The sequence below is a fragment of the Schistocerca serialis genome, chromosome 4 (assembly GCF_023864345.2).
Source record: "Schistocerca serialis cubense isolate TAMUIC-IGC-003099 chromosome 4, iqSchSeri2.2, whole genome shotgun sequence".
Taxonomy (NCBI): Eukaryota; Metazoa; Arthropoda; class Insecta; order Orthoptera; family Acrididae; genus Schistocerca; species Schistocerca serialis.
The window spans coordinates 484,145,282-484,217,370 of NC_064641.1; the positions used below are offsets into that span (position 1 = coordinate 484,145,282).

The 72,089-nt window shown below is 43.2% G+C and overlaps 1 protein-coding gene and 1 non-coding gene across 2 annotated transcripts; one reads left to right on the forward strand and one right to left on the reverse strand.

Annotated features, from left to right (window-relative positions):
- Nucleotides 1-32,556: 32,556 nt before the first annotated feature.
- Nucleotides 32,557-46,898, reverse strand: LOC126474561 (cuticle protein 16.5-like). Its single transcript, XM_050102037.1, has 5 exons — nt 46,862-46,898; nt 37,579-37,748; nt 34,878-35,093; nt 34,485-34,640; nt 32,557-32,957 (listed from the first exon to the last, which is right to left on the reverse strand). The coding sequence occupies exons 1-5, from the start codon at nt 46,896-46,898 to the stop codon at nt 32,703-32,705; spliced, it is 834 nt and encodes a 277-aa protein (XP_049957994.1). The 3' UTR covers nt 32,557-32,702.
- Nucleotides 46,899-53,366: 6,468 nt separating this feature from the next.
- Trnat-ugu (transfer RNA threonine (anticodon UGU)) lies at nt 53,367-53,440 on the forward strand. Its single transcript has one exon. It is a non-coding gene; the product is annotated as a tRNA-Thr (tRNA).
- The last annotated feature ends 18,649 nt before the right edge of the window (nt 53,441-72,089 follow it).

Below are 72,089 nucleotides of genomic sequence, written 5' to 3' on the forward strand. Positions count from 1 at the left end.
AGGGAGTGGCCGTGCGGCGCTGTTTTGGACCTGGAGGCCGGCGGTCAGCGCTGCCGACCTTGTGCTCTGGGCGCGGCTGAGGCTGCGGCGGCGACCGCGGGCTGTCCAAATCTGACGAGGGGAGCTGCCGGGTCACGCCCAGGCCAGCAGCGTGTGAGGGGAAACCCGACTCGCCCGGCGACGTGGACATCGATCAGCAGCATCACGCACATCTAGAGCAGATAAGCAATTACTAGCATCCCACTTAGTAAATGAATCGACTTCATTTACTTCCGGTACGATGGACGTGGAAGAATTACGGGCAAATTTTAAACACATTGTAAATCACGCATTGGACAAGTATGTGCCGAAAAAGTGGGTTAAGGACGGAAAAGACCCACCGTCGGTTTAACGGAGCAATTCGGAGGCTGCTCAGGAAGCAAAGACAGTTGCACTCGCGGCACAAGAAAGGTCGGGAGAATGAGGACAGGCAAAAGTTAGTAGAGATTCGTGCTGCTGTGAAAAGAGCGATGCGCGAAGCATACAACCACTACCACCGTCATACCTTAGCAAAAGATCTTGCTGAAAACCCCAGGAAATTCTGGTCTTACGTAAAATCGGTAAGCGGGTCGAAGGCTTCCATCCAGTCACTCACTGATCAGTCTGGCCTGGCAACGGAAGACAGCAAAACGAAAGCTGAAAATTTAAATTTAGCATTTGAGAAATCTTTCACGCAGGAGGATCGTACAAACATACCGCGTTTAAATCTCGTACAGATTCCAGTATGGAGGACATACTGATAGACATCCCTGGGGTTATGAAGCAGCTGAATGGGTTGAAAATAAATACATTGCCAGGTCCTGATGGGATTCCAATTCGGTTTTACAGAGAGTACTCTACTGCATTGGCTCCTTACTTAGCTTGCAGTTATCGCGAATCTCTTGCCCAACGTAAAGTCCCGAGCGACTGGAAAAAAGTGCAGGTGACGCCTGTATATAAGAACGGTAGACGGACGGATCCTCAAAATTACAGACCAATATCCTTAACATCGGTTTGTTGCAGTATTCTCGAACATATTCTCAATTTGAATATAATGAATTTCCTTGAGACAGAGAAGTTGCTGTCCATGGATCAGCACGGCTTTAGAAAACATCGCTCCTGCGAAACGCAACTCGCCCTTTTTTCACATGATATCTTGCGAACCATGGATGAAGGGTATCAGACGGATGCCATATTCCTTGACTTCCGGAAAGCGTTTGACTCGGTGCCCCACTGCAGACTCCTAACTAAGGTACGAGCATATGGGATTGGTTCCCAAATATGTGAGTGGCTCGAAGACTTCTTAAGTAATAGAACCCAGTATGTTGTCCTCGATGGCGAGCTTTCATCGGAGGTGAGGGTATCATCTGGAGTGCCCCAGGGAAGTATGGCAGGTCCGCTGTTGTTTTCTATCTACATAAATGATCTTTTGGATAGGTGGATAGCAATGTTCGGCTGTTTGCTGATGATGCTGTGATGTACGGGAAGGTGTCGTCGTTGAGTTACTGTAGGAGGATACAAAATGACATGGACAGGATTTGTGATTGGTGTAAAGAATGGCAGCTAACTCTAAATATAGGTAAATGTAAATTAATGCAGATGAATAGGAAAAAGAATTCCTTAATTTTTGAATATTCCATTAGTAGTGTAGCGCTTGACACAGTCACGTCGATTAAATATTTGGGCGTAACATTGCAGAGCGATATGAAGTGGGATAAGCATGTAATGGCAGTTGTGGGGAAGGTGGATAGTCGTCTTCGTTTCATTGGTAGAATTTTGGGAAGATGTGGTTCATCTGTAAAAAAATGGTTCAAATGGCTCTGAGCACTATGGGACTCAACTGCTGAGGTCATTAGTCCCCTAGAACTTAGAACTAGTTAAACCTAACTAACCTAAGGACATCACAAACATCCATGCCCGAGGCAGGATTCGAACCTGCGACCGTAGCGGTCTTGCGGTTCCAGACTGCAGCGCCTTTAACCGCACGGCCACTTCGGCCGGCTCATCTGTAAAGGAGACCGCTTATAAAACACTAATACGACCTATTCTTGAGTACTGCTCGAGCGTTTCGGATCTCTATCAGGCCGGATTGAGGGAGGACATAGAAGCAATTCAGAGGCGGGCTGCTAGATTTGTTACTGGTAGGTTTGATCATCACGCGAGTGTTACGGAAGTGCTTCAGGAACTCGGGTGGGTGTCTCTAGAGGAAAGGAGGAGTTCTTTTCGTGAATCGCTCCTGATGAAATTTAGAGAACCCGCATTTGAGGCTGACTGCAGTACAATTTTACTGCCGCCAACTTATGTTTCGCAGAAAGACCTCAAAGATAAGATAAGAGAAATTAGGGCTCGTACAGAGGCATATAGGCAGTCATTTTTCCCTCGTTCTGTTTGGTAGTGGAACAGGGAGAGAAGATGCTACTTGTGGTACGAGGTATCCTCCGCCACGCACCGTATGGTGGATTGCGGAGTATGTATGTAGATGTAGATGTAGATGTAGTAATCACCCGCTTCAGCAGATAGAAGCATTGTTACATCGGGAGCTCAACCGACAAAATTCTGGAGGTGATTCAAGGAGTCTGTTGAGTATTTTGATACCAGGGACCCGTGGTCTCCGCCGGCTCGTTACACAGCCATTACATTTCCTTTGATTTCTTACCCTCATTTATTTTTATATCTGTATCGCACTCAGGACACCTGATCAACAATGTAAATGTCAACGACGCACACTTAACTTTTGTCGTTTCAGAGCAGACTTGTTCCATTCACCCATAGAACCTGCTGTTTAGAACAGTAATTCCCTCAACAGTTCAGTTCTATTGTGTTCTGTTTCGGGTTTCATTTACCCAGCAGTGTTAGTTGTATACTGAAATGAAATGATCGTATGGCATTCCCACCAGGGAAGCCCCATGTGGGGGAGTTCGGTCACCGTATTGCAAGTCCTTTTTAGTTGACGCCACATCGGCGACATGCGAGTCAATGATGATGAAATGATGATGAATGACACACAACATCCAGTTGTCTCGAGGCAGAGAAAATCCCTGACGCCGCCGAGAATCTAACCCGGGACCCCACGCGTGGGTAGCGAGAATGCTACTGCAAGACGTTGAGGTGACAATAGTCATGAGACACCTCCTAATACAGCGTCGGACTTCCTTTAGTCCGGTGTAGTACAGCAGCTTGATGTGGCACAGACTCAACAACTCGTTGGAAGTACCCTGCAGAAATACTGAGCCATGCTGCAAAAAATGGTTCAAATGGCTCTGAGCACTATGGGACTTAACAGCTGAGGTCATCAGTCCCCTAGAACTTAGAACTACTTAAACCTAACTAACCTAAGGACATCACACACATCCATTCCCGAGGCAGGATTCGAAACTGCGACCGTAGCGGTCGCGCAGTTCCAGACTGTAGAGCTAAGCTGCCTGTACGGCCGTCCATAATTGGGAAATGGTTGCCGGTTCAGGTCTTTGCGCACGAACTGACCTCTCGATTATGTCCCATAAATGTTCGATGAGATTCAAGTGGGGCGACTTACGTGACGGAATCATTCGCTCGAACTGTCCAGTACCAATTGCGAGCAATTGTGGCCCGGTGACATGGCGCATTGTCATCCATAAAAATTCCATCGTTGTTTGAGAACATTAAGACCACGAATTGCTACAAATGGTCTTCAAGTAGCCAAACATAAACATTTCCAATAAATGATCACTTCAGTTAGACTAGAGGACCGACGTCATTCCATGAAAAGATAGCGCACACCGTTATGGAGCCACCACCACCTTTCAGGCTGCCTCATTGGCTACCTCAGTCCATGGCTTCTTGAGGTCTGCACCACATTCGAACGCTAACACCAGATCTCACCAACTGACATCGGGACTCATCTGACCAGGCCACGGTTTTCGAATTGTCTAGCGTCCAATCGAAATGCTCACGAGCCCAGGAGAGGCGCTGCAGGCGATGTCGTGCTGTTAGCAAAGGCACTCGCGTTGGTTGTCTGTTGCCATAGTCCATTAACGCCTAATTTCGCCTTACTGTCCTAACAGATACGTTAGTCGTGCGTCCCCCCTTGATTTCTGCGGTTATTTCACAAAGTGTTGCTTGCCTGTTAGCACTGAAAACTATACGCGATCACCGCTGCTCTCGGTCGTTAAGTGAGGCCTTTGGCCACTGCGCTGTCCGTGGTGAGAGGTAATGCCTGAAATTTGGTACTCTCGGCACACTCTTGACTCTGTGGATTTCGGAATATTGAATTCTCTAACGATTTCCGTAATGGAATACTTCATGGGTCTAGATCCAACTAACATTCCGCGTTCAAAGTCTACTAATTCCAGTCGTGCACCCATAAGAGAGTTGGAAAGCTTTTCATCTACATCTAAATCTACATTGATACTCCGCAAGCCACCCAGCGGTGTGTGGCGGAGGGCACTTTACGTGCCACTGTCATTACCTCCCAGTCGCGTATGGTTCGCGGGAAGAACGACTGTCTGAAAGCCTCCGTGCGCGCTCTAATCTCTCTAATTTTACATTCGTGATCTCCTCGGGAGGTATAAGTAGGGGGAAGCAATATATTCGATACCTCATCAAGAAACGCACCCTCTCGAAACCTGGCGAGCAAGCTACACCGCGATGCAGAGCGCCTCTCTTGCAGAGTCTGCCACTTGAGTTTATTAAACATCTCCGTAACGCTACCACGGTTACCAAATAACCCTGTGACGAAACGCGCCGCTCTTCTTTGGATCTTCTCTATCTCCTCCGTCAGACCGATCTGGTACGGATCCCACATTGATGAGCAATACTCAAGTATAGGTCGAACGAGTGTTTTGTAAGCCACCTCCTTTGTTGATGGACTACATTTTCTAAGCACTCTCCCAATGAATCTCAACCTGGTACCCGCCTTACCAACAATTAATTTTATATGATCATTCCACTTCAAATCGTTCCGCACGCATACTCACAGATATTTTACAGAAGTAACTGCTACCAGTGTTTGTTCCGCTATCATATAATCATACAATAAAGGATCCTTCTTTCTATGTATTCGCAATACATTACATTTGTCTATGTTAAGGGTCAGTTGCCACTCCCTGCACCAAGTGCCTATCCGCTGCAGATCTTCTTGCATTTCGCTACAATTTTCTAATGCTGCAACTTCTCTGTATACTACAGTATCATCCGCGAAAAGCCGCATGGAACTTCCGACACTATCTACTAGGTCATTTATATATATTGTGAAAATCAATGGTCCCATAACACTCCCCTGTGGCACGCCAGAGGTTACTTTAACGTCTGTAGACGTCTCTCCATTGATAACAACATGCTGTGTTCTGTTTGCTAAAAACTCTTCAATCCAGCCACACAGCTGGTCTGATATTCCGTAGGCTCTTACTTTGTTTATCAGGCGACAGTGCGGAACTGTATCGAACGCCTTCCGGAAGTCAAGAAAAATAGCATGTACCTGGGAGCCTGTATCTAATATTTTCTGGGTCTCATGAACAAATAAAGCGAGTTGGGTCTCACACGATCGCTGTTTCCGGAATCCATGTTGATTCCTACATAGTAGATTCTGGGTTTCCAGAAATGACATGATACGCGAGCAAAAAACATGTTCTAAAATTCTACAAGAGATCGACGTCAGAGATATAGGTCTATAGTTTTGCGCATCTGCTCGACGACCCTTCTTGAAGACTGGGACTACCTGTGCTCTTTTCCAATCATTTGGAACCCTCCGTTCCTCTAGAGACTTGCGGTACACGGCTGTTAGAAGGGGGACAAGTTCTTTCGCGTACTCTGTGTAGAATCGAATTGGTATCCCATCAGGTCCAGTGGACTTTCCTCTATTGAGTGATTCCAGTTGCTTTTCTATTCCTTGGACACTTATTTCGATGTCAGCCATTTTTTCGTTTGTGCGAGGATTTAGAGAAGGAACTGCAGTGCGGTCTTCCTCTGTGAAACAGCTTTGGAAAAAGGTGTTTAGTATTTCAGCTTTACGCGTGTCATCCTCTGTTTCAATGCCATCATCATCCCGTAGTGTCTGGATATGCTGTTTCGAGCCACTTACTGATTTAACGTAAGACCAGAACTTCCTAGGATTTTCTGTCAAGTCGGTACATAGAATTTTACTTTCGAATTCAATGAACGCTTCACGCATAGCCCTCCTTACGCTAACTTTGACATCGTTTAGCGTCTGTTTGTCTGAGAGGTTTTGGCTGCGTTTAAACTTGGAGTGGAGCTCTCTTTGCTTTCGGAGTAGTTTCCTAACTTTTGTTGTTGTACCACGGTGGGTTTTTCCCGTCCCTCACAGTTTTACTCGGCACGTACCTGTCTAAAACGCATTTTACGATTGCCTTGAACTTTTTCCATAAGCACTCAACATTGTCAGTGTCGGAACAGAAATTTTCGTTTTGATCTGTTAGGTAGTCTGAAATCTGCCTTCTATTACTATTGCTAAACAGATAAACCTTCCTCCCTTTTTTTTATATTCCTATTAACTTCCATATTCAGGGATGCTGCAACGGCCTTATGATCACTGATTCCCTGTTCTGTACATACAGAGTCGAAAAGTTCGGGTCTGTTTGTTATCAGTAGGTCCAAGATGTTATCTCCACGAGTCGGTTCTCTGTTTAATTGCTCGAGGTAATTTTCGGATAGTGCACTCAGTATAATGTCACTCGATGCTCTGTCCCTACCACCCGTCCTAAACATCTGAGTGTCCCAGTCTATATCTGGTAAATTGAAATCTCCACCTAAGACTATAACATGCTGAGAAAATTTATGTGAAATGTATTCCAAATTTTCTCTCAGTTGTTCTGCCACTAATGCTGCTGAGTCGGGAGGTCGGTAAAAGGAGCCAATTATTAACCTAGTTCGGTTGTTTAGTGTAACCTCCACCCATAATAATTCACAGGAACTATCCACTTCTACTTCACTACAGGATAAACTACTACTAACAGCGACGAACACTCCACCACCGGTTGCATGCAATCTATCCTTTCTAAACACCGTCTGTACCTTTGTAAAAATTTCGGCAGAATTTATCTCTGGCTTAAGCCAGCTTTCTGTACCTATAACGATTTCAGCTTCGGTGCTTTCTATCAGCGCTTGAAGTTCCGGTACTTTACCAACGCAGCTTCGACAGTTGACAATTACCATACCGATTGCTGCTTGGTCCCCGCATGTCCTGACTTTGCCCCGCACCCGTTGAGGCTGTTGCCCTTTCTGTACTTTTCGCACGAATCACCTGAGTCCAAATGACAACTCCGCTAATCAATGCCCTTTTATGTGTTATCTACACGGTGCTACCGCCGTCTGTATATATGCATATCGCTATTCCGTGAGTTTTGTCACCTCAGCGCACGTTAACAGTGATAAGAAGCAGCTTGGGTAGGTTTGCTGGTGAAGAGTTGGCTGATGTGCATCTTGTGTGTGGATTCACTGAATGAAATGGAAGAGGGTCTCAAAGACACTACGGTGGGCTGTTCTCGCAGTGTCGACAGCCATATCACCGCCCTTTAGTAACTGTACGCCGCCCCTTTCTTTTTGTTTTCTGTTGAAACTTTTGCTGAATGTACATTACTGTGTGGTTCACTGTTGCGAAGGTATTTTCATAGGGACAAAGGCAGGTGACGCAACAAACCGAATAAATCATTATAACGTTATCTGTATTACTAAACGGGTAAAACCCGATCCACAGCGCACGGTGCCAGTGGAATTGTTGAGACACAGAGGTGAGGCCGGTAGTTGTGGCCGAGTAATTCTAGGCGCTTCAGTCTGGAACCACGCAACCGCTACGGTCGCAGCTTCGAATCCTGCCTCGGGCATGGATGTGTGTAGTAGTTCTGAGTTCTAGGGGACTGATGACCTCGGATGTTAAGTTCCATAGTGCTCAGAGCCATTTGAACCACAGAGGTGAATAGATCAACCAAGATGAGAAGGTGGGTCAACGCATGAAAAGAGCTGTAAGACTAGTGATCAAAGTTTAGCTGTTAGACATATCTCGTTTATAAAAAGCTATCTGATAACAGAAAGCAGAACATTAAAATTATTTTTGAGAGAATACCCAAAAGAACTTGGGAACACAACCTACCAGATGCAGTTATGGGGTTTACTTTACTGTGAACGCGCTGCATCTTTCCACATTGTATCCATTTCACACCGATGGCTACGGATTCTACAGCTAATTAGGATAAAAACGTGTTTCTCTTAATTATGATGCTACTGTTTCCGAACTTTGATGCCTCACGTTGTCTTAATTATTTTTCTGTGGACAAGGATTACCTCGTCAGAAATGAACGGTTCGACGTCCTGTACGATATTCTATACGCTGATAGTGTCTTCTGCACAAATTCTGGATATATATATAATGTGGAAAGCCGACGGAATATAGCAAACATTTCGTCATCGACAAACAACAACAAATGCCCAATAGAAAGCAGATGAACTCAATCATTCTGTCCACAGCATGTCGATTTCATAACAAGTCTCAGATGGAAGTCTTGAATGACTGTGTTTCTTGCACCAATAAAGAAAATACTGGATCTTAGGAATTATTACGAAAGAAAGATCAGATATTCTGAGCACTGTGAGGGTTTTGATATAAATTAAATTTAGTTTTAATCGTTGGAAATATTGTGCAATAAGATAAATCAAACTCAAATTTTATGAATGGAACAATATTGTTAATATACGTTATGGATGCTGAACACCTGTGTATGGTTCGTTTAGAATGAATTAAATATGATTACTGTGCCATCAGAAACTTTTTTCATCTTGAGCATTAATTAATCGCTTTAGCTGTATTTAGTTCTTTATTTTTAGATCACTACCGGTTTCGCGGCACTAAAAGCCACATCTTCAGGTGAACTTATAACTGAAACATTAGAAGTAATTGTAGTATATTAGTTATATATTCACCAGAAGATGTGGCTTTTAATGCCGCGAAACCGGTAGTACTCTAAGAATAAAGGACTAAATACAGCTGAAGAGGTTTGTAAATACCCAAGATGATTACTCATAGCTGTGGTTGCTCTACCTCGATGTTGCCTGCAGAAACTTTCTTGTTTTGTACGGCCAGTCGCCACTAGAGGCCAATGTTGGCGAATGTTTATAAGGAAACCTCTTTCAACTGCGAATAATGCACAGAGGAATTCAAAAGTTCCTTGGCCTTTGTCGTGGAGGACGTCTCAAAATTGCTACTATAGGCAGAAACATCGAAAAAGGGTACAATGTGTTATTGGGTTATAAAGAATACACATATACGAAACAGCTGTCGCCATAGGCGTATCAGAAGAAAGTGTTTTGCATGAATGATTAGCTATGAGAAAGCTTTGTCAAAAATGGTGCAACATTTCTTGAATGCTGACCAAAAGCTAGAGTGCAAGCGAATTTATAAGCAGTTTCCTGTCCTTAGAGAAAAATGTCGACATTATTTTTTTATTATTGTAGATGAGACATGAGGTCACCTCTTCATACCAGAAACAAACGAGGAACGCTCTAGTGGACTGTATGTAATAGCTCCGCAGAGAAAAAGAAAATTTTTTTCACTTTGAAGAATATGGCCATTAATTCCCAGAAAGAAAAACGGGTTCTTGTATTTGATTATTTGATTCATCGTGGCTTTTCCTGTCTGGTTTGAGATTATCGGAGAACATACAAATACACTATGTGATAAAAAGTTTCCGGACACCTGGCTAAAAATGACTTACAACTTCGTGGCGCCTTCCATCGATAATGCTGGAATTCAATACTGTGTTGGTCCACCATTAGCGTTGATGACAACATCCACTCTCGTAGGCATACGTTCAATCAGGCGCTGGAAGGTTTCTTGGGGAATGGCAGCTCATTCTTCACGGAGTACTGCATTGAGAAGGGGTATCGATATCGGTCGGTGAGGCTTGCCACGAAGTCGGCTTTCCAAAACATCCAGAAGGTGTTCTGTAGGATTCAGGTCCGGACTCTGTGCAGGCCAGTCCATTACCGTGATGTTACTGCCGTGTAACCACTCTGCCACAGGCCGTGCATTATGAGCAAGTGCTCGATCGTGTTGAAACATGCAGTCACCATCCCCCAACTGCTCTTCAACAGTGGGAAGCAAGAGGGTGCTTAAAATATCAATGTAGACCTATGCTGTGATAGTGCCACGCAAAACAACAAGGGGTGCAAGCCCCCTCCATGAAAAACACATTCACACCTTAACACCACCGCCTCCGAATTTTACTGTTCGCACTGCACACAATGGCAGATGACATTCACCGGCCACCTGCCATACCCACACTCTACCATCGGATCGCTACATTGAGTACCGTGATTCGTCACTCCACACAAAGTTCTTCCACTGTTCAATCGTCCAATGTTTATACTCCTTACACCAAGTGAGGCGTCGCTTGGCATTTATCGCCCTGATGTGTAATTTATGAGCAGCCGCTCGACCATGAAATCCAAGTTTCCTCACCTCCCGCCTGTCATAGTACTTGCAGTGGATCCTGATGCAGTTTGGAATTCCTATGTCATTGTCTGGATAGATGTCTGCCTATTACATATTACGACCCTCTTCAACTGTCGGCGGTCACTGTCAGACAGCCGGCCTCTGTGGTCGAGCGGTTCTAGGCGCTTCGGTCCGGAACCGCACTGCTGCTACGGTCGCGGGTTAAATCCTGCCTCGGCATGGATGTGTGTGATGTCCTTAGGTTACTTAAGTTTAAGTAGTTCTAAGTCTAGGGGACTGATGACCTCAGATGTTAAGTCCCATAGTGCTTAGAGCCATTACTTATGTGTCAGTCAACAGACGAGGTCGGCCTGTCGCTTTTGTGCTGTACGTGTCCCTTCACGTTTCCACTTGACTATCACATCGGAAACAGTGGACCTAGGGATGTTTAGGAGTATGAAAATCTCGCGTACAGACGTATAATATAAGTGATACCCAATCACCTGACCCCGTTCGAAGTCCGTGAGTTCCGCCGAGTCCCCCATTCTGCTTTCTCACGATGTCTAATGACTACTGAGGTCGCTGATATGGAGTACATCTACATCTATATCTACATTTATACTCCGCAAGCCACACAACGATGTGTGGCGGAGGGCACTATACGTGCCACTGTCACTACCTCTCTTTCCTGTTCCAGTCGCGAATGGTTCGCGGGAAGAACGACTGCCGGAAAGCCTCCGTGCGCGCTCGAATCTCTCTAATTTTACATTCGTGATCTCCTAGGGAGGTATAAGTAGGGGGAAGCAATATATTCGATACCTCATCCAGAACCGCACCCTCTCGAAACCTGGACAGCAAGGTACACCGCGATGCAGAGCGCCTCTCTTGCAGAGTCTGCCACTTGAGTTTGCTAAACATCTCCGTAACGCTATCATGCTTACCAAATAACCCTGTGACGAAACGCGCCGCTCTTCTTTGGATCTTCTCTATCTCCTCCGTCAACCCGATCTGGTACGGATCCCACACTGATACCTCAAGTATAGGTCGAACGAGTGTTTTGTAAGCCACCTCCTTTGTTGATGTACTACATTTTCTAAGGACTCTCCCAGTGAATCTCAACCTGGTACCCGTCTTACCAACAATTAATTTTATATGATAATTCCACTTCAAATTGTTCCGCACGCATACTCCCAGATATTTTACAGAAGTAACTGCTGTCATATAATCATACAATAAAGGATCCTTCTTTCTATGTATTCGCAATACATTACATTTGTCTATGTTAAGGGTCAGTTGCCACTCCCTGCACCAAGTGCCTATCCACTGCAGATCTTCCTGCATTTTCTAATGCTGCAACTGTATACTACAGCATCATCCGCGAAAAGCCGCATGGAACCTCCGACACTATCTACTAGGTCATTTATATATGTTGTGAAAAGCAATGGTCCCATAACACTCCCCTGTGGCACGCCAAAGCTTACTTTAACGTCTGTAGACGTCTCTCCATTGAGAACAACATGCTGTGTTCTGTTTGCTAAAAACTCTTCAATCCAGCCACACAGCTGGTCTGATATTTCGTAGGCTCTTTCTTTGTTTATCAGGCGACAGTGTGGAACTGTATCGAACGCCTTTCGGAAGTCAAGGAAAATAGCATCTACCAGGGAGCCTGTATCTAATATTTTCTGGGTCTCATGAACAAATAAGCGAGTTGGGTCTCACACTATCGCTGTTTCCGGAATCCATGTTGATTCCTACAGAGTAGATTCTGGGTTTCCAGAAACGACATGATACGCGAGCAAAAAACATGTTCTAAAATTCTACCTGGTAGTAGGTGTCAGCACAATGTACCTAATATGAAAAGTGTATGTTTTTAGCAGTGGCCGGATACTTTTGATCACATAGTGTAATAATAAGTATTGATAATAGTATGTGATCAGTTTATACAAACTTTGCGCGCTTGACAATGGCTTTTTTCGAAAGGTCCGTTCATTATGAGTTTTTTCGTGAATGATTTTTCTGAAAATATTTCTTTATCGGACTTCTACATTGAATAATTCCAAAGCTTTGGTTCATATTGGATCTTTGATGTAATTTGTAACACGGAACCTTTAGTTTTGCCAAGGCCGTTTAATTGGAACAATAGCCTGCAACATTAATGAAACACAAGATTAAATAATATCACAGTATTCACAAAATATTATACTAAATTAAATTGCTTAGACACTTATATTGATCCTGTTGCTGTGCAAAACTATGAGTACGCCTAATGAGATTACGTCCCATAGAATAATGGGAGTGTGCCAAATAATTATCTGCAACAATGACAGATATGCGTCCGGTCAGGACGGCTTCCGGAACAAAATGGGTGCCGTCTTCTCTGCAAGACAACTGAATTGCGTAATTATTCTAATGTTTCAGCGGTTGCATGCCATAATCGATACAACCGCTTATACTGATAAATTTCTTAAGTAATTCTTTATTTATATTCTTAACTTATATCTACGTTTTTGCTATATATCCACACTCATCCGGCAAATGTGCCTTAAATTGCTCCCTGAGCTGCGAGGCGAAAGGACAAACTGCAGGCGATCAATTCACCCTAAAGCACATTCAGTACAATATTTACATACATATTCAAATACAGTTCATGGTGTATAATATTTGAATGAGGCGCAAGCGCCCAGAAGATTTCAATGTCGGTGTTGCGGTTGCCGCTCATGCGCAGTTGCGTGTATTTCAGTCTGGTGGTAGCCGTTTGTTGAGCTCCCGACACGGTGATCACAGTTTATATACAGTTCGTAAGTGCGTGTGCACAAGACATCACTGTGACAGGACATTTCAAGAAGTTTTTACAAAAAATATGCACTAACGTTTAAAACAGGTACAATGTTCTTAAGACTACTACATATGTTAAAGTAAAATGTATTTTATTACTGGTCATTGTCTCTCATGGAAAGCATAGCATTTAAAATGTCTTTCTGTTTCAGATTAGCTGTCCTTGTACGATGTGCCGTCCTTTGCAGTTCATATATGTAATACATACAACAATACCGCAAAGTCGAGCATTGTTTTCGTAGTTTGCCTAACGTAAATGTTATTGCATATGAACGTCACTGTCCACAGATTTGACAACCGATATGTGGGCATGTTCACTCGTTGCAATGTTTATTTTCGCTGATAACTTCCTACATCATGCGTCGCGTGATTGAAGACCAGTGGATTTCCATTCCGCAACATAAGGTATCGTGAAGGCATGGATGCAAGACTTTTTATAAAAAAAAAAAAAAATAATTCTTTATTCAAATTATTTCATACATTGTAACCCACCACCTTATACATTAGTGGGTCTTAGATCTACATTACATTTTATTGATATTAGCAGCATTGTTGACTTCTATTTCTAGTGTTAGTAAACTTACTTGCTACAGGAAATGAGGAGTTAGCTTCTTAATGGGTAAGATCTAGTTCTACACTTAGCTAACTAATCTAGGGGCTACTTCCTGCAGCGTTACAGGCGTGCCAGTTGTTAAATATAAACCTACCGTGTGGCCGTGCCCACTGAGCTAACCCCAGTGAGCATGCCCCTGGCACTAGGCTGGCCTTAAAGAAAATCGCTGCAGGTTCTGTTAGGGGTCTTCTGTCTGCTATCTACTTAATGGTTAAATTATTACTAAGTCACAATCGGTGCGCAGTTGTCAAATTCAGGTATTGGCGCTCCCTCCACCTTGTTCCAGGGCGTGGCGGATTCCTACCGTCACGGCGATTGGCCAATCCACGCCCCGGCGGAATGGGATGGGTCGCCTTCAATTATGTCATGTCTGGTGGTTCCTATATTTTCCCTGAGGTATTCTTGCAGGACTTTTGCCGATACCTCTCTGGCAAGGCGGTTTAATATGGTAAATGTAGTAGGGTCTCTAATTAACTGGTACGTGTTGTTGTGAGGCAGCTGGTTTCTTAGGTCACCGGCTACGTCATCAAAGACACTTTACATGCACAGTTCCAGCGCGCTCATAGTTTATCTGGTGACGTACAAAGAATGTTTGTTATTGAGTTTTTACATAAATATTTCATCGCGATAGTTCTCATAGTGATATACGAAGAATAGTTTTAACAATTTTGCACACATACGTCATAGCGGTTTCAGGCATTGCGATGTATGTAGAATGTCTTTGAAGCAGTCTCTTTCACATAAATATCGTGGTATTACACATTTTGATACACATTACAAATTCTGATCACATTTACATACCAACATATTATATTTTGCTTTACATCAATATAGATAATTACACATAAATACATATATGACATTTTGGCTTTATATGGAATACAAGTATTTACATAATTTTACAGACATTACAGATTTATAAACCAAATTTTGTATTCGCGCAATGATGTCACTTGAAATTGGAAAGATTAGAGACAACGTCTTGATACATCAGCAGACAAGCCCAAGCGCACATATTCTAGGAATGTAGTTACGTGAGAATCGTCTGATGGCTGCTTTAGCAGTTGCAGATTTTACGGCGTACTCCTTAACACGTTCAGAAAATTTGTCATAAAATGCTAAAATATACTTGTAAGCCCAACTGCTAGTATAAATTTCCTGGATATTAGCTTAAAGACAGAAGACAGCAATCATAAATTTAAAAGCCGGCCGGTGTGGCCGTGCGGTTAAAGGCGCTTCAGTCTGGAACCGCGTGACCGCTACGGTCGCAGGTTCGAATCCTGCCTCGGGCGTGGATGTGTGTGTTGTCCTTATGTTAGTTAGGTTTAATTAGTTCTAAGTTCTAGGCGACTGATGACCTCAGAAGTTAAGTCGCATAGTGCTCAGAGCCATTTGAACCATAAATTTAAAATTTATCGCAAAGACTCCTTCACTGTCATTCACCCCGGCATCCTCCCAACATCCTACAGCCTATAAACATGCGGCATTTAACTACTTGACCCACCATCCCCTTTCTATCCCATGTCCAAAGAAGACTTTGACCAGGAACTTAATACAAAAAAACAATTACCATAAGTAATAAATTGCCCCAAACATCATTGACGAAATTCGCAACAAAAAGATGAGGCAAGCCAGGTGCCTACTGTCTCCAACGTACAAACCGGAAAAGAAATGATGCAGATTATCTTTTATAGGGGAAACTTCAAACAGGGTAAGTAACATTTTGAAGGCAAAGGGTTTCTTTGTTCATTTCTACGTCCCTCAGAGTTGCTTGTTCAACGCAAAAGGCAAACAACCACACGTCACAAAAGAGTGAGACTTGTAAGATCGTATATCGGGAGTGTCAATCTTGCTAGACTGGATGGACTGGGAGGTCAGTCTGCACATCTTAGAAGCTGGTGGTTGAAGAAGCCTGATTCAGCCTTTGCGGAGCACTACAAGAAACCACATATACATAACAGATGTAGAAATATTACACGGAGAGGTGTTAGAAATTCTATTACTAAACGAAAAAACACAATCCAATTACTCACCTCTTTTAGATGATTTCACAACTACTGAACAGAAGAAAAACTTTGGGCTGCAGCTCATGAGCAGATAAAACGTTCAAGGGTGACCCATAACTTTATTCCAAGGTGTGTTTAGTCGTGTTAAAGTAATTGCTGAATTGCGTAATTCCACACGTAATTTATCAAAAATAATCATTGAAGTTATTTTATATTAAGTCAAGAATCGATAAATTAAGAAACTGAGATATTTATATTTGCCTTATCATCATATTTATCTTTGATTTATCATCTTTGGAATTAATTGCAAAGAATACACTGTCACTGAACATGTAAAAGAACTAACAAGGGGCCATGTCATCAGACCCGTAAATCATGCAGTTTGATGAGTCTTAAGTACGTTGTAAAGAGACCTATCCTGAGTACATGGCTAGAGGCTTTTCGTGCGACGGCCCCTAGTTTCCGAGAAAATCGATGTTGAAGTTTTATGCGTACTTCGTATACAGTTAACTTTAGCCCGTTTCTAGTAAGTAACCGTAGCGCAGCAGGAGAAGTCTCGGCCACCCTGTTTGCGGCACGGGTTCGAACACTTTTTTTTCTCTATTTCGTAGTACAGAATAGGGTATGTGACGAAAAATTATTCATTAATAGTAATTTCCTTTGTGGTAATCTTATTAATAAATCAATCGATACAGTAAACTTTCTTCAGTAGAGTATTTCGTTTGTTACAGAATGCATTACAAAATCGTCTTACTCGTTCTCGCTTAAATCGTCTGCTGTGTTAGAGCAGAACTGCGGTTGGTACTTTTCGTATAAGCAACCGAAACAGCCGGCCAGGGTGGCCGAGCGGTTCTAGGCGCTACAGTCTGGAACCGCGCGACCGCTACAGTCGCAGGTTCGAATCCTGTCTCGGGCATGGATGTGTGTGATGTCCTTAGGTTAGTTAGGTTCAAGTTGTTCTAAGTTCTAGGGGACTGATGACCTTAGAAGTTAAGTCCCATAGTGCTCAGAGCCAACCGAAACACAGATTCGCCGGGCATCACGCACTTATATTCAAAGGTATTGCCTTGCAGACAAGCGGATTTTTTACAGGTGATACCGGAAAATACAGCTCATTTAAGTCCAAAGGATGGCCGGTTCTTCCTTCAACTTCATTGGCAACGTGTGCTTCATCATTTCTGTGAATGTTGTACACTAAGTTTGTGCAGTGAATTGTGTATTAACTTCTAGTAAGTTGGGAGCGTCTTGAATTTTTATCATGAAAATTTCAATCTGCCTGTAAAAATGAACACAGGGTTGGGAAAATAGAATACATTTGGGAAGGATAATCTTTACGGTGCAGGTGGATGTTTTCTTTCATCTACAAAAATTTGATCCTAAGGTGTCTGACCATTCTCCGCTCTCCAAGAGTCAATAAAGCGTAGAAATTTTTCTTGTTCCGCGTACGAAACAATGACAGATTTTAAAAACCCTTCGCAGAGCGCTTAAGTGAACTTCCCTGATTTCGTGTTGGTCACAATTATGTTTTATAATTTATGAGTTAATTCATCAACTCTTTTTTGAACAGTCCGATCAGATTTCCCGGATGGTTCTTGCATACACACGAAGTCATGAGGAAATATATGATTTTCTTATGTTTTCTTATGGATGCAAGAACCATGTGGGAAATTTGATCGGATTTTTCTTTTCCACAAAGTACCTACTGTACCTCGATTGGAACTTGCAGCTGGTTTGATCGGTATTAACATATTCGAAGTCAAAATTGGGGATTAGTATTTTGTCTGTATCTGGAATCTTTCCGTAGCTGCTAACACTTCTTCCGTCGTTGTGAACTTTTCTGAGCTGGACAAGAATTGGGAATTTTAATTACGAACCACAAGCGGAATACAAATTTTTAAGGAAGTTCACTATGTTGATTAATTTATTAATGAAATTACTGCGGCAAAAATGACTGCTTTTGAAGGATTTTGCATAAGATTTACTATTTAATAATATTCTGTACGGTGAAATTGAGAAAAAAAGGGGGAGGGGGAAAGTGATTAACGATACAGATGCAGCAGGTGAGCATAAATCTTCAACATTGATTTTTCTCGGAAACTAGGAACCGTCGCATGAAAAGCTGCTAGCCAGGTACTCAGGACACGTCCCTCTACAGCGTACCGACGAGTCATCAAAACCCGTGATTAACGGGTCTGATGGTCCCCTCGTAAGTGTTGTAGTCTTCTTTTGGAAAACCAAGATCACTGTATCCTCCTTTGCAACTCTTTCCTAAAGAAGACTACAACCTATTTTAAAGATCGTCTTCTAAAAGACTGACAATGTCAGGTAATTATAGAAGAACTTAAGTAATCTACCTAGTGGTTTTCGTCGTATATTGTTAATAAAATTGCAAACGAGATGTGTTAAACTTGCTACAATTATGTACAATACAAAAGATCCACTGCCAGTGGTTACACAAGGCTCTCTGAGGCTGATACTGCCATACGACTTATTATACAGTCGATTATGAAGTAATTACATGCAGTATAACAGAACCAGTAATTGTCATTATACAAAATGATCATCACTATACAATAAAAGCAGTTACACTAAACAAGTGTTGTCATTGAAGAAATGAAAGAATAAAAAATAACTGCACAATGTAGTTCTTGTCGTTTGTTGCTAACAAATTAAACTCTGTCGAAATTACTACATATGTTCCAGATAACATCTTATATATATATATATATATATATATATATATATATATATATATATATATATATATATATATATATAAGATGTTATCTGGAATTGGATTTTCACGTAAGATCTAAGAGATAATGTGGTATGTTTGCCTTCAGTTCCGGTGAGAGATTCAGTCCCCGTTGCCACCAAGCAGAGCCGCAGAGTCATATACATTGGCAAGCGTCGCACATAGAGATGATTCATTTTGTTAAGGTTGTTTCAGTTGGACTCACTGCAGTGTATTCTTTATTCTGTCGAATTTTTAAAATCTGTTAAATCGAAGGTCTATGTGTATGTTGAGATGGGGACGATTAAGGCTACATAGCGCAAGAGAGAGAGAGAAAACCATGTGCACTGACGTGTCCTGGGTTCAAGAACTCTCCTGTACACGTCGTATAACTTATTTTGAACCTACACAGGCGCTCCACTTTTGCACAGGTTACATTTCTTTGTTGGTACTGTAACACACTTGAGATTATTTGTAATATTCATTCGTTTGAGATAAGGTTTTGCCTGTACTTCACGTATATTCTGTCATTATTTATACTTATTTCCGATTTTTTTTTACCAAATATGAACCATTTCCATACATATAATGCGTGAAAATGTACTAGAAGTTACTGATCTGTATATAAGGTCGATGGAATTGTAGTGGTAGAGAAGCTGCAAGGAGGTCCCCCAGTGTTGAGGAAGCAAAGGCGCGACAGTAGAAAATGTGGAGAGTGCGCAGAAGAGACCACGAGTCAGGAGTCAGCCATTATAGTTAGGCTTACCATGTTTTTTAGATCGAACCCACGACAAATCGCCATTTTTCTTGGTTTCAACCCAGAATATTATTGTGAAATTACTGTAGGGTCTTAACAGTTTATAGAAATACTAAAGATTATTTATTCAGTTGTATTTTTCACTAGACACACATTTTTTGGAAATGGTATGTTTGATGTAATTACATCACAAAATCCACAACAAGAAAGTTCTGAACTAATTTTAACATTTAGTAGATGTTTAATAGTAATAATGAATTTCTGTCCCATTATGCAGGCCAAATATTACCCATAACTGAAAAAATTCCATAAATTGGTGCCGATGTCCCAAGCAGACATCGCAAGCTCACCCATTTTAGAAATACTGCGAGATGAAATGACAGCCTTTTGAAACAATTCAAAGATTGCTTTTAACATTCTGATAACTCCAGATGCAGTACTAACGGGTGGACTGCATAACCCGAAAGTGCTGCTGCCGGTCCCAAGCCCGGATGAAGGACGAGGGTTGGCACCCAAATAAGCAGCAAAAGAGAAGCCAGGTCACATCTCAAGGCACCTCTGAAGCTAACTATCCCAGTTGTAACCCTGTCAACGCCTAGGTGTTGACCCCAACATAAATCATTCGATTCAGCATTATGGCAAGTTCGCTTATGGAAAGCACTACCCCCAGTGGTAATCAGTCCACCGTTGTCAATGAAAGCGTTAGTGAGCCAATGGATTCTGGGGAGCTCACACCAGCCTTCAAGAGATTGAAAAGTAAGAAAGTGTCATACTTTGCTACCTTCAATGTTAACTCAATCCTCAAAACTGGAAAACTGAAACATCTTACTGATACTTTGGCCAAGCAAAAAATCATTGTAACTGCATTACAAGAAAGAAGATATACAGAAGAACCATCATTTGAATCGGAAGGATATCACATTCTGAAGGGAAAACCTGGCAAGAGAGTAATGAAGAATGTACCTCAACTGGGCACAGGCTTTATAATCAATAAACAAACCCTGGGAGCCATCACAGACTTCAGTTCTAGAAACATTAGACTTTCCAGACTTACCTTTAGGGGAACAAGTAAGATCTATACCATGGTCAATGTACATACTCCCACAAATCAGACTACTAGAACCGACCCAGAGAAAGTAGAAGAACTTTTGGGAAGACCTGGAGGAAACACTATCCAAGATTCTAACTAAGAATGTTATCATACTACTTGGAGACTTCAATGCTCAGCTAGGAAAAGAGAGAAAGTTCAGAAACATAATTGGGAACTATCCAGCCCGCAACAGGACTAATCGGAATAGCGAACGACTAGTGGAAACTTGTAAGACCTTTGATCTGATAGTGAAATCAACGACGTTTAAACGCCTTCCAAGATACAGAAAAGATGGGTATCTCCCATTCCATTACTAGGAGAGTTCCAGCTTGACCATGCAGTGATATCAAGACATGCAGAGAAGGAAATTCAAAATGTCAAAGTCCTCAGGGGTGCAAATTTAGACTCAGATCACTTTCTATCCAAAATAAAAGTCAAAATTCTACCAAGAGCCCATCAGACCAAAAACACTACCAGTATTGTGAAGTACGATACAGAGAAACTTAGAACTAGCAGAGATAGAACTATCAAGGTTGGGAACAGCTGAAAGATCCACTGATTGACAGCGCAAAGGAAACACTTCGCTCGGAGAAGAGGAAGAAACATGCATGGTGGTCGGTAGAAGGATATAAAGCAATCGAAAAGCGTCGGAAAGCGTGGGTTGATTGGTACTCTCATAAAACACGAGAAAATCTAAAGTACTTACAAGCAGTAAGGAAAACCACTGCTAAAACTATCAGAAATCTCAAGAGGAAATATTTACAAGAATGTTTAACTCAAATAGAAGAAGACTTCCGGAAGAACAACACGAAAGACTTCTATAGAACATTGAAGACCAACTTAAATAGATACGATCTTCCAAATCTCAGCTTTAAGAATAAAGAAGGAAATACAGTGTATGGAGACATGGAAAACAGTCAGATCTTGGAGGAATACTTTGAAGACCTACTGAATTGTGAAGCGCCATCCGAGACATTCAATTACAATGAGAAAGATCCAAATCCCGACTAGGAACCACCAGCTGTAGAAGAGGTTAGGAACATTATAAGAACCTTGAAAAATAACAAAGGACCTGGGGAAGACGGACTCATCACAGAACTCTTAAAGTATACGAACGAGAATGTGATCATAGAACTAACACAAATTATACGAAAAATCTGGGAAGAAGGGCAGCTTCCAGAAGGTTGGACATCAGCACTAATACATCCTATACACAAGAAAGGCGATAAGACGGAACCTGGGAACTACCGGGGAATTTCTTTAATGCCTGTGACCTATAAGGTATTCTCAAAAGCACTGCTAAACAGAGTGGAAGAACAACAAACTCATACTCAGATACGAGAAAACTTTTATACATTTTTATAACAATTAAAAATAGTTGTATAAACGTTTTCACAGATCTGAGTATGAGTAAGAGTAACGAAACTTAAGGAGCTCTGTTAATATGTAGAAACGGTAAGAGTAATTTTGCTAGTGTGAAGAACAGAGAATGGAAACGTTTTCAGAAATGTTCACATTATCTTTGGTAGACCTACTTTAAGAATTGGTTGCTCGGCCCATGCTGTACACATTTCAGTACACCCATCATGTGATTTTCTACCCTGATTGTAGAGGTTAATTGTTATAAAAACGTATAAACGCTTTCACATATCTGAGTCTGAGTAAGAGTAACGAAACTTAAGGAGCTCTGTGAATGTGTAGAAATATATCACAAAAAAATTATTATATATACAGGTTGGTCCATTGATAGTGACGGGGCCAAATATCTCACGAAATCAGCATCAAACGAAAAAAACTACAAAGAACGAAACTCGTCTAGCTTGAAGAGGGAAACCAGATGGCGCTATGGTGCCATGTGTAATAAAAAATTGGGTTCCTATTTTTAAAAAACGCAATTGATATCCGTTTGACCTATGGCAGCGCCATCTAGCGGGCCAACCTTAGCGCCATCTGGTTTCCTCCTTCAAGCTAGACAAGTTTCGGCAAGTTTCGTTCTTCGTGAAGTACGGTAGTGGTAAGACACAATCAATATATTCACTGTTAGATATCAGTGGTAATATTACCGATGACAGCGCGACTAAGGAGTTATTGAATTTAGTTATCCGAAATTCGTTCATCAAGAAGGACGAAATAAATATTCCAGAATTCGAATCAAGAACAGCTGCCAAGGTAAATGCCTTAGAAGTAGATACCCTCGTTGCAGCGAAGAAGCTTAAAGCAGAATGAATTTTCACTCTACAACGTAGTGTGCCTCGATATTAAAATTCCTGGCAGAGTAATAGTGCGTTCCAGACCACGACTCGAACTCGGGACCATTGCCGTTTGCGGGCAAGTGCTCTACCGACTGAACTACCCACGACAAATTCTCACAGCTTTACTTGCGCCAGTAGCTCATATCTACCTTCCAAATTTCACAGAAGCTCTCCTGCGAAACTTACAGGGCTAACACTCCTGGAAGTAAAGATATTGCTGAGATACGTCTTAATTACAAAAAATGGTTCAAATGGCTCTGAGCACTATGGGACTTAAATTCTGAGGTCATCAGTCCCCTAAAACTTGGACTACTTAAACCTAACTAACCTAAGGGCATCAAACACATCCATGCCCGAGGCAGGATTCGAACCTGCGACCGTAGCGGTCGCGCGGTTCCAGACTGTAGCGCCTAGAACCGCTCGGCCACCACGGCCGGCCGTCTTAATCACAGCGTGGGGGACATTTCCAGAACGAATTTCCTCTCTGCAGCGGAGTGTACGCGGATATGAAACTTCATGGCAGATTTTAACTGCATACCGGACCGAGACTCAAACTCGGCCAGAAAGATTCAAGTTTAAAACACATGATAAAGATCCATCTAAAATACCAGTTAGATTGCTTTCCAAGTATGCTGCAACAATAGCGTTGTTGTCCAGGAGAATAGCAAGTAAGAGCAAGAATAAAATTTTGTTACAAATCGACGGAGATGTCGCTAAGTGGGGCGCGTCTTCCAGTTAAGCAATTGCCAACCAGGGAGGCTCGAAGTGCAAACAAGCTGGTAGCTCGTCTCATCAGACTATGAAAGGTTAGCCGAAAACAACAGATACAGCGCTTTGACAACAGTGCAATATAGACAGCACGCTCTGCCGTCAGTGGGCTAAATGTAGTAATTTCACTCAGAGATGTCACAAGAACGCCTTTCAGGATACAAACTTCGCATAAAGGAACGCCATGAAACCCTGACGTTTAACACTAGAGGAGCCGAGAACGCTGTCAGGCTGAGAAACGAGAGCATGTTCGACCACCAGTGTGGGGGTCATCAAGTACACAGTTGGTGTAAAATCTCCGCCCTCCTCAAGCTCATTCTCAGAGTGAGGCCATTCCATTTGCATCAGAGATACCTATGGAAGACCAGCTCTATTAAATTGCGAGTGAGTTCAACAAGTGTCTGGTGAAATCAACAAGCTGCCGCCAACTTGGAGTTCAATGCTGCAAGTCCATAAGCGTCCAGTCGTGGAGGGGACTCCTGATATGCAAACCACAGTCGTGCCGGTCTCAAGGGTGAATGACTGAGGATGGTCGATAATCCGTAAGTGAAGAAACGATCTGCCCGTCTGCAGGCTGTTCAACTGTTACTGGAGCAGTCCTAATACCACCTCACCGGCTGTACACTGGGTCTGTCACTCGGCCAGTCCATCGTGTTGGCGCTGTGTCTTCCGACTACACGCCATGCCAACAACCGACAATAGGGGTATGTATATTTCTGGGGCCGAGGCTAGGCGCAGCTTCACTCATCGAGATTGTTGAGACTCTATCGGCAGCCACGCCAGGCAGCGGGGAAGGACGGCCGTTGCGTCCTTATGCGACGGGTCTGCAGCACTGACCATCTCACGCTTTCAGTAGCAGGAACTCAGCACCGTCGGTGCTAGGTAGCACCGAGAAGAAAACGGAGTGACTGTAAAATTCTCGCCAATAAATTACTGTCAGTTGAATGATGTTTCGTTAGCGCCCTGGCACTCTACAGGCTCACTTCCGCTCTTCTCGATTTCCTGATAAAAAAGCGACTTCACCCCGGGTCGTAACAACCCCATATTAGCAATCATATGGTCGCTTGACGAAAGTTCTGTGAATTGGAAAATGGCTTCGACCCGATATCTGTGTGGTACGAAAAGTGGCGGTTGTCTCTATATAAGGAAAAGAAATGGTTCAAATGGCTCTGGCACTGAGGTCATCAGTCCCCTAGAACTTAGAACTACTTAAACCTAACTAACCTAAGGACATCACACACATCCATGCCCGAGGCAGGATTGGAACCTGCGACCGTAGCGGTCGCACGGTTCCAGACTGAAGCGCCTAGAACCGCTCGGCCACTGCGGCCGGCCTATACAAGGAAAAGTGTGGGGTCTTCCACACGAGCACGGAAAGAAATCCGTTAAATTTCGGCTACACATTAAATCACGCGGATTTAAATCTGTCAATTCAACTACATACCTAGAAATTACAATTACGAACAATTTAAATTAGAACAAAAACATACACTACTGGCCATTAAAATTGTTACACCAAGAAGAAATGTAGATGGTAAACGGGTATTCATTGGACAAATATGTAATACTAGAACTGACATGTGATTACATTTTCACGCAATTTGGGTGCATAGATCCAGTACCCAGAACAACCACCTCTGGCCGTAATAACGGCCTTGATACGCCTGGGCATTGAGTCAAACAGAGCTTGGATGGCGTGTACAGGTACAGCTGGCCATGCAGCTTCAACACGATACCACAGTTCATCGAGAGTAATGTCTGGCGCATTGTGACGAGCCAGTTGCTCGGCCACCACTGACCAGACGTGTTCAATTGATGAGAGATGTGGAGAATGTGCTGGCCAGGGCAGCAGTCGAACATTTTCTGTGTCCAGAAAGACCTGTACATGATCTGCAACATCCGGTCGTGCATTATCCTGCTGAAATGTAGGGTTTCGCAGGGATCGAATGAAGGGTAGAGCCACAGGTCATAACACATCTGAAATGTAACGTCCACTGTTCAAAGTGCCATCAATGCGAACAAGAGGTAACCGAGAGGTGTAACCAATGGCACCCCATACCACCACGCCAGGTGATACGCCAGTATGGCGATGACGCATACACGCTTCCAATGTGCGTTCACCGCGATGTCGTCAAACACGGATGCGACCATCATGATACTGTAAACAGAACCTGGATTCATCCGAAAAAATGACGTTTTGCCATTCGTGCACCCAGGTTCGTCGTTGAGTACTCCATCGCAGGCGCTCCTGTCTGTGATGCAGCGTCAAGGGTAACCGCGGCCATGGTCTCCGAACTGAAGTCCATGCTGCTGCAAACGTCGTCGAACTGTTCGTGCAGATGGTGGTTGTCTTGCAAACGTCCCCATCTGTTGACTCAGGGATCGAGACGTGGTTGCACGATCCGATACAGCCATGCGGATAAGATGCCTGTCATCTCGACTGCTGCTGATACGAGGCCGTTGGGATCCAGCACGGCGTTCCGTATTACCCTCCTGAACCCACCGATTCCATATTCTGCTAACAGTCATTGGATCTCGACCAACGCGAGCAGCAATGTCGCGATACGATAAACCGCAGTTGCGATAGGCTACAATCCGACCTTTATGAAAGTCGGAAACGTGATGGTACGCATTTTTCCTCCTTACACGAGGCATCACAACAACGTTTCACGAGGCAACGCAGGTCAACTACTGTTTGTGTATGAGAAATCAGTTGGAACTTTCCTGATGTCAGCACGTTGTAGGTGTCGCCACCGGCGTCAACTTTGTGTGGATGCTCTGAGAAGCTAATCATTTGCATATCATAGCATCTTCTTCCTATCTGTTAAATTTCGCGCCTGTAGCACGTCATCTTCGTGGTGTAGCAATTTTAATGGCCAGTAGTGTAGATAATGTTGTGAGGAGGCAAACGAAAGACTGTGTTTTGTTTGTAGAACAGTTGGGAGATCCAGCAGGTCTACTAAAGGGACTGCCTACACTACGCTTGTCCGTCCTCTGCTAGAGTATTGTTGTACAATACGGGATCCGCATCAGAAAGGATTGATGAATGACATCGAATAAGTCCAAAGAAGAACAGCTCATTTTGTGTTATCGCGAAATAGAATTACTAAACAAACATTCAAGGTAAACGATTAACTTTGGTGGTAGTCGATATTTCACAACGTATTATTAAAAGACTGCATTTGAGTGCGGCATTGCATGTTAAATAAAAAGAATCACAATGTCTAAAATTGCACTTAAGTGCGGCTTTTGCATATCAAATAAACGAGAAACACAGTACCTTAAGTTGCACTTGAGTGCGAGAATAATGCAAATTACGTGAAGGCGCCAAGAAGAATTTAAGGACATTAGTTATGAATATATGTCTGTAAAAACAAATTTAATTTAATCGTAAGAAAAGGGCTTAATGATTTTCCCATTATCAATCACAAAATTTCCAGGGTCTAAATCGTGGTTGCTATGTGTCAAACGAAAATTACAGGTAGACTCTGGTGGAAGCTGTAGTGCATTTTAGCGGGCAGTGATCCGGCTGGTGGTGTCGCGGCGGAAGACGCGCTGCACGTCGTCTGGCGTCGTCTCTTGGCAGCCCGAGGGCAGCAACCAGGAGTACCGGGCCGTCAACTCCGAGAGATGTCGCCTGGGATCGGTTGGCCGTATCTCCCGGCGGCGCGACGCGATTGCGGCGGGGAGCGCAGCCTCGATCTTCTCTTTCCCGGCTCGATCACACGTGTCCTCCAGGACGATATTTTCGCGTTCTCCAGAGCTCGTTCCCAGGGCGTGGCCATAATATTCTGCTTCCAGCTGCTCAAAATTACTGTTCATTGTCCTTTTTACATGCACCGTTCACAATTCCCACGGCTGGACGACCATACGCGGACCTATCTGTGCATGGACTTTCTTCTCTAGGCAAGCTCCATGTCACCAGTTAAGCACGGATATCCTGTGTTCTGTTCCACGTATGATAAAATCTCCTTCCATATCAGTGCGATCTTTCTCTCACATCTCCCAACAGGAGAACATTTGCTGTCAATAAAAGGCTCTCACAGCAAGCGTTCTTTCTCTTAGCAAACTTTATATCGTTCATTTCACATCGGCATTTCAGGCCCCTAAAGAGAATTCAATTGTCATCTGATCCTTCGTCAGAATATGGATCCTGCCGTGCGGGATTAGCCGAGCGGTCTTGGGCGCTGCAGTCATGGGCTGTGAGGCTGGTCCCGGCGGAGGTTCGAGTCCTCCCTTGGGCATGGGTGTTTGTGTTTGTCCTTAGGATAATTTAGGTTAAGTAGTGTGTAAGCTTAGGGACTGATGACCTTAGCAGATAAGTCCCATAAGATTTCACAAACATTTGAACTTTTTTTTTTTTTTAAGTAAATGGATCCCTTCTAGTCTTCTTTCCTCAACATCACAGGAAAACGTTATTGGGTGTAATGGTGGTTGCCTGGATGCCTAGGGGAGAGGGGAGGGGTCTCTCTTCGGTCGGTTGGTGATTACCTGTCTCCCACAGAGGAAGTGGCCGGTTGTCGGATGGCCAAGCCCATGTCCTAAGGTCCCGTACAAACTTTATTTTTTTAGTATTTCATTGTCTATAAAGTGTGGCAAATGTATGTTCATTTATGTGTACTTGTGATTATGACACAGCTGCGTAAAGAAGTTAGGGCTGCACCGTAATTTCGTAGGTTAGGGTAGATGTTTCTTCGCTCAGAACCATGCAGAAAATTTTCATAACCGTTAATGCGAGGGAGTCATTTCCTGATTAATTAGTGTCTCACAATACATCACGTTGTCAATATTGTTCGAAAAAGTTTCTTCAACAGCTTTCTCGTGGAATAGTAGATGTAGACGATCAGTTAACAACTGAAATTTTAGGTTCAATTATTGCAGTTTCATTACTCTTTAAATGTATGGGCCGGCGACCGTAATTTTATCTTGCTATTATTCGTAATTACAGTTTTGTGCGACCTAACAGAAATGATTTGCAATGCGCATTGTTTTGTACACCGAGTACGATATGTTTTGGAGTTCTATATCACTACTGTTTGGATGTTAACGATAGTTTTCACTATGTAAGTTCAAATTGCCTAAATTAACCATTGATAACAGGCTGATGGTGAAACTTTTTGTGAAATTACATCTCACACGACTTGTTTATTGCAGTGTAGAACAGGTGATAGTAGCACTAATTTCATGGGACTTACAGAGCACATAGCCTTGATTCCGAGTTTTTGCGCTGGTCTTAGGTCCGCTCCAGTTTTGTAAGATTTGTAACACTACTTATGCTTTTTAATGCTCCATTACGGATCCTTCCTACAAATAATATTGATGAAATCTTGTGAATCCTACTGTCACCACACGGTTTAACTTGGAAATGATACAACAAACGTGTATGAGGAGTAATTATTAGCCTGATCGGCTACCATTTAAAGCTCTTCTTGCGTCCTCCTACTACGCATTGCGTACATGATTGTAATATAATGCAGCTTCCCACATTGTCCACGTGGATTAAGAAAAGGCAATACACGGTAGTACGTAGTTCAGGACAGTTAAGTACACAGAGCTACACAGCAACATATCAAGTGTACGTATTTCACATTATGTTACTTTTTATGCCTATAATTATACTCTATAATCCACTGAACTTTTTAATTAGTTAATATTTTAATTCCAGTTTTAGTTCCAAGTTTTGTGATGACTCATATGGTAGGGGTTCTCTTTTCTGGTAATTTGGGAAGATCTAGTACGTTTTCTAGCATGAGTCGAGAAATATTCTAAAGATCCTGTTTACCTTGGTGGATTGAAGGTTCGCAATTCACTCTAGGTACATCCCATAAATATGTAAACCTCTTTATGCATGAAACGATTTATATTTTGCAGTCGTCATGTGTTATGTACCTGTAAGCTCAAATCCTGTATTTACATTCAGCTCGTTGTTGTCAGGTCATTCAATGTAAGTTGAAACATTTTTATGTAAAATATTTACCTGTGTGTTCTTTAGAATGGACAGTCTTGTCTTTAACTCGTTGTCTCAGCGAACGGTACATCGGACAAGCACCTGATATTTATACTTTTATGTTTGTTCGTTCGCCAACGGCTAACAGCGCATCATTTTGGTCTATCAGGAAACTGTCTACAGTAATTTATCTCATGTTTCACAGGTAGTTTTAATTTCAAGCACAATTGTTGAAATGAAATGTACGGCTTCTGATTCGGGAAAGTAGACTTGGCCAGAGCTGGTATCTGACCTCCAGCGAAGAACGCGAAGGCTGAGCATCTTGTCTTATTTAAAATGCAAGCAAACAATATTCTAGTCCAATTGATTAATTACATGCAGTGCAAAACACCGATTGTGTAAAAGTGAAATTTTTGTTGAATCTGAATCATGAATTAGAACACCGTTGAGGTTCATTGCCGAATTTAATATACGGAACGGATTTCCTAATGTCATCATTTATTTTGGCCCTGGAAGCGAATCTGAAGGTGGGAGAATTGGTATAATGTTATTACTGAAAGGGGATGAATGTGATAATAAACTCAAGTTTTAGGTTACTCTGCAATTTATTACAAAAGAGAATAGGAGTTATAAAGCATAAAGAAACAACTACGTGAATTTGATATCATAAAAAATAAATGAACAAATGAAAAGAGGCGAGTGGAAGGGCTTGTTGCCTTTCAACAGTTCATATTGAAGCTGGTGACAACTTGTTACGAAATCTTAGCTACGAAGCGAAATTCTGGAGTTTCATTTGTCTGTCTCAACACCTTTCCCATGGAATTGAAAGTTGTGTTGCATGTTATATTCGTCATATTTACTGTAAGGCGACTGTGCTAATGTTTCGGGTGGCTTTTCATGTACGTCTGTTTTAAAGTGAACCGATTTACTAATTACAGAGCACATGGAACATGCAAAAGGCAAGGTGTCACGATTGTAATCACATAAACATTGAACTAAGATATGATGTGATTTCATACAAGTCCAAAATTTGACATGCTGTGTTCTAAAGCTTCAGTTCTGAATATTCCTTCTATTTTATTGAAGTCGTCGGAGATCTTACCACACATTAAAATGTGAAATCCTTCGTGGAGATGCTATCTGATCACCATCCCCAAATATACGAGCACACAGATTAATTCCTCACATACTTTCCTAAAAAGTGACTACTATTCTCACTGAAAACATAAGGAAGAAATATTCTGGAGCTCCATAGCAGTGACAACCTTGGCCTTCCACTAAAATGTCTACAGTGACTCAAATGAAACTTAAAGCAGGATTGCCATTTCGTACCTGCACCTTGATTCTTTAGAAATAAATGCCCTGTTTTGCCGTAGTTTCTTCTGAGATTATTTTCAAATTATTTGAGCAGAAGAGAAAAATGCTATGGATGATTCGTTGAAACACGTTAATTAACTTATATTCAGTCGCCAATAACTACTGGAGACGTATCTCATTCTTACTGTACAAACTACTGTGATTAAATATAAAACGGTAAATGCTTTTCTGTATTAAAGCGACGCTAATTGCGATTTCTCTACGTTGAACATTACTTAGAAAAGTTTGGAAGCTTCTTTCGCGTATATTTTTCGTATCCGATTTGTACGTTTACTTGAGAATGATCTTTAGTGCGAAAAAGGACGAAATATTTTGAGAAATGTGCTAGCAAATATTTTTGTCAGTGATATGAGAACTACGTTTGCCATTAGTATACTGGTTGCGCCTGTCTCTTCTTTAGAGCACAACTACGAAGTGGATTCGCATCTTGCGAAGTGTTACGGATCAACCAACGGTACCTGCGGGATGTTTACATAATGAAATCGCAGGTAGTTGATATTGACGACCAGGTAAATCATTTAGCAGGTAATGAGCGCCTAAAATTGTCGACGGAAAGGGCGTGGCCTGCTAGAAGCACTACTCTGACCTTGTCGGAATTTTAAATGCGTGACTCTGAGAGTGTGATGTAATTTCGTCACCTGCGTGCCGGATCTGGTTACTCGTGTAACATCCAGCGATCTGTTTGGAGTTATGCTTCCAACAAAGGTTAATACGTCTGTCCAAAATCTTCCATTTCAGGGGAACTCTGTTTACAGCCAAGTGGTACCTACCATAGCAGTTTTCCCTCTGTGTGCAGTCTGTGGCGACAGGAGTGCGTGGATCGAGCATAACTGTGATATTTCCAAAAAACTGCCATACAAAGGTAACGTTACAAGCGATAAAGCATCGCTTAAAAATCATCATGTTGAATGTATACGTTTGTTTACAGAAATTGAAATCGAAATAACAGATTAAGACAAGTGCAGTATCTCGAGCAGAGAAAGAGGAGAAAGAAACTCTTGTAACAGGAGGCATAGGAGACCGATGGGAGGGAGAAAGTATGTAATGCCCTCTTCACATCGAAGTCGTTGGACTTTAAAGCGAGAGTGCTAAAGCATTCCGAAAAAGATTACAGTGGCTTTTTATAATGGAAGCAAACTCGACATTCACCTTTAGTGATCTGAGAAAACAAAGAAAATTCTACATACGGATTACTGGTCTGAGATGCTAATAGCAAGCACGGCTGTATAATGTTATCTAAGTTTTGATATTCGAATGACACGTCTAAGTAACTCGGAAAATGTCACCGCTAAATTACAGCACGATAAAACTATTTTATATGGACGTTAAGCATGACATCAGATTTTCTATAAAGCGATACCAGAAAGGGGAAAAAATATTTGCACAAACAATATTCAATAAGCTGTGCTTTTAAAGCGTTGTACGGATTTTGGTCATAATGTTGGTGATTGTAGTGCTTTGCGTTTTGATATAGCTATCAAATAGCATGAGAAAGTACTTGACAGAAGCACTTGCTCTAGATTATGCATTATTTAGTTCTGTATATGTTACATGCCCTTTACAATTGATTTCTTTTGACAAAGTTATTACCACCTTGTGCTTTCTCAGCGAGACATATTTCGGGATATTTTAACCTTCCGTTAACTTTAAATGTTCGATCAACCAAATTTATGGTACAGTGCAAGCGAAGATCGCTTTAGTAGAGGAATTAGGGAAAAAAGGAGTCATAACAGAAGAAGTGATTAAAGAATGTGTGATTTAATGTTGGAAATAGACTATTTATTCACAGCTATCGATCAGTCGAGGATACGAACAACTTCTTCCTTCACAGCATTATGCGTAATGAAAAAGTGGTTCGTCGGCAGTGAATGCAGCATCAGGTCTTCTAATGGATCTTGACGATGGGGGCGGCCAGTGTCTTGTAGTGGACGCCGCCGATGCCGTAGGCGGTGACGGCATGCCCAGCGACGACGGCGGGGGCGGCGGCGTACGCGGCGATAGCGGGGGCGGCGTGGGTGGCCACGGCCACGGGGGCGGCGATGGCGGTGACTGCGGGGGTGCGGACCTCCACCTCACTCACCACCGGCTTGGGCACGGGGACGTCCACTGGGACGCTCTGCACGCTGACTTCGGGCTCCACCTGCGCAAACAAAACATCAGCGATACTTCCTGAGCGGGACATTCTTCAATATCAAAACTACATCAACTATTTCTTGACGGTAACTTTTTTTCAAAGACATACATACATTTCATGAAAAGTTCTAACAATCATAACTTGTTGATACTTTGTTTAAATTTTATTTCCTAGACATGACCCAAGATACAGCCCTCAACAGGCAACCGTGACAATAAGACTTTCAGCCTAAGATTACAATAAAGTTGGCTAAATCTGAAACTTCGCTTTGCCAACTTATATCAAAGAAAAGTGGAATAATGATGTAGAAAACATTACATAGTGAAAACTATCGCTAACATCCAAACAGTAGTGATATAGAACTCAATTTTCATATCTTTTGGATAAATTTTGTCTGTGCGCTTTAACGATTTATGCAATGAAATTGACGAATTACACAAGATAGTCGAAATTCAACCAGCTACAATGATGGAAAAGAAAACTGCAGCACCAGAACAGAACCAGTACTGATAAACACAGTGAGAGACTTATCTAACACGCGTAATTGGCGGCAAACCATTGACGGAGATGCATTTCTTTTTCCCTGGGCGTTCCAGATCACACGTGAGGACTAAATATCTACTTTGTTATCATTTCCAGATGATGGGGTATGTTTCTTACATCAACACGGAAATAAAATTTAAGCAAAATTTGACTAGTAGCTGTATCGAAATGTGTATTTATAAAAGTTGTGTTATATACGAACTAAGTATCAGGTCACCAAAGTAGTATGTATCATTACCTGTCCGAAAGAACAGACGCCACACATACAGATATGCCTCGATGGGCATACGACACTTCGAATGCGGTTGCATACCAGCATTCGTTCCCTTGCGGGAATACAGTGAAGCTGCGAGCAACGGAGAATATGAACGGGTTGGTGAGCAGCACTTGGGAAGTTGGATCGGACGGGAAGAGTTTCCGAATAGCAGAGATCTTTAAGGCAAAGCGTTTTACAGAAGCAGAACAACCAGGCTGGGCTTCCGGTTCGGTACAAATTTTCACGTGAAGCTGTTGAATTATTTCAACGTCCAAAACAGCTACATTGTACAAATTTCCCTTTAATTAGCGAAGAGTTACAATGTAAACTATTCAGATCATCTGATGAAGCTTAAAATCGAAACTGGTTATGGTACAACTTTTGTAACGTGAGGCTAAAATAAATAAAGTAGCAAAAATAAAAGACATTCAATGAGTTTCCTTAAGACATTCTGTATCCCGCAGCGCATTGCCTGTGATGAAATAAAGTAGCTGTAACGTTGGAGATTTCAACGATCGACCAAGAAGGAAGCCTGAAGTTTCTAACTATGACTATAAGTTAAGAAATATGACATTCATCGTATCGTTCAAATACAATGAATAAAGAGCTACTTTGAGGCTAAAATCATTAGATTCAGTACTGAGCTTTCATTGCAGCAGTACGTGGTCAACATTAACACTGTAAAAAATTCTAAAATGTTGGAGGTTTTAATGGTCGTTGGATGTGTCTCTTACCTGCGTGATCTGAGGGGTGATGGTGGCGACAGATCTGGCTGGGGCGATCACCTGCTCCTTGGAGACGGTCTCAGCAGGTGTGGCCAGAGCACCCAGATTGGGTTTCAGAACCTGAGCGCTGTAGCCAGTCACCACGGGTGTGGAGGCATAGTGGACCTGCACAAAGAACGACACATTGAACGTAAGCAGCGCACTGTTAAGCCGAAACACCTCTTAAATGAGGGAAGGGCGAAAGTCGATTGCTATAAGGTAGCCGTACGCTATAAATCAGAAAACAATAAAAAAGAAAATTGCTGGGCTCTGTTATCTGTTGAAGTGTATAGATACTGATTCAAGAGGATTATCTACGTGATTGTCTTTTCCGCTGATACTGGTCTTCGTAGGAGAGCTCACCTGCTTGGAGACGACGGTGGCGCTGATGGGGGCAGCGATGGCAGCGGGCGCGGCGTAGGCGATGGCGGGGGCGGCGGCCACGGCGGGGGCGGCATAGGAGATGGCGGGGGCGGCGGCTACGGCGGGGGCGGCGTAGGAGATGGCCGCGGGGGCAACGGCGCCGTGCAGGAAGCCGGGCTTGGCGGAAGCGAGCGCCACCAGGGCAGACAGCACCACCTGCAAGCACAGCACGCAGCCGCTACAGGGGACGGGATGCACAAGGGGCCGTTGGCACGGGTGTGGCGTGCTCTTCACACAGCGCGCAGAATTCTTCACTAATGAAGCGATATCGTCCAGAACAGGAACTTCACTCCTTACTATGTTTGAGACCTTCGACTACTACTCTGTCGTAATGACCTTCCAGAACAGTAAAATCAAATAACTGGCAGAATGGCTTATCCCTCATAATCAACTCCTCGGATCATATTAGAGGAACGAACAGATTTTAGGAAAAGTGATACTTCTGTCTTGAAACCGATTAAGTAAACAGACAATAACTACTACTCTGTCGTAATGACCTTCCACAACAGTAAAATCAAATAACTGGCAGAATGGCTTATCCCTCATAATCAACTCCTCGGATCATGTTAGAGGAACGAACAGATTTTAGGAAAAGTGATACTTCTGTCTTGAAACCGATTAAGTAAACAGACAATAACAACAACGGTACGGAATTCGTGATTTATAATTCGTTTCGAGAGCCTACGGTCAGTACCAAGTAACTAAACGTAATTTTTCATTTGATCGCGGACGTTGATCACTTGATAATGACCGTAATGGGTAGTAAGCGGTCGGGAATAAATGAATTATGTACATTGGTGAACAGTTGTCAACCCTGTCATGGACGACGATAAAATTGGATACAGAGCTGTGTTTACGAACCGCCTCTCAATCTTTCTCATATTTCCCGAATTGATCCCACAGAAGAACGAAAATATTCCATGATAGATGCGCTTTTTAGCTTGCAAAGTGAAAAAAAGGTTCAAATGGATCTGAGCACTAAGGGACTTAACAGCTGAGGTCATCAGTCCCCTAGAACTTAGAACTACTTAAACCTAACTAACCTAAGGACATTACACACATCCATGCCCGAGGCAGGATTCGAACCTGCGACCGTAGCGGTCGCGCGGTTCCAGACTGAAGCGCCTAGAACCGATCGGGCACACCAGCCAGCTTTGCAAAACCAAAATCAAATTTTTGTACTGTAGTTCTCATATTTATGTGCCACTAACATGTTGGAATACTGTCGCAAAATATTGTATAAATCAGTATTGGTAGCATCAAAACAGTTTTATTCATAAGTGGGGCCGGCCGAAGTGGCCGTGCGGTTAAAGGCGCTGCAGTCTGGAACCGCAAGACCGCTACGGTCGCAGGTTCGAATCCTGCCTCGGGCATGGATGTTTGTGATGTCCTTAGGTTAGTTAGGTTTAAGTAGTTCTAAGTTCTAGGGGACTAATGACCTCAGCAGTTGAGTCCCATAGTGCTCAGAGCCATTTGAACCATTTTTCATAAGTGGTGACTTGTTTCGACCCATTGTGGATCATCTTTAGTGATGACGCGCGGAAACAATGACATGTAGCAGGAACTGTGGATACGACCCACTGATGTCGACCAGTTGACAAAAGAGGGTGGTTTCTACAGTTCCTACTCGGTGCCATCGTCTCGACACGTAATCAGTATTAAAATAATCCACACCATCTCGGAACAGGTCACCACTTATAAAAAAAAAAGTCTTTTTAGACGATCAAGACTGTCCTTTACAATATTTTATTATTAGCTCAATAGGTTTGCATGGAGTTTTTTGTAAGATGGCAAATGTATCTCCTTTTTTCGTCTATATGTTGCTCTCTGGGCTGCTGATTTGGAATCTAATTGTCTTTTGGAGTAGCGTAAAAGGGTAGCAACGAAATAATGTAGCACCGTAAATATTTTAAGCTCTCACTAAATATTTTGTTCTCAATCAGATACAATTACGAGTGAGCTAATTACTTGCGTCCTTTCGATATCTCCAGAACAAGCGCAAACTCTAGAACTGTATATTTTTTTCGCGACAAATAAAAATGTGTCGCCAGGAAAGGTACGTTTTCGCACAAGTGAGCGCCTAATCGATGGCAAAATAAAGCTGAACGGAAAAATAATAAAGAATAACTCCGTATTGCAAGTAAGCGGCCTGCGTTATGTAGCAAGCGTGGAAAGTGCTACATGAGATGCATAACGCTCAATAAAAAAAAATAAAATAAAATAAAAAAAATGTCACGACTGACTTGCTGGTTTAGAAAGAAGCACGAGCTGAATGAAAAACTGAGAAGATAGTCCGCCACTAGGTATGACTATTAAACGTGTTCCGATTGTTACAATTACTGGCCTTCTCAGAAAATGGAGAAGCATCCTGATCGATGACAACCAAAAGAGTTAGCTACTTCTATAAACAATTTGATATTACATTAGTGATAACACGTACGGACAGAGTCTCAATTTCAAATTGCACCAGTTTCTTCTTCCTTATCCAGAGATTACTATAGCGAGCAGAAGCATCGAAATACATTCGTAGCTCATTGCTGCTGTCCGTAATGTGTCTGTACATAAAACGAGGAAAGCGCGCGTGAGTTGTGAGATTTGTCGCGTGTCCTGAAACGTAGTGACGGGCAGCTGCGCCACTTACCAGCTTGATCATGTCGGAGAGTCCTGAGTGCTGTGCGGAGCGTCCAGAAGTGCCGTCAGTGGCCGCGCCGCCGCTTATATAGGGAGGAGGGGGCCGGCTCTGCGGCGCAGGGCGTGTCTGGCTGTGTGGCCCGCGCGGGGTCCCGCCGGGCAGCCGGCCTTGGGCCGCATCTGCCCGCGGCCTTGGCGGCGGTCCGTAACACTACCCCCGGGCCGGCCAGGGGCGCTACCATCTGCTTCCTACTCGGTTCCGATGGCGCCGCTTCTGTGTCTGATGCCCTCAGAAACATTTACGTGTCGTGGTGCATGACCCCGTACACACACTAGACTTTTCTGGAGACTGGAAATCTACTCTGTAGCAATCAGCATGGATTTCGAAAAAGACGATCGTGTGAAACCCAGCTCGCGCTATTCGTCCACGAGACTCAGAGGGCCATAGACACGGGTTCACAGGTAGATGCCGTGTATCTAGACTTCCGCAAGGCGTTCGATACAGTTCCCCACAGTCGTTTAACGAACAAAGTAAGAGCATATGGACTATCAGACCAAATGTGTGATTGGGTTGAAGAGTTTCTAGGTAACAGAACGCAGCATGTTATTCTCAATGGAGAGAAGTCATCCGAAGTAAGAGTGATTTCACGTGTGCCGCAGGGAAGTGTCGTAGGACCGTTGCTATTCGCAATATGCATAAATGACCTCGTGGATGACATCGGAAGTTCACTGCGGCTTTTTGCGGATGATGCTGTGGTATATCGAGAGGTTGTAACAATGGAAAATTGTACTGAAATGCAGGAGGATCTGCAGCGAATTGACGCATGGTGCAGGGAATGGCAATTGAATCTCAATGTAGACAAGTGTAATGTGCTGCGAATACATAGAAAGAAAGATCCCTTATCATTTAGCTACAATATAGCAGGTCAGCAACTGGAAGCAGTTAATTCCATAAATTATCTGGGAGTACGCATTAGGAGTGATTTAAAATGAAATGATCATATAAAGTTGATCGTCGGTAAAGCATATGCCAGACTCAGATTCATTGGAAGAATCCTAAGGAAATGCAATCCGAAAACAAAGGAAGTAGGTTACAGTACGCTTGTTCGCCCACTGCTTGAATACTGCTCAGCAGTGTGGGATCCGTACCGGATAGGGTTGATAGAAGAGATAGAGAAGATCCAATGGAGAGCAGTGCGCTTCGTTACAGGATCATTTAGTAATCGCGAAATCGTTACGGCGATGATAGATAAACTCCAGTGGAAGGCTCTGCAGGATAGACGCTCAGTAGCTCGGTACGGGCTTTTGTTGAAGTTTCGAGAGCATACCTTCACCGAGGAGTCAAGCATTATATTGCTGCCTCCTACGTATATCTTGCGAAGAGACCTTAGGGATAAAATCAGAGAGACTAGAGCCCACACAGAGACATACGGACAATCCTTCTTTCCACGAACAATACGAGACTGGAATAGAAGGGAGAACTGATAGAGGTACTCAAGGTACCCTCCGCCACACACCGTCAGGTGGCTTGCGGAGTATGGATGTAGATGTGGATGTAGAAATGAGAACCATTTCACTATGAAATTCAATGATACAATATCGACAGCGATAGACAGATTCATACCGCAGTAGTTAATAAGAGACGGGGCTGATCCACCATGGTGCACAAAACACTTCTGAACACTGTTGCAGAAGCATCGAAACAAGCATGCCAAATTCAGAAGAACGCAAAATCCCCAAGACTGGCTAAGTTTTACGGAAGCTGGAAATTTAGTGCGGACTTCAATGCTAGATGAATAGTTTCCACGGTGAAATATTGTCTCAAAATATGGTATAAAACCTAAAGAGATTCTGGTCGTATGTAAAGTACACCAGTGGCAAAAACAGTCAATACCGTCACTGCGCGATAGCGATGGAAATGTTACCGATGATGGTGCAACTAAAGCGGAGTTACTAACTACAGTTTTCCGTAATTCCTTCACGAAAGAAGATGAACTAAATATTCCGGAATTCGAAACCAGAACAGCTGTTAGCATGAGTGACTTAAAAGTAGATTTCTTAGGTGTTGCGAATCGACTCAAATCACTTAAGAAAGGCTAGTCTTCCGGTCCAGATGGTATACCAATCATGTTTCTTTCAGAGTAAGCACACACAATAGCGCCTTTCTTAGCAATCATATAGAGCCGCTCACTTGACGAAAGGTCTGTTCCTAAAGACTGGAAAGTAGCACAGGTCACACCAACATTCAAGAAAGCATCTGGAGTAACCCAATGAATTACAGACCCATATCACCGACCTCAATTTTCAGAAGGATTTTGGAGCATATACTGTACTCGAAGATTATGAATCGCCTTGAAGAAAATAACTTATTGATATATAACAAACACGGATTCAGAAAGTATCGTTCTTGTGCAACACAGCTAGCTCTTTATTCCCATGAAGTAATTAGTGCTGTCGACAAGGGATCTCAGATCGATTCCATATACCTAGATTTCTAGGAGGCTTTTGATACCGTTCCTCACAAGTGACTATTAATCAAATTGCGTGCATATGGAGTATCGTCTCAGTTGTGTGACGGGATTCGTGATTTCCTCTCAGAGAGGTCACAGTTCGTAGTGATAGACGGTAAATCATCGAGTAGAACAGAAGTGATATCTGGCGTTCTACAAGGCAGTGTCATAGCCGCTATGCTATTCCTGATTTATTTAAATCATCTAGGTCATAATCTGAGCAGCTCCCTTAGATTGTTTGCAGATGATGCTGTAATTTACGGTCTAGTAAAATCGTCAGACGATCAATTCCAAGTACAAAATGATCTAGAGAGAATTTCTATATGGTGCGAGAAGTGGCAAACAGCACTAAACAAAGAAAAGTGCGAGGTAATCCACATGGGTAATAAAAGAAATCCGATAAATTTTGGGTATACGATAAATCACACAAATCTAAGGGCTGTCAATTCGACTAAATACCAAGGAATTTAAATTGGAAAGACCACATAGATAATATTGTGGGGGAGGCGAAGCAAAGACTGCGCTTTGTTAGCAGAACACTTAGAAGATGCGACAAACCCACTAAAGAGACAGTCTACATTACACTTTTCCGTCCTCTGCTGGAAAATTGCTGCGCGGTGTAGGATCCTTAGTAGGTAGGATTGACGGAGGACATTGAAAAAGTGCAAAGAAGGGCCGCTCGTTTCGTGCTATCGCGCGATAAGGGTGAGAGTGTCACTGATATGATACGCAAGTTGGGGTGGCAGTCACTGAAATAAAGGTGGTTTACTTTGCGGCGAGATCTATTTATGTAATTTCAATCACCAACTTTCTCTTCCGAATGCTTACATATTTTGTTGACACCCGCCTACATAGGGAGCAATGATCATCATACTAAAATAAGAGAAATCAGAGCAAGAACGGAAAGATTTAGGTGTTCCTTTTTCCCACGCGCCATTCGAGAGAAGTAGTATGAAAATGGTTCGATGAACGCTCTGCCATGCACTTAAGTTTGAATTGCAGAGTAACCATGTAGACGTAGATGTAAATGTAGATGTAGATGAACATGTTGACCGAACGCTACAGAAGTCACATTCCAATATTTCCACGTCTGTGGAATGTGTTGACTAGCTGCAAGATTATTTTCACCACAGAAGAAATATACAGGGTGTACATAAAGTCCGTGAACACTTTCAATTATTTATTGCACAAGAATTAAACATTGTACAGATGCCATACACATTGCATTTTGAAGAAAAACTCTGAAGGTTTTTTTTTAGAAACATTCGATATGCAAACCATGAGTAACTCGGCAACCGTGAAAACGATAAGTCGAATTCTTGCCATACCCGTCCCAGCATGACATCGTCGACTGTGGCAGTCGCTTCCCGTATTCCCTCCCGGAGCTCTGCTAGAGGCGGTACGTGCACCAGATCTTTAATGTGTCAAATGGTTCAAATGGCTCTGAGCACTATGGGACTTAACAGCTGTGGTCATCAGTCCCCTAGAACTTAGAACTACTTAAACCTAACTAACCTAAGGACATCACACACATCCATGCCCGAGGCAGGATTCGAACCAGCGACGGTAGCAGTCGCGCGGTTCCGGACTGCGCGCCTAGAACCGCGAGACCACCGCGGCCGGCTTTAATGTGTCCCCAAAAAAGTCATACGAAGTGAGATCTGGTGATCGGGGAGGCCCTTTCATGAAACAGCTGCCCCTTCTGTAGTACGGCCGATCCATCGATGTGGCAGCTCCGTGTTCAGTTTGCCACGAACTTCACGATGAAAATGGGGTGGAGTCCCATCCTGCGAAAAGATGAACGGACAATTCGATTGCATTTGAGGCATCAGTCATTGCTGCAACATGACCGAGTGGGAATATCCAGTGACAGTGCTCTCGGTGAAGAAGAATGGGTCGTACAGTTTGCGACGTGACAAGGCACAAAACACATTTCCCTTTGAGGAATCACGCTAAATTCAATGCATTCGTGTGGATGCTTTGTACCCCAGACTCGACAGTTATGCCAGTTCACTTTCCCATTAGTGTGAAAAGTGGATTCGTCTCTAAAAATTAAGCGATCAATAATGCTATCCCAATCCTCATTCAGTTGTTATAACTGCGAACAAAACTCAAGACGCTTGACTTTGTCATCGTCATTGAGCTTCTGCACTAGCTCCATTATGAATGTTCGCATAGACAGCTTCTGTCGCAGGACTTTGCACGCTGCCATTGGAGCCATTTCGGGTTCACGTGATGCATGACACACCAATTTCTTTGGACTCCTTATGAATGTCTCTCGCACGCGCTCCACATTCACTTCACTCACACTGGGACGTCCGCTTCTCTTTTCCGGGCACAAGCAACCCATCGTAACAAATTTGTTGTGCCAGTGGTAAATGGCCTTCCTTGTTAGTGGCTTCTTACCGTACTTGGTTCTAAACATCCGTTGAACAGATGTAGTACACTTGTTTTTGGCAGATTCCAACGCATAGAAAGCTCGCTCCACACCTGAACTCGACATGTTTACGACTAGCGCTGACTATCGGCAAATTATCAAACTACGCTGTGGCAGTATACATGAAAAAAAAAAAAAAAAAAAAAACTTTCCGGGTTTCTCTTCAAAATGACATATGTATGATATCTGTACAATGTTTGGTACTTGTGCAATAAATAATTGAAAGTGTTCCCGGACTTTCTGTACATCCTGTATTCGCGGAACACATACACGGTCCATCAGTTAACGTAGCCACGACCTATGTTGAACTCCAACGTCCAATAACCAATCAAAGACGACAGGTAGCAACGCTAGCATTGAGGCGACGCGGAAAAAAGCTTATCCGAAACGGCTAAGTTTGTAAACTGTCCGCATACCGCCGCGGTTAAAGTATACCCAGCAGGTAAAATGGCGCTATCTAAAACCGACAGCTGCGCAGAGTGGCCGCACGGTTTGGGACGCAATGTGACGGATTGCGCTGCCCCTCCCGCCGGAGGTTCGAGTTCTCCCTCGGGCATGGGTGTTTGTGCTGTTATTATCATAAGTTAGTGTGTAAGTCTAGGGACCGATGACCTCAGCAGTTTGGTCCCTTAGGAATTTACACACATTCGAACATTTTTTTCTTTTGAACCAAGACCGAGGCAGGTGTGGTGCAACACGGGCCATAGATGATGGGGACAACGACAGCTGTGCAGAAGTGTACAGTCGAATATACGTGCAACTGTTGATTAACTGACCTCGCAGATGAACCAAAGGGCTACCAACAGTATCCTCTCAACGACCATTCAGCGAACTTCGCTGCGCGTGGGCTTCCACAGCAGGCGTCTGGCTCATACATCCATTCTGACTGATGTCCATCGGTGAAGAAGTTTGGAATTTGTGCGTCAGTACCACAGTTGGAGGTTCACTGAGTGGTGACCGGGGCCTTTTCAGATGAACCACATTTTGTGCTCCATCGGACAGATGAAACGTCTGAAACGTTGAAACCAAGCGCCCAATTGTTGGAAGGGTCCAGGCTGGAGGAAGGAGCGTTTTGGTCTAAGGAATGTTTTCGTGGCATTCCCTGGGTGATCTCGAATGTTTTGGAAGGCACAATGGATCACTACAAGTATGCATCTACTCTTAGGGGCCAGGTGCACCTCCACATGCAGTTTGTTTTTCCTCTGCACGATGGCATCTACCAGCAGGACAATGCAACGTATCACATAGCTCGCAGTGTACGTTTGTGGTTCAGAGAGCACCAGGATAAGTTTACCGCATTCTCCTGTCACTAAACGGCCCGGATTTAAACCGAATCGAGAATCTGTGAGACCAACACGATCATGCTGTTCATGCCATCGTCAACCAAGAAACCTAGCGCAGCTGCCCACGGCGCTGGAGTCTGCATGGCTCCACGTCCTTGTCGATGCCTCCCAGAATATCATTGACTCTTTCTGCACGCCTCGCAGTGGACTGCGCTGCAAAAGGTGGTTATTCAGGTTCTGGACAGGTGGTCACATTAATGTGGCTGGACAGTGTAGAACGGTGTACATGTATGTGAAGGGTATAGTGTGTGTCTTCTCGGGTGGACATCGCAACACAGAGCGCCCAGAGAATGTGCTCGTGCAACTTACTGCCATCTTTAGGACTCTGAGAAAGGCCGAATTACTGGTATGAGGAGCATGGCATCATCATACCATGTAGTGAAACGCGTTCCTCATGAATGTGTCAAGCTGATAAACAGTATCGTTTAAAGTGCTTCGACCGTGTGCTACCCGCCCGTATAGACGTGCGTGCTAAATCGCCCCTTCTGGGACAGAGAGTGTGGCGCCCCAGGATCGAATCCGCCTGATGGACTAACGATGGAAGTCGCTGTGCCAGCCAGCCTGGATGTGGTTTTTAGGCCGTTTCCCACGTCCGACTAACTAAATGAATACCGGGCTGGTATCCAAGTCTCACCTCAATTACACGGTTCACAAACATTTCGAATACTTTCGCACAGTCGCATGAATAACACTATACGAGCACAGCTGGGGTACACACATTCTGTCCCGCAGAGAGGGTGAAAGGGGGACAGGGAAGGTCTGTCAGGGTGGAGACAGGCATGGCTCCCGTGCACCTCTTAAATTAACCATGCTGACCCTGCGCAGATGCAGGACAAAGGCACAAGAAAATGAAGTTTCCACAGTGTGCTCTCCCGTTACCACTACGTCTGATATTTGATGTAATTTGAGTTAATGCCGTTAATTTCGTGCATTTCTGCAGATTCGCCTCATTTGAGAAAGAATGTGGTAAACTCTTTTCTATAATCCTTTTCACAAGTAGTCGTATAATTCAGTTTTTTTAATTTGTTGGCTTTCGGTACACGCCCATACAGTCATCTCAGTAGTTTAGTGTCAATTGTGACTATACGAACGTAATGACAACAAAACGCCCTGTCCCTGAGTGTAGAAAATCTGCGACAAGGCCGACAATCGTATCTCTTGTGGTGTCTGGCTGTGACACCACATCTCTTCCGTTGGGTTAGCAATCCATATAATTCAGTTACTGATTTTCTTCCGATAAGAGACATCAGCGGTACTGTTTAAACAAGCACTCAACAAACCGGGGAAACGTTGGTCTTTGCGCTTAATTACACTTGAAATAAATATTTTCCAGCATTAATATACTGTAGGATTAATCCCGAAAGAGTCAGACTGCATTTCATCAACAGTTTGCATCTCTTTACTGTCCTTGAAACACTAAAATATCCTTTTTGTGAATAGACGTCCTCGAACTATCATAAAAGCAAAGGTATACTCCTAATATTTAGTACTTCTCAAAATAAAAAAGAATCATATGCATCATGCAAGGACCTCCGTAAACTACCTGAGAATTCCATTCGGTGACGTGACCATCTCGCACCGAGAGAAGTATAGCAGTCAGCGCTCGCCAAATATCTGCGACGTACACGTAACAAGTAAAAACAACAAAACCCTTCGTACTTTACAGTAAACAAAAATACTATTGTAATAAACGCATTATACTAATTATTTATGGACGCAGAGTTGTCGGTGATACTGTATACGTTGTATCACTACAACCGACAAATCGCTAAGACCGTTGGCAGTAGCTCAATAACTGCACAACAAGTGGTGACGACATAGACTCTGGACGTTAGTGCGGCCAGAAGAGTACATACGCGTGCTTCCAGAGCACTCTACCACGAGAAGATCTCAGGGTCGTAGATACATGGTTGATGACATATGGAAGTTTGGGTCTCGCCGTGAGTCATGTTCGGATAGGCTAGTTTTAAGCGACCGCTCGAGATAAGCGGAAAATTCGGGTTCGAGTCCTGATCCGGCACAAATTTTCACTGTCGACAATCCATTGTACAGTTGATGGTAGTTCATATTCGCAATTCCGAATGCAGTGACTTTGATGAATTAACGGACGGCAACATCTGAAATCCGGCAAAGGTTACAGGCAGAGCACGGTTACACGGTCGGGAACAGGTTATTGAAACCTGGATTGAGATCTCTAGTTGCCATGAGTTGTTGACCACTGACACCATACGACAGACAACAAAGAGTTCCATGGGTAGAGTGAACGGAGACATTTAGTGCTATTGTAGGACATTCAGCGATGGGTCTCACTTGTGTCCGTAGGTGACCTGGTGAAACAAACAGGAGGCAGCGATTCTCGAGACCCCCTCCTCTCCAACTCTCGGATTCGTGGTGCGGGGAGCTACTGGGTGTGACAGAAGGACTGATTTGGTATTTGTTGAAGAGAGACTGCACGCTCACCAGCAAGTGTCAAGAATGAAAAAATCCCGTAGTCGCACCTGCATGATCAGGATACCAGATAGGATATTCCAGCAGGATAATGCAAACTCAACATTTCAGCTCTCATCACAAACTCCTTGAGCAATGTACGAATCCTCGATTGGTCTGCCCGACATAATTTGTCACTCATAAAGTGTGTCTTGGATGCGAATGGAAGACTTATACTTTTACATCAGTCTCTAACAATTTATCTTCATGAGCTGACACAACATGGCAAGAAATTCCTCAAAATGATGTTCAGAGGCTGTTTGCTTCCATGCCGTACCGTGGCGGGTCCACTTCAAACTGTAATTGATGATGGATATCAATTCCGCATGGAATGAAAATTTAATAATCTAATATCCTTCATACGATGAAAATTTCTATAACCTTTGATAGTCATCAAAATGACACTTCATGGCATAGTACTTTCGATTTCACTGTGTATATGTGAAAACTCGTTGACTGTCCAAAAGAACGGTCGTTCGCACAACACGTACTGTAGCTACAGCCGATAAGACTCACCCAGGTGCTGTGAACTACTGCTAGTATCTGGAGACATGCTGCTTTCCGTGCTTCACCGAACTGTTCTGGGATATTTGAAGGAAGATTCCCAAAGCAAACTAGACGGAAGGGGTGGTCCTAGTGTCTCATAAATGATAAGGTGCTAGGATCATTGGGGTAAGGACGTACTTCCGAGTCTTGATTGTCCCTTTCCAGCCACGAGCCGTACCACAAGAGACACTACGTTTCCTATTGACACCACCCATCTCACTGAGGTAGTTACCATGCACGAAAGAAAGTGATTTACAAAAATGGATTCGTTACTGGCTTAGACAATATCACAAAAATGTTCTCCAGTTCTTATTTCTCAATTACAGACCAGTGAGGTGCTGCAGTGCTTAAGAAAACCCGCCTACGGGAGGAGTGACGTTCAAATCCCTGTCCGATGAACCTGACTCAAACTGATGGCCCTTAAAATTCCAAGACAGGCAGGCAGCAAACGTAAAATTGGCACAAATTTTACTCCATGTCTGATACATCGTTGGCATCTACAATCCTATATAAGGAAGTATTACGCACTCTGAATGTCTTTCAGAAGGAAAATCTGAATGTTTGATTGTTTGTGAAAAGGTGAGTTTATGCGTCGTGCATGGAGGAGGAACTTCAATCAAACATGCCGGAATTTGACAAGGGAAGGATCATGGCCTATGGGGACTGCGATTTATCGTTCGTCTTCATTGCTGTGCTTGTTGATCGCTATCTCACGCTTGTCAAGCAAATATGGATTCGATGGATTCGGGAGAGCCGTACTCAAGGCCGTCTGGATCTCAAGGGTCCCACGTGACTAACGCCTGAGAGGACAGGCACTTTGTTCGCTAGGTCATGCTCAATCCTATAGACTTAAGTAGGGAAATAGGTTTGCTTGCAGACAGGTAACTACCCGAGCGCACAGTGTGACAGCGTCTGGAGCACCAAGAATTGTAAGCGTGGTGATCATCGTTGTGGCTTTCCTTGATTCAGTAGCAGAGAGAGGTGCAAAACTAAGATGTGCCTAACAGCAACACTAGACACAGGAGTGGCACCATGTAACATTGTCAGACGAGTCCCAGTTCTGCATATAGAATCGCGATGGATGTAATCATGTACGGGGTCTCCAAGGATAACGAACATTGAGAGATTTCATTCGTATCGCTATATGTGTTGTGATGGTAAGGCGTACTAACGGGTACACAAAACTATCACCCTAGGTTCGCAAAGCCGGTAATTTGGGCAGGAGGCGTCACATTTCAGACGTGAAAAGACCGGCGGCTGGACACCAACTAAGAGGGCTCCGTGACGTTGCCTTCGACAAAGTAACGTAAGCCAGCCTGTTATTCGTGCTGTACTGACATACACTATGTGATCAAAAGTATCAGGACCTTGCTGCAAATGACTTACAAGTTCGTGGCAGCCACCATCGGTAATTCTGGAACTCAATATGGTGTTGGCCCAACCTTAGTCTTGATGACAGCTTCCACTCTCGCAGGTATACGTTCAGTCAGGTGCTGGAAGATTTCTTGGGGAATCGGAGCCCATCCTTCACGGAGTGCTGCACTGAGGAGAGGTATCGATGTCGGTCGGTGAGGCCTGGAATGAAGTCGGCGTTCCAAAACATCGCAAAGGTGTTCTATAGAATTCAGGTCAAGATTTTGTGCAGGCCAGTAAATTACAGGGATATTATTGCCGTGTAACCACTCCGCCATAGGCCGTGCATTATGAACAGGTGCTCGATCGTGTTGAAAGATGCGGTCGCCATTCCCCAACTGCTCTTCAACAGTGGGAAGCAGGAAGGTGCTTAAAACATCAATGTAGACCTGTGCTGTGATAGTGCCACACAAAACAAAAAGGGGTGCAAGCCCCCTCAATGAAAAACACGATCACACCTTAACACCACCGCCTCCGAATTTTACTGTTGGCAGTGAACACGCTGGCAGATGACGTTCACCGGGCATCCACCATTCCCACACCCTACCATCGGATCACCACATTGTGTACCGCGATTCGTCACTCCACATAAAGTTTTTCCACTGTTCATTCGTCCAATGTTTACGCTCCTTACACCAAGCAAAGCGCCGTTTGGCATTTACCGGCGTGATGTGTGGCTTATGAGCAGCTGCTCGACCATGAAATCCAAGTTTTCTCACCTCCCGCCTAAATGTCATAGTACTTGCAATGGATCCTGACGCAGCTGGGAATTCCCGTGTGATGGTCTGGATAGATGTCTGCCTATTACACATTACGACTCACTTCAACTGTTGGCGGTCTCTGTTAGTCAACAGGTGAGGTCAGCCTGTACACTTTTGTGCTTTACGTGACCCTTCATGTTTCCACTTCACTATCACATCGGGAACAGTGGACCTAGGCTTGTTTAGGAGTGTGGAAATCTCGCGTACGGACGTATGACACAAGTGACACCCAATCACCTGACCACGTTCGATATTCGTGAGTTCCGCGGAGCGCCCTGTTCTGCTCTGTCACGATGTCCACTGACTACCGAAGTTGCTGATATGGAGTAACTGGCAGTACATGGCAGCACAATGCACCTAATACGAAAAACGTATGTTTTGGGGGGTGTCCTGATACTTTTGATCACATAGTGTATCTCGATACAGAGCTTGTTCGACGGTTTCACTGGACAGCTCGTTTCTCCTTACGCCTCACCCATTGAAGACATTTGATCTTGGGTTGCAGAGAGACTGGGGTATTAGCGCTCGCCAGCCACTACTCTGGTAAAGAGATGAAGCAAAACGTAATTTAAATGGCTTAGAGCCATTCTTACTCCTAGAGGTGGCAGCTCTATGTACCAAAATTCGCATCCTGCATATCCCTGATTTAACTACAAATTAAATCATATGGTCTTGCTTCTATACTACTGTTGTTGCAATGAAGTTAACTGATATAACCAGTGCTAGTGTATTCATACAAATGTCTATGATAGTTGGAGGTACTGCACACGCACTACACACATCGCCTGCAGCGTCTCTCCTGGCATCGTGGCCACATCAGTTGGACCCTAGACAACTGGAAATCCGTGGACTGGTTACGTGAGTCTCGATTTCAGTTGGTAATAGCTGATAGTGGGGTTCAAGTGTGGCGCAGACCGCACGAAGCCATGGACCCAAGTCATAAACAAGACACTGTGCAAGCTGGTGGTGGCTCCATAATGGTGCGGGCTGCGTTTACGTGGAAAGGACAGGGTTCTCAGATTCAACCGAACAGATCATTGACTGGAAATTGTTATGTTCGGCTACTTGGAGACCATTTACAGCCATTCATGGACTTGACGTTTCCAAACAACGACGCCATTTCACTGGGCCACAAGTGCTCGCGACTGGTTTGAAAAACATACTGGGCAGTTCATGTGAATGATTTGGGCACCCAGATCGCCCAGCGTGAATTCCATCGAACATTTATGGGACGTAATCGATAGGTCAGTTCGTGACAGTAATAGTTTCGCAGTTATAGACGGCTGAAGAGACAGCATGGCTGAATGTCTCAGCAGGAGACTTCCAACTACTTGTTGAGTCCATGCCATGTCGAATTGCTGCACTACGCCGGGCGAAAGGAGGTCTGACACGCTTGACACACTATTAAGACATATGCCATGACCCTTTTCACCTTAAGGTATATATATATAACAGTGCAACGGGTATAAGTGCAGATATTTGTATTTTTAGGTTGACTAGTACCTCCGAATACACGTGGAAAAAGCAAGTCATTAAAGCTTATTTTCCTCTCCGAGTGGACGCAATGGTTAGCCTATTACGACAGGCGTAATGCAGAGAACTACAGGTCGTAAAGTTTGTGATGTGTTTGTGGAAAGAGGTTGTGATGAGAACAAAAAACAACCAGCACACTGATATATCTATATATAGGGTGTAAATTTGAAGTTGAGAAACCAGAATAACTCAAAAAATAAGCTTCACACGAAAAAATGTGTAGAATCCAAAGTTGATTGTTTTCGAGGGGGACATCTGCTGGTGCTGAAATTAGCCCGCCACCCCTGCTCCCTGGGGGAGGGGTGGGAGGCAACTTTAAAATTTCAAATGGTAACCCCCATTTTTTATTGAAACTACGGAAAAATTAATATTTGGGTCAACATTTGTAAAACTCTAATTCCTCTCTCTTAAACCCCACATTATGGGGAGAGAGGGAGAGTTTTAGTTTCAGCGAATCAAAATTTACGAAGTGAATAAGTATTTTTTATTTACCCGTAACCATTTTGCACGAAAAAATGAGAAGATGGATTTTCTTGAATAACAGGGCCAACTACCAAGAATCAAAACAAATGTTTAAGACAAAATGTACGTAGTTTTTTATGTAGAAACTGATTCTACGATAAAAACTGGGAGTTCCCATCTGAAATTTTAAAGTTACCTCCCGCCCCACCACCAGGGGACTATGGTGGTGGGCTAATTTTAGCACCAGCAGATGTCCCCCTCGAAAGTAATCTACTTTGGATTCTACATATTTTTTTGTGAGAAGCTTATTTATCGAGTTATTCTGGTTGGCAACTTGTATATGTAACTCATCCGAATATTTTTATGTATATTAAAAAAAATATTCGGCTGAGTTAATTAACTTTGAGGTTAGTCAATAAGGCCCTTGCGCTCAAATTCAAGCGGCTCTCTAGGTACAAGTAGTTGTTCTCAGAATGTAGCTGCCCAGCCTTTGGGCCGGGTTCGATCTTTACTACCGTCCCATGTCCAGTTTTTGTATCGCTCCCTTGTTTGGGTTTCGGAACCCAATCCAAGAATTCGTTTGGCGAGACTGTCTTTGGCGGGCCGCTTGTAGTTGCGCACGAAACGGTCTGTTGGCCAACTTCACTGCTAATTAACTAGGAAACGGTGCAACATGTCTAATTTTTTTCCCCTTAACAATTATTTCTCAGCTCAACATATCCAAAACACCCTTACATGCTTTTCAAACGGTTTCTGACCGGTCTTTATACACATACCACTCTATCATCTGACCTGAGGATGAACATTTCTCTGCATCTACATAAAATTTTTCTTTATTTCTCATTTTTCTTTCTAAAAAACTGAGCGTCCACAGTATAAAGATAAAGCCATGGGCCTAGAAAAATTATAAATGGCAGGAATTTTTTCCACCAGAGATCTTGGGATATTATTTTCCAGTATAATGCACTATTGTGTGAAGCAGTATTATACTGTGGCAGATGTTTTTTTATTCTTGGTTTATGTTATTTTATCAACTTCTTATTCCTCATAACTAAGTAATCTTCTACTGTATCGTATACATAATTTAAGAGAGATGCCTTCACTTCACGTTGCAGTCTTAGCTATGTGACGGATTCTAGCACATCGAATAGATCAGATCGTGTACCACGTGTGTTGAACGTGAAAGGCAGAGGCCTAGGTTGGAACCGCGGTTCGGAAAACAGTTTGGATTATAGGAGCAGACGCGTTCTCGTGCAGCAGGTACAGAGGGCGGCAGCTGGCGGCGCGGCCTTGCTGGCGACCTAGACCCGCCGGGACTGAGTGCCCAAGGCCTCGGGGAGCGTTGCTCCGCTGTGGCAGACCACCACACCACACACTGCGGCAGTCCTGCCATCCAAGGGAACTTTCCTCAGTAATCGGAAACCAGGATACGTCATATGCGGTACAACAGTGAAACGAAGTCGGAATGAAGCCGTATGTCATTTCTAGATGACATAAATGTAAACGAATGGTTGTTAGTTATTTGTTCCCTGAGTCAGATTCACGACAAATGTTATAATTTGGCACTTGTTAACAGAACAAACATAGAACACTTACGTACAACTAAAATAAAAAATAAAGAATAATAATATTTATATGACTATATATGACGGTAGTATCTGTTCCCGAAAGAACAGTTACCGTGGATGACCATGCAGCTTTGCTAGAAATGAAATGATAATTAAATAGACACTCTAGCTGCAAGCAGGCGTTGATACACTTCATTGGGGACATGTTGAAAATGTAGTGTTGTGGACATGTTGGGAATGTGGATCTCACGGGGAGCGTGCAAGGGATAAGTCCCTGCAGACGCACTGTCCTCTGCGCCCGCGGTGGCTCAGAGGGATAGAGCGTCTGCCATGTAAGCAGGAGATCCCGGTTTCGAGTCCCGGTTGGGGCACACATTTTCAACATGTCCCCAATGAAGTGTATCAACGTCTGCTTGCAGCTAGAGTGTCTATTTAATTATCATTTCATTTCTAGCAAAGCTGCATGGTCATCCACGGTAACTGTTCTTTCGGGAACAGATACTACCGTCATATATAGTTAAAAATATGGGTTCCCGGCCTTTGACCTACTTGTGCGAACGCACACGCTATGCCCGAACTCGAACGGGACTTGGTAGATTAATCTGCCACGAGTAATGAGTATGATGGGCAAACATCTATTAGGCGCACTACGAATGTAGTGTTGTGGACATGTTGGGAATGTGGATCTCACGGGGAGCGTGCAAGGGATAAGTCCCTGCAGACCCACTACCCTCCGTACCCTCGGTGGCTCAGATGGATAGAGCGTCTGCCATGTAAGCAGGAGTTCCCGGGTTCGAGTCCCGGTCGGGGAACACATTTTCAACATGTCCCCAATGAAGTGTATCAACGCCTGCTTGCAGCTAGGGTGTCTATTTAATTATCATTTCAATATTTATATTGCTACACGCTGGCCATTTACCTTTCATCTAACTTTGTTGTGTGCGTGGCTGTGAGAATTCTGTTATAATGTAAGTGGAAGAATTTTATCTATAGGTGAGTAAACATATTCTTAGTTTTCAGACTGCCATGAATATGTACTTATTATGGTTCGTTTGTAGGAAACAGACAAAGAGGAAGTAGCGACTTGACGTATAATGTACCGCTGTAAGTTGTTGCATCGGTGCTATTTGAGAAACTTCCTCGTCTGGTGAGCTTTAAAACGTGTTTAGCATTGTTAGTGCAACATATTATTTAGAAATTGTGTGTTGAATTTTCCAGGAGTTATTTTGTACTACAGTATGGCAAGAGAACGGTGTTATGCAAGTGGAGCACACGTACACAGCTTATTACGCATAAACAGGTAAAGGAAGCCACTACTGTACAACTACACCATTGATGGGAAACTGCTGGATACAATAAATTCCACAAAATATATAGTAGTGACTATCCAGAACAATCTTAAGTGGAATGACCACATAAAACAAATAGTAACAAAAGCAGATGCCAGACTGATTCTCAAAGGGAGAATCTGAAGGAAATGTAGCGCGTCCACGAAAGAATTACAATGCGCTTGTTCGATCGATTCTTGAGTGTTGTCCATAAATGTGGGACCCTTATCAAGTAGGACTGATAGAAGAGATAAAGAAGATCCAACGAAAAGCGGCGCGTATCTTCACGGAATCGTTTAGTCGGCGCGAGAGGGTTACCGAGATACTCAACAAACTCCAGTGAGAGACGTTACAAGACACGCTTTGTGGATCATGGAGACGTTTACTTCTTAAATTTCTAGGGAACACTTCCCGGGAAGAGTCGGGAAAGATATTACTTCCTCCCACATGCATCGAGTGTAGTGACATCGACGAGAAGATTCGAGAAGTTAGACCCAGTAGAGAGTAATGACGACAATCATTCTTCTCAGTCACCATTCGTGAGTGGAACAGGGAAGGGGAGGCCGATCGGTTAGTGGTACCAAAAGTACCCTCCGTCATACACCATCAGATATAGATCTATATGACTTACGTTTAGCTGTAACAGTGTATCTAAGTGGGTTCATGGATTAAATGAATCTGCAGGCATATAAAATGAGCCTAGACCAACAGTTGAGAGGCTTGCTTAAAATAAAAACGAAAATGCAAACTGAGATAGAAAAATTTTTGGCCACAGTAAAGTCTGGCTCTGAGCACTATGGGACTCAACTGCTGAGGTCATTAGTCCCCTAGAACTTAGAACTAGTTAAACCTAACTAACCGAAGGACATCACAAACATCCACGCCCGAGGCAGGATTCGAACCTGCGACCGTAGCGGTCTTGCGGTTCCAGACTGCAGCGCCTTTAACCGCACGGCCACTTCGGCCGGCGAAATTGAAAGCGAATTGAAGGAGTGTGTTCTTGCATTTTAAGAGATAATGTTTCGTCTAAGAGCGTCGAACTTGCTTTCGTCGTTGCAGAAGGAAACGAATTTTCACTTAATTTCGATACAGAAGAAGCCACTGCAGGCAAAAAGTGGGCTGAAGGTGTCCATCGAAAAAATGTCGCCAAATGCGAGGAAAAAACAAAACTTCCAATGCCTAGCCAAGGTACCTGTGAGCTGAGGAGCAGTCCATGCTAAAAAGAAAAAAGCTAACCGAAGCAAAGGAAAAGAAACCTAGAACTATAGCTCCACCTGTCAAAAGGCATTGTTTAGGAGACTCTGCGGGAAAGCCACCACAGAAACGCATTCGTAAGACGGAGGAATGGTGTAGCGAGGTGTGCGAGGAAGGCAGAATGGAAGATATGATCACATGCATAAAATGTAAAATGTGTTTTTATGTAAAGTGCGCAGGATTGGGGAAAGGAGGGAGAAAATTATATAGCAATGCTGCAAATAATGCTGTGAGAACTGAAATATGAAACTTTTCTTTAACTTACACTAGTACAGTTCTTTAAGCTCGGGGACATGGTTGGTAAGGGCAATTTATGCATCCATGGTACACATTAGAGGACCAGATTTATTAATTGTACTACTTGCTGACATTTAGAAAATTATGTATGGAGCGTTTATTTTTCTCAGAATTTTATCCTTAAATCAGATATCAAGAACAACATCCTGCCTTTGAGGATGGCATTTTTTAGATAATTTTGTAATTTGCTGATTCGGCTATAATAAATAAAATCTCAAAAGTAGTACAATTTGGGCAATTCTCCCAAACATTACTTCTGGTATCTGTCAACCATTTCATTTCCAACGGTACGTTGTCAAAGAGTTTTATAGCTGCATATTTCACCCTTTTCTATGAAAAAGTTAGTTTCGCTAAAGGGTAGCTAAGGTCGTTGTTGTACTTGTGAATATCAGTGTTACTCTCAAACTTAGATGGAGTTTAGATAACAAATTTCATAAGTGAACAAATGTAGTGTAACACTGTGGTTCAAATTCCCAGATGTTCGTAGACGTAACTGCAAGATGTACGTGTGTGAACTCCACACATAATTCTAATTACTTTTCTGGTACAATGAAAACTTTTAACTAAGGGAGGAGTTAAAAAAGAATATTATCCCATAAGAGATCAACGAAAGAGAACATGCAAAATATATTAACTAACAGACTTCTGAGTCCACAAAGTTAACACTCTTGTGGAAAAAGTAGCCGACCGCAAACGTTGCAGCAGGTCTACTGTATGGTTTTTCCAGTTTAAGATTTCATCAATATGCACACCTAAGAACTTCCAACTTCTGTTTATTATTTCTTGCTGGTGTACTACCTGGTGTACTACTTAACAGGAGGATGGATGTTATTGACAATACGAAACTGGATGAACTGCACTTTTTCAAGTTTTGAAGCTAGCCCATTTGTACAAAACCATTTAGCAACTTTCACAAAGACGTCATTTACTGTTTTCTCTGTTGAGGCTTGTTTGCTCGGCTTCTGAATGCTGCTTCTATCGTCTGTAAACAGATCTAATTCTGACTCCTAATTCGAATAAAATGCAGATCATTACCATATAGCAAGAACGGTAGTCGGCCAATCTTCGAACGTTGTGGAAGTCTCCATTGTAATTTCTTCCTGTTCAGATGCTGTGGCATCCTTCTTTGTATTAATCGAACAGCCTAGACTCTAGAGTAACTTTCTGCTGATGTTTCTAAAATAAGAACTACTTATTACATAAAATTTAACTTCTCTAATATAATGTTGTGACTGACACAATAAAATGCCTTGATAAGTCACTGAGAGATTTTATTATGTGCTCAGTAAATGTAGAAATAGCTGACTCAATAGAATGGCTCTTTTGAAGTCTGTGATTGGTTTTTGGAAATTTGTGGTAAGTTCCTAAGGCACCAAACTGCTGAGGCCATCGGTCTCTAGGCTTACACACTACTGTGATTGGTGAAGTCTCCCATTATTATCCATTGCTGCACATGATACATCAGAGTTTATGTAACTGGTGTTGCTTATAGAACCTACATGTTACCTTGCGTTAACTTCTACAAGGTTTTGAAATGTGCGCTCAATGTGTAGTCCATTAATGCACCATACAACCAGTTGCATTATCGAAAATATCTTTTTAGAACAAAATGCAGTGTTATGTAAATTATTCTGCGCTATTAGTTGCTGATTTCCGAAAAAAGTTCTAGAGAAATCATGTGGAAGCCATTGAATTCTTTTTGCAGAAAGGTTCTGACATTTTTCTTCTTTGATATGTGAATTTGACAGTACAAACTGACGTAGTAACTACGTGATAGTTCCATCAAACGATGCTGAGTTGCCCAAACGTCTACTAAACAACATAAAACGTATCGCACTTGTTCCTTCAGAAATTGGAAGATACATGAGAAAAAAAATGAGATATAAAAACATCACGAATCAGTATGTCACGGTTGAAATAAAAATTAAGTTTTTATGATAGGGGTAAGGGCTGTGGCGCAAGCCCGTGACAGGGCTATTGGCCTTTCTTCGGAGGGGGTGGGTGGTGGGCTCATGGCCGCGGCTACCTTTTACCCCCGAGAAGTATCCTTGGTATTTTTTTGCAGCAGGCTAGGGACGTCCTGTGGGAAATCCGCACCTCTCTCCGGGATTGACCCTGTACCTACAGGGTACCTACAGGCTCTACGCACTAGACCACGACGCCTACTAAGAGAGGGACTTCAGTAAGTTACGCATGTCGCCTCACGCATTGACAGAAGAGAGTACATGATCCGGGCAACCTTCATAGACAGTTCCGCTGCTGTACAAGTAACAGGTGCATCAATGCGTGGGAGTGAAACGGCGCGGTAGCTGGAAACGTAGCTGAAATACGCGGGACAGTGTGCACACATCGCCGTGCAATTCTGGAAGTATCTGGATCAAATGCAATATCGATTCCAACCATAGTGAAATAGTGCCAGCAACTTGCCCATAGCTGTACACACATGTGTTACTCTGATCAGAAAGGAAGGCCATCGACATCGACCACAGACAACAATGTCCAGGTAACCGAGGAACTTATTCGCAGCAATCGCAGAGTTTCCGATTATGAGGAGTTCAGATCGCGCTTCTCGAATGCCCAAGGAGCGGGTTTCTTTCATCGAAGAACTGAGTGACTGGTGGAACGTTTCGACCGTTGTTAACGGAAACTGGATGACTATGTTGAAAAGTAGTGTCATGTAGGTACGTCAACTTCAGGTGTATACTCTGAAGTCCCCTCATTTGTACTGCAATTCGTGACTGGGAGTTCGAGGAAAGCCGCAAGTCTGGTATGTAGCAGAAGGGGTTTAAAGATAGTTCTCCACTACACAATATCTACACATGAAAACTCAGCTCTCCTCAAACAACTAGTTTGCAGAAGCCAGTGCAGACCATCTCAATCGAACTAAGAATAATTAAACCAATTAGGGTTGCCAAAGAACTTCCTAATTTTCCTTCAATAAAGGACACTGAGTTAAGGAAACCTGAAGCTCACCCAACTGCGCGTCCGGCGATGTTATAGGTAGTTATATTGACTGAAGCGAATGTTACGCCAGTCAGTAAAGTAATTTGATGAAAGAAGCAAATTGTAATATTTATCAGTCATGCAATATACCCAGACTGCACACGCTTCGACTTCACCAGATGGTTCAGACAGCAATGATTTGGAAACAGAAAACTGAGTTGCTTGTTTGAGTAGCAACAATAATCATAGTACTGTGACAACTTTGCTGTTTATTGGTTTTGCATCTTATGTATTATTAAATATGTTACAGCTTTTATAAAGAATGTTTTGAGCAAACTAAATATCTCGTGAGATATCTACATAAGGTTTCTGTAAGTTACATACAGTGATGTAAGCGATTTTTTTATCTGCCTATCTAAATGAAGTTAGATATATCTAAAGCCAAGCGTTTCACTAGAAAATGGAAAAAAAATAGTTAAGCCACTGTGTCTGTTACTTAAAGATATGAATGACCTTAAAAATTTACATAAATTTCAACCAAAAAATGAAGTTTTTCTGGTCAGACCAGAGTTACACTGTGAACCGGTATGAATGGCACAATGTTGCAAGCAAACTGCTCCGTATGTTAGTTAGACATAGGCGAGGAAAGGAAAATTTGAGATTCATGTCCAGTGGATGAGGAGGTAATGAGAGACGGTACAAATATTTCCGACTATACTAATTACTTCCCACAGTCGACCTTTTATGGTCTTCATTGACTGGAAATTTTACGCCACCAGCTTATTCGTGCACTTACACATTGTAAAACTGACGTTTGTGTAAATTTTACCTAAAATTTTGTGAATTTTAACAGCATAAAATTAACAATTAGATCGTTTTGTTTGTCTGGTGTTCTGACAATCACTGTTCTTTTAGAGATTAAGTTTGACTCGAATTGTCAACATCATTACCTTTTGTTTAAAGTTTGCAAAAAGTCTTTTTCCGTTCATTACACGCGAAGGCATTTTAAATTACCAATGTTAACAAAATAGCTGATTGAGCCGGTAGCATTACATTCCAGTCAATGAAGACCAAGAAAGGTCTAATGTGAGAGATACTACACGTAGTCGCAAATATTTGTACAGTAGTAGGAGGCAGTGCCATAAATAACATACGAGTTTGGACGGTGGGAGGTGAGATACTAGCGGAAGTAAAGCTGTGATGAACAGTCCTGAGTCGTGCTGGTTTGGTTCGAGCCCCGGTCGGGCACACAGTTTTAATATGCCAGGAAGTTTCAATATATTAAAAATATGGAGGTGCGCTTGAAGGCCTCTTCTATTTGTTTTTCTTGAATAACCTGGAAACTGCGACCTCCCCGGTACGAAATTAAACTGCATCAAATTGCCTAAAGAGGAGTTCCTATTCATTTCCTTTTCTCTACGAGTGATAGGTTGCGCTTAGAGAGCGAAAGAATACGAAAACATAGCGCTCTGCGTATGCGCTGTAGCTTCGTTGGCTTTTGTATTCGAATTTAAGGTAATTTCCCCATTCAGTAGTTCGCATAAAACTGTTCGTCCCGACTTACTCTACATCACTGTGGCGCTTTGTAAACAACTGTAGTTTACACCCTGTACAGCAATTTAAATTACGGTCATTAGCACAAATGTAACATTTATTACTCGCTGTGAAATTGAAATAGCGGCGCTCCACGAGTAGAATTCCTCCAGTGTGCCAACCTCTTCATCTTAAGTATCACTTGCACTCGATGTCATCAATAATGTATTAGATGTACTTGGACCTCTGTCTTCCCCTACAGTTTTTACCTTCTACAACCGCCTCCAGTACCATACAAGGTATTCCTTCGTGTGTTAACACATGGCTTATCAGCGTGTCCCTTGCCTTATGTATGCCATCAGCGATCCTCATCACACATGTTCTCTCACACACACACAGTTTTAATCCCATTACATATTCCAGTTTCCTGCAAACTACGATTTGATAAGTCTGTCCGTTTGAGAGGATCTTAGGTCGGTTAGCGAATATTGTTTTTCTAGGGGAAGAGGAGGGCAGGTGTCCACTCCTGCCCCTAGCCAGACACACTATGGCGGCTCAGAGTTCTTCGAAAGAAAAACGCAGTGGACATGCCAGTTAGAACACAGTAGGATGACTGCGCAGAACGAATCATTCGGACACGCCACGGCCGTGCTACCGTGCGCTAAGAACACCGGTTTGACGCGCCGATCAAAGGGAAGCCCCGCCCTTGCCGGGGGCCGTGGTTCAAGGCCGGCAGGAGGGCGTGTCCTCGCAGAGTCGTCGCCCGCGCGCCGACTCCCGGACGCGGACGTTAGCAGACCGCCGCCGCCGCCGCCCACGGCCGCGGCAAACACGTCACTCGGCGCGACGAGGCACTAAATATCTTCTGCCCTCCTACTCTGCACGCGGTGGCACAGGAGACGTGCCGGGGACAAGCTCCGAGAGCCGCCACAAAAACCAGGAGAACAACGGATCCAATTTGTCTCCTTCACCTACACCAGGCTTGGACAACCTTCGCTGGCCCGATGGTCTAATTCACATACTTGCTTGTGGGAGCGGCCGGCTCGTGACGTGGGGCGACAGCAGCGCTGCTAGTGCATAATGTCAGAACTATGTCGACTGTGACGTTAATGTTTATGGAGCCTGGCCAACGGGATATACGGTCCTGCTACGTACGTCACAGCACGTGACACTACAGATCTTACGAGTGCCAGTGGCCTTCTCCAGTGGGGAGCTAGTAACTATTTCAGACGAGTTTAATAATTCTTAACTGCGCGTTGAAATACATGCAAGCTCTCGATAGCACACGACAAAGTTAAGACCTTTAATGAGTAACTTTTCATTGACATAGCGACCCGTCCCCCACGTGGATCCTCTACCACCTGATTCCTTTCCCCCATCTGTTCCTATTCCTCGACATATCTACATACTCTATACCTCCCGCCGCCTTGATCCCCCACATCCCCTGGTTCCTCCTCTCCTCTCCAATCCCCGCCCTTTGCCTCTCCTTCACTGTTGTGTCCCCACTATTCTCCATCTCTACACCCTTCATCTCCTTTCCCAAGGTGGCTTCTGTCAACTTCCCCTCCCGGATGATGCCCTCTCTCCCTCCATTTATCCCTCGTATCAACTCTGATCCTCACCTCCCCCTCCCTTCCTCTGTCCTTTTCTTGGGCTCCCTCTCCTCCCCTTTCATCCTGTTTTTTTCCCTGCCTACCCCCCCTCCCTGCCTCCCTTCTCTCCCCTGAGTCCTTCTGCATTTCCCTCGTCTGCCTTTCCCCATTCCCTCTCGCATCTGCCCTGCCCCCTCCCTCCTTATGAGTCCCCTCACTCCGTCGGTTCCCTCCCCTTTCGGTTTTCCTCTCCTCCGCCCTTTTTTCCCCTCATCTGTCCAGGCCCCCCCCCCCCCCCATCTGCCTTTGGCTGTGGTGTGTCATCTTCGTGCCAACTTTTTAGTGCAGTGTTTCCAGTGATTGGTAAGTGTTGTGCGTCTTTTCTGAAGTGTAGCGAACGTACATCATACTGTCGCTGGGTGTGATTTTTATACCTCTTGCGAACAGAAAGCGGACTGTCGCTGTGTTTTTTAATTGTCTGTCTACTATTTTACCTGCCTGCTTCCTGTGTATTTTATTAGCATCGCCGACCCTTTGTTTTATGTTTTAACTTTCCACAATTTTCCGCCGTTTTACAATTTAAGTCACCGTTTTATCGCCTGCTTTTATTGTGTCTTATCTTCTTCTTACGTTTTAAAAAGTCTGTCGGCTGCAGAGCAGCGTACTAAGCTGTTGCCAGCCCGCTCCCTAGGGGGGCATCGAAATTCAATAAAGGGAAAAAAAAAATTGACATAGCGATTTCCCGAGAGCAGTGCACGAAGCCAAGCGTTCGCGATGTAGAGCGGGCAAGGCGACTAGCATGACGTCACAATTTGGTTGCGAGCTCTGTATTTATCGCGAGCTCCGTTGTAGAGTAACGCACCGATATGAATGGCATCTCTTTCCCGACAAGACTCGCCAACAAATTATGTCTTGAAATTCGCGTTTTTGAAAGTACAATCATGTTCAACCCCTCTTCAGATGTTTACATTTATTTATACAAGTCGCGAACATTTTTTCTTTACTTATAACGTACAACAATAGCTCTCTCGAACATTTCCATTGCAAAATTCTGCAACGCTCTTAGTAAAGAAGTAATGAAAAATAAATAAATGCAAGCATTAGAAGACGCGGTGCCAAGCGTATTTATTTATTTAGTCATATGGCTAGGGCCCCCTGTCGGGCAGACCGTTCGCTGGGACCCGGTCTTTCAATTTGACGACACTTCGGCGACCTGCAGTCGATGGGGATGAAAAGATGATGATGAGGACAGCACAACACCCAGTCGGGCAGAGAAAATTCCCTGACTCAGCCGGGAGTCGAACCCGTGCCCAGAAGATTGACAATCCGTCACGCTGACCATTCAGCTACCGGGGGCGGACACTAAGAATATTGAAACGTCATCATGGAAAAATAAACGCCTATAAAAGCCACTGGTTGCAGTTAATTCATCATAAATTACCTTCAGTTTCAACTTTTGCACTACTCTAATAAGTCCACAATAGACAATAGTTAATAAGTGATCGTTAGGAAATTCAATATCCTGAGATTCATATTGCCAAGAATGTGCCGAGAATACCGAATTTGCCGGCCGGAGTGGCCATGCGGTTCTAGGCGCTACAGTCTGGAACCGAGCGACCGCTACGGTCGCAGGTTCCAATCCTGCCTAGGGCATGGATGTGTGTGATGTCCTTAGGTTAGTTAGGTTTAATTAGTTCTAATTTCTAGGCGACTGATGACCTCAGAAGTTAAGTCGCATAGTGCTCAGAGCCATTTGAACCAATATCGAATTTACCTCTCGCCACGGGAAAATTTGTGGTCGACGGTCTTCATTCAACGACCGAAAGCAGTGGTGCTTGCGTAGAATTGTCAATGCTAACAGACAGGCAACACTGTGTGAAATAAGCGCAGAAATCTATGTGGGATGTACGAGGAACGTATCTGTTGGGACAGTGCGGCGAAATTTGGCGTTAATGGGCTATGGTAGCAGACGACTGACGTGAGTGCGTTTTCTAACAGCACAGTACTGCCTATAGCGCATCCTCTGGGGCTCGTGACCATACCGGTTGGGCGCAAGACGAGTGGAAAACAGTGACCTGGTGAGACGAGTCCCGATTTCAGCTGGTAAGAGCTGATGGTAGTATTCGATTATGGCGCAGGCTCCACGAAGCCATGGACCCAGGTTATCAATAAGGCACTGTGAAAGCTGGTAGTGGTTCCATAACGGTGTGGGCCGTGTTTTCATGGAATGGAATGGGTCCTCTGGTCCAACTGAACCCATCATTCAACCATTCTTGGACTTCGTGTTCCCAAACACGCCACCGGGCCACATTATTTGGCGACTGGTTTGTAGGACATTCTGGACAATTCGAGCGAATGATTTGGCCACTCAGATCACCCGCCATGAATGCAACTGAACATTTAGGGGACACAATAAAGAGATCAGTTCACGTAAAACACCCCGCACTGGCAAACTTTCGTAGTTACGGAAGGCTAAGGAGTCAGCATGACTCAAGATTTCTGCGGGGGACTTCCAACGAGTTGTTTATGCCTCGTAGGGTTGATGCACTAAGCCGTGTAAAAGGTGGTCCTACGTGATATTAGGAGGTATCCCAATACTTTTGTCATCTGATCGTGCGTCGGCTGCACTTTACAGAAGCCAAAGTAGGAAAACGCGAATAAAATAACAGCAAATATCTGAAAATGTGTCACGGTGGAGTAAAATGTTAGTACTTCGCTCTATGTCTCACGAATTTCTTCGGTGGGTAGACTGATATCAATCACGGACCGTATCCGGCCCGATGGCCACCTTTGCCCACCAGTGATTTCATTTGCAGCAGAAAGGTTTTGCTCCTAGCTCTTCCTGCCTGTCACCGTGATTAGGTGGCTAAACAAGTATCAGTCTTAGCTGTAAAAATTTTTTTCGGCTGAACTGGTGTAGCTCAGTTGCGCGAACAACTCGCTTCGGTTCGGCTGGACTTTGGATGGGTAGGAACAATCCGTGGATCCTAGCGCTCGCGGTCCGCAGCTCGTGGTCTTGCGGTAGCGTTCTCGCTTCCCACGCCCGGGTTCCCGGGTTCGATTCCCGGCGGGGTCAGGGATTTTCTCTGCGTCTTGATGACTGGGTGTTGTGTGATGTCCATAGGTTAGTTAGGTTTAAGTAGTTCTACGGGACTGATGACCATAGAAGTTAAGTCCCATAGTGCTCAGAGCCATTTGAACCATTTTTGAACCTAGCGGTCGGTGACCCTTCTTATGTTCAGAATGCGCTGCAAGGTGCTGATCCCTGACTGATTTTTCTGATGTGCCGGTTTTCGAACTCCAGGTCCGCTATTCTCTTGTGTTACCCGATTCATCTCGTTCTTACGTGTTTAACTACGCTGGGAGCGCGTGATCTAACCAATGCGTGACACGATGGCGCCCTGGTGCCTTATACTTCCAGGATGGAGTGTTATTGCATTGCTACCCTCCAAATGCAGAAAACGAGTACCGCACAATACACCATTTTGTTAATGGCCTGTGTCACTTTGCTCTGGCGTCTCTAGTGGCACGCTGAGGTGTCATGGCGCAGGGATTTCATTGTTCAACACCACTGTAGACTTGTACCTGCAAATTAACAAAAAATAATTTCATAACTTATTTTTACTACGATGTAACTGAAAACTTGTGATTACCATCGTACAAGTTCGGAAACAGACCTCTTCTTTGCAGAACATAGCATAGATTTTTTTACATATTATTTTCGCCTTTGGAATCGTGTACACAACAGAACAATGCTGAAGAGTAGATAGATGCGTGTGCGTGTATGTGTGTGGTGTGTGTGTGGGGGGGGGGGGGGAGGGGGTAAAATCATAGAGCGAGACCAAGAGACTACTACAGGAAGCAGATTCAGAAAGATGTAGGTTGCATTAGCTACTCGGAGCTGAAGAGGGTTGCACAGGATAGAGAAACATGGAGAGCTTTATCAGACCAGTCATCGGACTGAAGACCACAAAAACAACAATAAAACATCGTCTAACACAACGTACTGATTTAAAGGCAACCAAAAAAATGGTTCAAATGACTCTGAGCACTATGGGACTTAACCTCTGAGGTCATCAGTCGCCTAGAACTTAGAACTACTTAAACCTAACTAACCTAAGGACATCACACACATCCATGCCCGAGGCAGGATTCAAACCTGCGACTATTGCAACTTGCACTTGAGAACAGCTATGAATCAGAATTCGTGACTGCGTGAAATAAATGAACAGTAAGTTACAGTTTAATGGTGTAAATTTCTTTTGGTTACGTACATAGCGCGGTTACATTTGCAATCTTGTGTACTCGCTCTCCATTCTGAGCGAGTCGGCTCCCCTTGTACCCGTTAACGGACTCAAGTGATAAATGGGCAGCGGCGGAGGCTCACTAGTGGCGTCGAGGGTCACACGGAGACAGCGAGTCAGAGATGACGTACAGGACTCGCTGGCGAGTTTAAAGCGAGTATACGGGGCTGATTTCTGATCTGTAGTGTGTACTGGTGGCGTATCCTTGGGTTTCGCACGGCTATCAGTTACACAGGTCATGCTGGGTGCACTCGACTTTGGGCTGCTAGAGCGCTTGAAGATCAGTAATTGGCATTTTGGTTGTTTGTAACGGCATTTTTATCTCGATATTGACTTTCGCCACATCCCTGGCCGTTCGTATTAGGTCGTTAGGTTGGATTTTTTTTCGTCTATCAGCGTATATTTATGGATTTAGTCCTGCTTTTTTTTTTCGGTCACACCCTATGTAAGCCGGGTCTCACCGACTGACCCCACATTTTTCATGTCCGACCGTCCTAAGTAACAGATACAAGTTATATAACAATATAAGGACTAATCGGTTAGCAGTGAATATTTTTCTGTTTATACATATATTTATATAGATAAAATGTTTTCGAAGACTACTGTAAATTTATATTAATACACAATATCTATTCACAGCATGTCTAACAATTACTTGTTTTGTAAATAAAACTGCCTTTTCCTGCTGCTACTTACTTTATTTATCCCAGCCGCGTTTCGCCTTCTCCTGTTCTAAGACATCATCAGTGGGATCTATAACGATAGAGTTTTGTTAGTTTTAGATTATTAAACAGTTCACTTCGCGATTTTTTTTGTAAAAAAAAGTAATTACTTACGATTTGCTGATTTGCGTTTCCTCACATCTGGTCTGGAGGTCGCACTACCACCTTTATTAAATGGTTGAAATGGCTCTGAGCACTATGGGACTTAACATATGAGGTATTCAGTCTCCTGGAACTTAGAACTACTTAAACCTAACTAACCTAAGGACATCACACACATCCATGCCCGAGGCAGGATTCGAACCTGCGACCGTAGCGGTCTCGCGGTTCCAGACTGAAGCGCCTAGAACCGCTCGGCCACACCGGCCGGCCCACTTTTATCACCGCCATATAATCACATCTTTGTGTTCTCACCTTCCACACACTGTTCACCATGTTTCTCACTCTTTTTTGTGGTGGACTACTGTTCTTTTGTCGCTTGATACAACTATTTTGTCGTACACTGTTTTTCACAACGTAAATATTGCGACTGCATTACGTGTTTCATCTTCTTTGGTATGGTTACCTATTTGTTGCCAACCTAACGAAGTACATATTCGAGACTAACTTCTATCTATGATGTTTATACCATGTGTGTGTATGAGTACGAGAGTGAGGGGGATAGGGCAGACGAGCGTTTTTCTTTTTTTTTTGTGGGGGTGGGGGCCTGCTGTACTAGCTGTTAGCGAGTGGCTGAAAACTTTGGTGACAGCTGCTTACTTTGACTTTTAGTTTCAATATTCTTTGGAGGAGTTCATGGATGAGTGAATGTAAAGATGTTGGCTTCTGTTATTATTATATTGGTCAGTATTATTATATTAATACTTTTTGCGAACGTTATTCTATTATTTTATCTATTAGTGTAAATAATGAATTGTTTGGCATGTGTACGTGGTCATTCAACAGGATTTTCCCCTCCCCTTTGGTTTTCTGTATGTGATAATTTTCTTGCTTGGTTAGGAGGTGTTTTTTATTGTTGATTTTAATTATTTTCATGTCATCTTCTCTAGTGGTTGGTTTGTGGCCATTTTTTCTTAGGTGTTCTGCATATGTGGAGTGGTTTGTCCCATATTTCCAGGATTTTATATGTTCTTTGTATCTGACATCAAATGTTCTCCCTGTTTGCCCTATGCATGTGCCTTCACAAGTGTTACACAGTAGCTGATATATACCTGCTTTCTGGTATATGTCTCTGCTTTTTGTCAGTTTTGGGGTGTATTTTTGTATAAAATTGTCTGTTGTGTATGCTATGTTTATTCCCTGTCATTTGAATAGGTTGGTGATTTTATGGGTGAGTATGTGTTTGTATGTCATTGTGTACCATCTTGCGTTTTTTTCATCTTTTTCTGATTATCCTGTGTAGTTGTTATGGGATTGCTTGCTTGTGTTTGGCTGTGTTGTGTTGTTGTCTGTGGTTTGGAGCTTTCTGCTTTTATTTTACTTTTAGTTTTGTTTTTTAGCTTTGTGACTGTGTTATTATTGTAACCATTATTTTGTGCTATCTGCATTATTATGTCCAGTTCTTTTTGGTAGCTTTCTTTGGTGAGTGGTACTGTGTTGAGTCTATGGAGCATGTGTCGAAGTGCTGCTTGCTTTTGTGCGTGTGGGTGGTTCGACGATTGGGGAATGATAATGTCTGTTGCTGTGGATTTACGGTAAATTTCAAACATATGCTAATTGTTTTACTTTTTGATTTTTATATCCAGAAAGTTAATTTGGTTGTTCTGTTCTCTTTCAATTGTGAATTTTATATTTTTATGTATCTTGTTGATGTCAGTACGTAGTTTTTCAATTTTTGTTTGTGGTTCATCTATTAAGCAAAGGATGTCATCCATATACCTGAACCAGTATAATACGTTGTATTCTTTTGTTAAAATTTTTGTGAAAATGATGTGTCCAATGTGGTTTACAAAAATATTTGCTAAGGCTCCTGAAACTGGGGACCCCACTGGTAATCCATCTTCTTGTAAATAAAATTCGTTATTGAATTAGAAGTAATTTTGTTCTGTTATGTGCTTTATTAGTGTGCATATTTCTTTAATCTTTTCATCAGGGAGTTGACTATAAGTTTTCAGGTTCTTATCTATAATTTCTATTGTTTCTGGTACTGGTATTTTGAAATACGTGTTTTCTATATCAAATGAGAGGAGTGTTGCTGTCTCTGAGATTTATATATCTTTTATTTTTTGTATTAGCTGTGTAGTGTTTTTAATGGTTCTGTCTTCTTGTACTTTGAAATTTTCAGGCAGTAATTTTAACATGTATCCTGCAAGCTTGTAAGTGGGGGATTCTCTGAAATCCAGTATTGGCCTCACAGGAAGATTCGGTTTGTGGATTTTTGGTTGGCTTCAGAGGACCGGTGCAGTGGGACTGATCTGTGTCAACTTTCTTTTTTATGTGTTATCCAGTATGATGTCAATATTTTCCAGAGTGTTTTTTACTTTTGCCTGGAATCTGTTAGTTGGGTCTAATTTTAATTTTGTAATGGTATTTTGTGAGATGAATTCTTGTGATTTTTCAATGTATTGTTCTTTGTCTATCAGTACTACTGTTATCCCCTTGTCTGCTTTTGAAAAAAAAAAAAAAAAAGGCACACACACACACTCATCGGCCCTATCCCCCCTCTCTCTCACTCATACACACGCACGGTATACACATCATAAATAGAAGTTAGTCTCGAACATATACTTCGTTAGGTTGCCAGCAAATAGGTAAACATACCAAAGAAGATGAAACACGTTGTGAAAAACAGTACACGACAAAATAGTTGTATCAAGCGACAAAATATAGTGAGAAACATGGTTAACAGTGTGTGGAAAGCGAAAACACAAAGATGTGATTATATGGCAGTGATAAAAGTGATAGTGTGACCTCCAGACCAGATACGAGGAGACGCAGATCAGCAAATCGTAAGTGATTACTTTTTTTACAAAAAAATCACGAAGTGAACTGTTTAATAATCTAAAACTAACAAAACTGTATCGTTATAGATCCCACTGATGATGCCTTAGAGCAGGAGAAGGCGAAACGCGTATGGGATAAATAAAGTAACTAGCAGCAGAAAAAGGAAGTTTTATTTATAAAACAAGTATTTATATGCTTTCTGCGGTGGATGGCCACACAAACAAACTTGTTCTAACAATTAAGTTGTATGCACAGTTTCAAGGCGTTACCGAGCCTGTAATGACGGTACCAGAGAGCATGACATGAGGATGAAGTACAGTCTCTAACTGGTCATTAATTATTAAAATAAATTACAGGAATCGAGCGAGGTGGCGCAGTGGCTAGCACACTGGATTCGCCTTCGGTAGGACGACAGTTCAACCCCCATCCGACCATCCTGATTTAGGTTCCGTGATTTCCCTAAATCGCTCCGGGCAAATGCTGGGATGGTTCCTTTGAAAGGGGACGGCCGACTTCCTTCCCCGTCCTTCCCTAATCCGATGAGACCGATGACCTCGCTGTCTGGTCTCTTCTCCCAAACAACCCAACCCCAATTACAGAAATGACTGATGAGCTACACCACCAGCTGTTAGCCCAAGAACACAAGTTGCCATGAGCAAATGAATACAGAATTAACGCGCTTTTTTGTTGCAGGGATGTGACAGTGACGTTGCTCTGAGCCCAGTTTTCGTTTGACGCAGTACGTATGTTTTCTCGTGGTGGAAGTGTAATAAACCGAAATACAACCATTTTGTTTGCATTGGACGAGATTTGTATGATTTTCGCCTGAAGCGTGGACTCTAGTGTGAAACTTACTCCAGACATCACTCCTCCTCTAATGGAACGTATTTGCAATTGTGTACTTTGCATCAATGAATTTTCGTCTTACACCCTTCACAGTCTCACAAAACACAGCTTCGTTAAAGGCTATGTGATCCAGTGCTACTTTACAGCAGTAAGATCGGGTACTCATCTTCCGTGCTAACAAGAAGGCACACTTCGGCACCGAGCGAGGTGGCGCAGTGGTTAGCACACTGGACTCGCATTCGGGAGGACGACGGTTCAATCCCGTCTCCGGCCATCCTGATTTAGGTTTTCCGTGATTTCCCTAAATCGTTTCAGGCAAATGCCGGGATGGTTCCTTTGAAAGGGCACGGCCGATTTCCTTCCCAATCCTTCCCTAACCCGAGCTTGCGCTCCGTCTCTAATGACCTCGTTGTCGACGGGACGTTAAACACTAACCACCACCACCACCACCACACACTTCGGCATGCTTCAGTAAAAGAGAACGAGTCGACGAGGATGAAGCGACAACAGCGCCACAGCTCGTCATACTCGAGTAACTACAGCGCGAACTCAGTAAGCCCGTTAGCTCTGACGTAACTGCGGCGCCTTGCAATGTGAGATATGCAACCCGCAACACTAGAATCGTACCAGCTCAGATTCTGACCTCTATTACAAACTCGCCATTGAGTGGCCGCAGCAACAGCTAATGTGTGTGTGATTTTTTAAGGGACCAGACTGCTGAGATCATCGGTACCTAGACCTACACACTAATTAAACTAACTTACGCTAAGGACAACGCAGATACACACCCATGCTCGAGGGAGGACTCGAACCTCCAGCGGGAGGGGCCGTGCGGTCTGCGACACGGCTCCTCAAACCACACGGACACTCCGCGTGGCAGCAAGAGCTATGCCGAAGGAAGGCGCAGAATATTGAGCAAGTTCAATTGATAACATCCACAGCTCAACTCCACACTATCTCACAAAACAACCCGATGCAAATACGCTAAAACATTATTACTAAAAAAAGATATACGGCTAAGCTAAAACATGTACAGCGCAATGCAATAAATACAGATGTCAGCAAGTAATAACAAAACAATAGTACAGGATATATAAAATTGACAGAAAACAATCATTCCCAAAAATGAAATGCAATGATATACGATATATCAAATATACAGTCAAAAATTGAAAACTTCGAGAAAGAAATTGTTGGTACTTGTTGTAATAGCACGGACAAGTAGAAAACAAAAATTAATCACAATTTGCATAATCACGGAATACACACTCCAAACCAACGGTGTGACTAGCAGACACCGCATAAAGCTCACCTTACATACATCCCAAAAATCTATTATTAGTTATGAACACATAAAAAGAAAAATTTTAAAAACTGCTCAGAGTCCAACTCCAATTGAAATCACAAGCAACAAAATCGGGCGACGAGATAAAACATATAAAACTTATGCAAAAATAACCATACGAAAAACGTACTTTACTGGAGCCTGCTATAAACATTGCAGATAGTTGTTTTGTATTCTTTTATATTTAAGTTCAGTTTGTTCATTGAGACCATTGTCTGGATGTTGGAACTTGCATTTCATGATTTCCAAATCCTCCAGAATGTCGACGGCAGGTTCTTTTGGTTTATATGCAAGATTTTCAGATCTTCTTTAATGCTACACAGGGTGTTGTCGTTGCGTGCCAAGTTCATGCTC

What these genes read in the sequence shown, in the direction of transcription:
- LOC126474561 (XM_050102037.1), bottom strand. Translation starts at nt 46,898, where the DNA reads ATGTCTCCAGATACTAGCAGTAGTTCACAGCACCTGG. An exon ending in TCTCCGACATGATCAAGCTG is followed by an intron (nt 35,094 to 37,578) that starts GTAAGTGGCGCA and finishes CTGTGCTTGCAG; the next exon opens with GTGGTGCTGTCTGCCCTGGT. An exon ending in CCACCGTCGTCTCCAAGCAG is followed by an intron (nt 34,641 to 34,877) that starts GTGAGCTCTCCT and finishes TTCTTTGTGCAG; the next exon opens with GTCCACTATGCCTCCACACC.